General features: G+C 46.1%; 6 protein-coding genes across 10 annotated transcripts; 2 read left to right on the top strand and 4 right to left on the bottom strand.

Moving 5' to 3' along the window:
• Positions 1–5,243: 5,243 nt before the first annotated feature.
• LOC125359238 (voltage-dependent anion-selective channel protein 2-like) lies at positions 5,244–6,419 on the bottom strand. The gene is given in 2 exon segments (XM_048356866.1): positions 5,244–5,740; positions 5,743–6,419. Coding segments are annotated over 2 exon segments (852 nt in total). The 5' UTR covers positions 6,317–6,419; the 3' UTR covers positions 5,244–5,462.
• Positions 6,420–14,313: 7,894 nt separating this feature from the next.
• On the top strand, positions 14,314–14,985 carry Tnfaip8l2 (TNF alpha induced protein 8 like 2). Its single transcript, XM_048356848.1, has one exon. It carries the CDS (start codon positions 14,414–14,416, stop codon positions 14,966–14,968), a length of 555 nt encoding a protein of 184 aa, XP_048212805.1. The 5' UTR covers positions 14,314–14,413; the 3' UTR covers positions 14,969–14,985.
• Positions 14,986–15,389: 404 nt separating this feature from the next.
• On the bottom strand, positions 15,390–26,893 carry Lysmd1 (LysM domain containing 1). Its single transcript, XM_048356847.1, has 4 exons — positions 26,705–26,893; positions 26,288–26,497; positions 17,557–17,921; positions 15,390–16,632 (listed from the first exon to the last, which is right to left on the bottom strand). Exons 2-4 carry the CDS (start codon positions 26,465–26,467, stop codon positions 16,494–16,496), a joined length of 684 nt encoding a protein of 227 aa, XP_048212804.1. The 5' UTR covers positions 26,468–26,497; positions 26,705–26,893; the 3' UTR covers positions 15,390–16,493.
• On the top strand, positions 16,528–32,275 carry Scnm1 (sodium channel modifier 1). 2 transcript variants are annotated; one of them, XM_048356846.1, is made up of 7 exons: positions 16,528–16,638; positions 27,625–27,695; positions 27,924–28,012; positions 28,115–28,212; positions 28,325–28,431; positions 31,031–31,225; positions 32,112–32,275. In XM_048356846.1, the coding sequence occupies exons 2-7, from the start codon at positions 27,679–27,681 to the stop codon at positions 32,209–32,211; spliced, it is 606 nt and encodes a 201-aa protein (XP_048212803.1). In that variant the 5' UTR covers positions 16,528–16,638; positions 27,625–27,678; the 3' UTR covers positions 32,212–32,275. The 2 variants fall into 2 exon arrangements, with proteins under 2 accessions (XP_048212803.1, XP_048212801.1); XM_048356844.1 differs by lacking the exon at positions 16,528–16,638 and adding an exon at positions 27,223–27,362.
• Positions 32,276–32,792: 517 nt separating this feature from the next.
• On the bottom strand, positions 32,793–37,820 carry Tmod4 (tropomodulin 4). Of its 4 annotated transcripts, none has more exons than XM_048356840.1 (10): positions 37,676–37,817; positions 36,573–36,734; positions 36,246–36,402; positions 35,642–35,758; positions 34,903–34,992; positions 34,618–34,748; positions 34,419–34,526; positions 33,952–34,095; positions 33,302–33,446; positions 32,793–32,903 (listed from the first exon to the last, which is right to left on the bottom strand). In XM_048356840.1, exons 2-10 carry the CDS (start codon positions 36,693–36,695, stop codon positions 32,881–32,883), a joined length of 1,038 nt encoding a protein of 345 aa, XP_048212797.1. In that variant the 5' UTR covers positions 36,696–36,734; positions 37,676–37,817; the 3' UTR covers positions 32,793–32,880. The 4 variants fall into 4 exon arrangements, with proteins under 4 accessions (XP_048212797.1, XP_048212800.1, XP_048212798.1 ...); XM_048356843.1 differs by having other exon boundaries at positions 36,573–36,680; XM_048356841.1 differs by having other exon boundaries at positions 37,703–37,817.
• Positions 37,821–38,539: 719 nt separating this feature from the next.
• On the bottom strand, positions 38,540–50,993 carry Vps72 (vacuolar protein sorting 72 homolog). Its single transcript, XM_048357611.1, has 6 exons — positions 50,799–50,993; positions 44,721–44,873; positions 44,448–44,562; positions 42,846–43,022; positions 40,010–40,154; positions 38,540–39,116 (listed from the first exon to the last, which is right to left on the bottom strand). The coding sequence occupies exons 1-6, from the start codon at positions 50,913–50,915 to the stop codon at positions 38,729–38,731; spliced, it is 1,095 nt and encodes a 364-aa protein (XP_048213568.1). The 5' UTR covers positions 50,916–50,993; the 3' UTR covers positions 38,540–38,728.
• Between the last annotated feature and the right edge of the window lie 5,407 nt (positions 50,994–56,400).

Below are 56,400 nucleotides of genomic sequence, written 5' to 3'. Positions count from 1 at the left end.
TTAGCCCTCAGCCTTGAGCACAATGTGCAAGCATTCCACTCTGGGTTACATCCCCAGTCGGTTGGATACATTTTCTTGTGGAGGACTAGGGAACTTTGGTGGGAGCTGACTTGGAAAATGAAGAAAATGTTCCAAAGAGGGACAGAGATAAAGAAAAACTCTGATCTGGGGAGCCTGGAGACTGACGTCTGACCAGAATAATCCGTTGAGGCTCACGGAGAACAGCCCCAGTTAGGATAGCTGGGCACAGAGGAGCCAAATTTGGGAAGGCAAGGAGGTTCAAAACAATTCAGCAGGAGTAGAGCACCATTTTAAGCCCTTTATAAAGGTAGAAGTTGTGGGAATGTTTTCTTTGTTTTTAAGCAAGAGGACAGAGAATTCTATTAGCAGGAAAACAAATGGAGAGATCCAGGGAGAAGAAGGCAGCCAGATGTGGATAACTGCGCTGGATATGGAAAGAAATGAGAAATTAGAGAGCTACTCATTGGGCTGCTTCAGAAATGGAGGCAGGGTCTCACTATGTAGCTTAGGCTTTCCTTGAACTCGATGTGTAACCTGGCTGACCCTCAACTTTCAATCCTGCCTCAGCTTCCAGAGTGCTGGGATTATAAATGTGCACCACCATGCTCTGGGCCTTCTTTCCTTGATCTTTAGATATTATTATTATTATTATTTAGATGCTATTATTGTTATTGTTATTATTTTGGTAGTGGGGTGTATTTGCTTGGTGGGGCTCTTCCATTTGAGCCACAACCTCTAGCCCTCTTTTCTATTTTTATTATTATTATTATTTTTTTGCCAGTCCTGGGGATTGGACTCAGGACCTGAGCACTGTCCCTGGCTTCTTTTTGCTCAAGGCTAGCACTTTACCACTTGAGCCACAGCACCACTTCTGGCCATTTTCTGTATATGTGGTGCTGGGGAATTGAACCCAGGGCTTCATGTATATGAGGCAAGCACTCTTGCCACTAGGTCATATTCCCAGCCCCTCTTTTCTATTTTTAGCCTTTAATTGCCTTTAACATATACATAGGCTGATCATTAAAAGAAAAAAAAACTTCCAGGTAGGCATTATAATCCCAGAACTCAGAAGGCTGAGGCAGAAAAATCATGAGTTCAAGGTGAGCCCAGGATACATACTCAGACAAACCAATCAACCAACAAACCAATTAGCAAACAGCACTGGTGGCTCATGCTTGTAATCCTATTCAAGAGGCTGACATTTAGAGGATGGTGGTTCAAAGCTAGTCCAAGCAGAAAAGGCCATGAGAGCTCAACTCCAAAATAACAGCAAAAAGCAGAGCTGGAGATGAGGCTCAAGTGGTAGAGTGCTAGCTGAGCAAGCACAGGGTCCTGAATTTAAAACAAAGAATGGGGGAAATTTTTGCCAGCTATTTAGAGATACAAGATTAATATCCACACTATATAAAGAGCTAAAAGCAAACAACCACATCAATAAATGGGCAAATTGAATAGCTAGTCCTCAGAATGTGCAACACAGATGGCTTTAGTCATAAAGCAAACACTTTAAAATCCTCGCTAAGATTCAGTCTCACTCCAGTCAGGATGCAACAAGTCCTGGCAAGCACTGGGCAGAGAGTGAGAGGACCCCTCCTATACACTGGTGCAACCACTATAGAAATCAGTATGGAGGTTCCTCAAAAAGGCAAAAAAATAGACCCACCATATGGCTCTGCCATACCACCATTAGGCACATAGCTAAAGAAGTATAAATCAATATATAAAACAGATACCTGAAAGATATCTATGTTTATTGCAGCACTGCAATAGAATCCAGCAGTAGAATAGCCAGCAGTAGAATCAGCCTACGTACCCAACAAGAGATGAATGGATAAAGAGGATAGATAAAAAGCTAGCTAGCTAGCTGGATGGGAATATTACTCAGGCATAAAGAAAAAAGAATGGTGTCGTTTCCAGGAAAGTGGGTGAAATTGGAGATCCTCTTCTTGAGTGAAATGAGCCAACCTCAAAAAGCCAAATATCATGGGCTGGGGATATAGCCTAGTGGCAAGAGTGCCTGCCTCGGATACACGAGGCCCTAGGTTCGATTCCCCAGCACCACATATACAGAAAAAACGGCCAGAAGCGGCGCTGTGGCTCAAGTGGCAGAGTGCTAGCCTTGAGCGGGAAGAAGCCAGGGACAGTGCTCAGGCCCTGAGTCCAAGGCCCAGGACTGGCCAAAAAAAAAAAAAAAGAAAAGAAAAAGCCAAATATCACATATTTGTTCATTTTCAGAAGCTAGATCTAAAGGATGTACATAGATACATATGTGTATATACATACATATAGAGAAAACAGGAATGTAACTGAAGGACAGTTTGGGGAGATGAGAGATGGGGACGAGGAAGGGGAATGATTGAGGACAATATTAAAATACATCGTATCTCCATATGAAGATGGCATACGAAAATCCTCTGACAGCTACTGAACAATAGGAGAGTGGGAGGTGGGGACGGGGAATGAGAAAGCAATACATGAGGTTAATCTGACTAAATTATAATGTATGCACGTGCACATTACCATGGTGAAACCTCTTTGTACAACTAATATTCATTTTTGAAAAAGAAAAAGAAAGAAAGAAAGAGGAATCATAGGAAAGAAAGTGGAACAGGCTGTGATAAGGTAGGGGCAGCAGGTGCATGGGAAAGGGGAAGGGCCAATGGAGAAGGTAAATATGGTGGATTTTTTTTTTTTGCCTGTCCTGGGCCTTGAACCCAGGGCCTGAGCACTGTTCCTGACTTCTTTATGTTCAAGGCTAGCACTCTGCCTCTTGAGCCACAGCGCCACTTCTGGCTTTTTCCATATACGTGGTGCTGAGGAATTGAACCCAGGGCTTCATGTATTCGAGGCAAGCACTCTTTCTTTTTTTTTTTTTTTTCGGCCAGTCCTGGGCCTTGAACCCAGGGCCTGAGCACTGTCCCTGGCTTCTTTTTGCTCAAGGCTAACACTCTGGCACTTGAGCTACAGCGCCACTTCTGGCCATTTTCTGTATATGTGGTGCTGGGGAATCGAACCCAGGGCCTCATATGAGGCAGGCACTCTTGACACTAGGCCATATCCCTAGCCCCGAGGCAAGCACTCTTGCCACTAGGCCACATTCCCAGCCCTGGTGGAATTTTTTATATGTTTGAAAATAGAACCATGAAACCTGCTGATAGTGTTTTAGGAAGGGAGGATGAAGGAGAGACAAGGAGGGGTGAGCTTTGTCTGGGTGCACTGTATGAACGCTTGTATGTGTGGAAATAGCACAATGAACACCATCCCTGTACAAGTAACATATGCCCATTTGTATATATTTATTTTTGTCAGTCGTGGGGCTTGAACTCAGGACCTAAACTCTGTCCCTGAGCCTCTTTGTGCTCAAGGCTAGCACTCTACCTCTTGAGCCACAGTGCCCCTTTCAGCTTTTTCATTTATGTGGTGCTGAGGAATCGAACCCAGGGCTTCGTGCATGCTAGGCAAGCACTCTACCACTAAGCCACATTTCCAGCCCCATGCTAATTTTTTTAATCTTAAAAAAAAAAAAAGATAAAGTCCTGATTAAGAAAAAAAAAAAAAAAGGACTGGACTGAGGGAGTAGTTTGAATGGTAGAGTACAAATAGGAAGCCATGAGTTCAATCCTTTTTACACCCCTAAATTCCACACTTTCCCTTGATCCTTGTCTATATTTAGCATGTGTGCTTTATAGATGTTTAGAGTGTCTTTTCTCTCCATCGCTACATCCATCCTTTCTCAGACCATCTCACTTTTGCCCCTGCTGTCCATGGAAATTGTTTCATCAAGGCCACCAGAGACCTCCTGGTCATATTCCCTGAACAGCTCCTCAGTCTTTTTCCTTTTGCCCTCTTTGTGCCATTTGACCTTGTTGACCTTTCCTTCCTTGAAATATTCTCCTCTTTTTGCCTCCTGGGGTTCTTTTTTCTCTTGACTTGAGACTAGGGGCTTAATACATATATATGTCTCAAGGGAATGAATGGCATCCCTTCTAATAATGTGGTCTTTCTCAACTTTCTCTGACCTCTTCTTAAATGTTGGTGATCCCTGGGGCGGTACTTAGCCACCCCTCTGGCTGTGGACGTTCTCACTGGTCAAAACAATCCACACCAAATTGAAATAACCATGCGCTTCTCTCCACTAAATCTAGGTCTTCAGGTCTTTCTCCTGAGTTCCAGGCTCATGTATGCCACTGCTGACTGGATACTTTGATTTGGTTTTGTTTTTTTATGTGTATTTACCACTTAGTCTGAAGACAGGAAGCTTGCCTTTTATCTTTCTATCCCTAGCACTTTGTCATAATCTCTGACATGCAGCAAGAAAAAGAAGAAATAAATGCATCAAAGATGAAAGGGGGACAAAAGATGAAAAGCTGTGAACTATCTCCAGCTGCAAGTCGTTTGACTGTTTAAAGTCGCATTGAACTTTCTCTTCCTGAACTGACAGGAGAAACTGATCTTTGAAATGGTGAACCCCAGAAAATGAACTATGTAACTTGTGAACAGGGACAGGAGGGAGAAACTTGGGGAAAGCGAAAGAAGGGGTGACATTGTCCAAAACAGCAATGTGCTCATTATCTAACTTAGAAAATGGCACCAACATGCCTGTATGACACCTATTTTTTTTTGTCACATGGCTTGAACTCATGGCCTGGGTGCTGTCCCAGAGCTCTTTCACTCAAGGCTAGCTTTACCACTGTGAGCCACAGCACCACTGCCAGTTTTCTGGGAGTTAATTGGACTTTTCCTACCCCCACTGCTTCTAACTGCAGTCCTCAGATCTCAGCCTCCTGAGTAGCTAGGATTACAGGCGTGAGCCACCAGTACCCAGCTGTATGACACCTTAATAATAATAAAATTATATTTTAAATCATGGTGATCCTTAGCTAGAACTGGGGTGTAGCTCACGGTGCCTGCCTAACAAATGTTGCCATATTCAAGTGTCTTCTTGTTTCCTTAGTCTTCTCTTGATGTGGCTCTGTTCCTGAGCTTCTTTTGCTCAAGGCTAGCACTCTACCACTTGAGCCACAGCGCCACTTCCAGCTTTTTCTGGTTATGTGGTACCGAGGAATTTAACCCTGGGCTTCAGGCATGCTAGGCAAGCACTCTACCACTAAGCCATGTTCCCAGCCCCGTATGTAAATTTATTTTTTTTCCCACAGTTTTCATAAAGGCCTATTTCATTATTGGTGGGTAGCGCATTTAACAGTTAAATACATTTAAATAATGTATAGATGACTGACAATTGCAGCATTGGTAACTAGATAACCAATTGAACTAGAAACCAGCTAACAAGTAACTGTGTAATATTTAAAATACAGCTCTTGTTTAGATTATCCTTTGTTTTGATCACCTTCTTGGGGAAGAAAAAAGCCTGTTATTCACAATGGAAATATATTAAGGCCAAATCTTCTGATATTCATTTCCAGAGGTTTCTTTCAGCTGGATTAAGCCTCCAGTTCCAGGGCAAGCCCAAGTTTATGGCCTCCAGCATTAATGCTCTTCCCATCTACCAGAGCAGACAATGTAAGCTTCACTCCAGGCCTCAGAGTCTGAGGATAGCCCACTCCAATTAATCTAGAGTTGTTAACCTTTGCAGAAATGGAAGCAGTGGGATCCAACTGATATTTAGCTGCAGTGCCAAAACGAGTGCAGTTGGTACCTGATGTCCAAGCAAAGTTTACTGAAGTATCAAGATCTTCACATACTTTCTGATAAATTGATTGTGTAGCTGGAAGTCTCCAGTCCTGTAGCCCACTGCAAAATTATTCCTTGTCAGCTTTGATTTGGCACTGTCAAAGGTCATCTGGTACCCAGCAAGCCACCCTTCATAACCAAAGACAGCTGAACCATGGATTGCAGGTCCGGCAAAATCAAAGTCAACATCACAACCAAGATTTATACATTCCCTCTTGTAAGAGGACTTGATTTTACTGCTCTTCTTTCCAGTATTTGGTGAGAAGGTAGTATCAAATGTCAGTTTCAAACCTTGACAAATCTGGTCTTCAATGGCGATTTCTGTTCCCAAAGTATTATCAGTGTTCCATTTTTCTGTGAAAGTCAGACCATATTCACTCCATTTATATTTGGTCTCCAAAGTCCTGGTAACTTTACCAGTGTCTGTATTAGATGAACCAGATGTTGAGAGTTCCACACCACTGCATGACTTTGTTTTCACATCCCATTTCACCAATCCAAAGCCAAATCCTTTGTTGAAAATATCTCTGGCAGCTTTGCCACGGTCAGCATATGATGGAGGGATACACACTGGCCGCATGCAGGACTGTAGGTAGGTCGCCATGGCGAGGCCACAGGAAGAGGTGATCTGGTGGTCTCTTGAGGGCGCAGCTGCCGCTGCTCGGCTCGCAGCTGAGGCCGCTCGGCCTGCTCAAGGTCCGGCTGCAGCTGCCATGGCTGAAGGGCGAAGTCTGTATGTAAATTTAAATGGACATTCTACCAGTGCTGATACTGTCACCTTGCTGGCAGCACTATGGCCTTGAACTCACGGCCTGGGGCTATCCCTGAGCTCTTTCACTCAAGGCTAGCACTCTACCACTTTGAGCCACGGCACCACTTCCAGTTCTCTGATGTTTAATTGGAGATAAGTGTCTAGTGGACTTTTCTGCCTTGGCTGGCTTTGAACCGTGATTTTCAGATCTCATTCGCCAGAGTAGCTAAGATTCCAGGTGTGAGCCACAAGCACCCAGCTTTCTGTGCAGGCACAGCGTGCTCCCGTGTGTGTGTGTGTGTGTGTGTGTGTGTGTGTGTGTGTGTGGTGGTGGTGGTACTCAGTTTTGAATTCAGGGCCTGGGGGTCTGTCCTTTAGCTTTTTTTTTGCTCAAGGCTAATGCTCTACACCTTGAGCTACAGCTCCACTTCTGGCTTTTTGGTCATTAACTAGAGAGAAGAGTCTCACAGACTTCTGCCTGGGCTGGCTTCAAATCTCCATCCTCAGATCTCAGCCTCCAGAGCAGCTAAGATCCCAGGCATGAGCCACCCAGTGCCTGGCTTCTTCCTTACCTCTTGATCCTTGGATGTGTTTCAAAACTGTTCTTTCAGCAAATAGTTACTGAGTATAATTAAACCTAGTCTCTTGTCTTCAGAGGGCTTACAGTCTAGTGGGTGGTCTAGAACAGGGCAATTAACAAAGCAAAGAGATGTAAGCCACCAGTCCCACCATATCCTGTGGTTTCATTCTTCTTATTTCCCAACTAGGTAATATGTTTCTCATAAAGATGACTTACTTCTGAATTTTGTCCTCAGGGTATGTGCTCAGCAGATTGACAGGGCATACGAAAGGAGAATACTGCTGTGGCGTCTGGTGATGTTATGACTTCATAAACTTGTCAGGTGATTATCAGGAAAAAATGTGCTTGAGAATCAAAATTCTCATTCTTCCACTTGCTACCTCATTAACCTCTTTAAGACTCTTTTTTTTCCCCATCAGCAAAAGGGATGTCGTGACATTTAATTCACAAAGTACTATGAGGATTAAATAAGCTATTTTCTGAACATCTACCAAAGTACACAAATGCTACCCCCTTTCCTCACCTCTCACTTCCTTATTCTGAACACTTAGTTCATTATTTTTATTTATTTTTAGTTTTGAGACACAGTCTTGTTATGTAGACCAACCTGGCTTCAAATTCACAATCTTCCTGAATCAGCCTCCCAAGAGCTGGGATTATAGGCATGCACAACTACCCAGTGTCATTCTTTCCATCTGCCCCTACACCTTACTCCTTTCCATTTTCTTTTCTTCCTTCCTTTCTTTTGTGCCAGTTCTAGGGCTTGAACTCAGGGCTTCATGCCCTTGCTTGACTTTTTTTACTCAAGGCAGGAGCTCTACCATTTGAGCGATACCTCCATTTGTGGCATTTTTCCATTTAATTGGAGATAAGCGTTTCACAGACTTTCTTGCCTGGGCTGGTTTTGAACCTCCTTCTTCAGATCTCAGCTCCTGAATAGCTAGGATTACAGGTGTGAGCCATCAGCAAGAAAACGAACGGCTCTCGTTTGCATTTTCTTAGCCTATCTCTCCATTGGCACTTTTCTTAGCCAATGACAAATGTACTCAACTAAAAGCTAAAAATAGTCTCTCTCTCAATCCAGTACTTCACTCCCTTAAGCTTTCCAATTCTCTTTTGGTGTTTTTTTTTTTTTTTTTGCCAGTCCTGGGGCTTGGACTCAGGGCCTGAGCATTGTCCCTGGCTTCCTTTTTGCTCAAGGCTAGCACTCTGCCACTTGAGCCACAGCACCTCTTCTGGCCGTTTTCTAGATATGTGGTGCTGGAGAATCGAACCCAGGGCTTCATGTATACGAGGCAAGCTCTCTTGCCACTAGGCTATATTCCCAGCCCAGCTTTCCAATTCTCTTCATTCCTTGGGCACTAAACTCTTTCAAAGAGTTGCCAACCAGGTAGGAAGAGTGGCACTTGACTATAATCTCAGCACTGGGAGGCTAAAGCAAAGGGATCTGGAGTGTGAGGTCATCAAAGGGGCTACATAATGACATCTTATCTCCTAATTTAAAAACAGTTGTCAACTGTTCATAATCCAAGTTGTAACAAGGATCTTTAGCTCCACTCAGGAGCAATGAAGAGAGGCCAGAATACACGAACAGCCTCCTGCCCAGATCTTCAAAGTGGACAACAAAATGGTTTCAGATCAGAAATATGCTGACTACTTTTTTTTTTTTTTGGCCAGTCCTGGGGCTTGGACTCAGGGCCTGAGCACTGTCCCTGGCTTCTTTTTGCTCAAGGCTAGCACTCTGCCACTTGAGCCACAGCGCCACTTCTGGCCATTTTCTGTATATGTGCTGGGGAATCGAACCCAGGGCCTCATGTATATGAGGCAGGCACTCTTGCCACTAGGCCATATCCCCAGCCCATGCTAACTACTTTTACTTCTAAATTTCTATGTACTCTTCAGTCAATTGATTTCTAGTACTTTCCCTTCTAGAATTACCCCATCCTAAACATGGCCTTAAGACCCAGGTTGACTTGACCTTGAACTTGAGATCTTCCCTCCTTAGCCTCCCAAGTGCTGGGATTTCAGCCATATACTACTATCCCTCCCCCCTCTTGTACCAGGCCTGGGGGTTGAACTCAGGGTGCTTCTTTGCCTCAAGACCAGTCTAGTGCTTTACCACTTGTGCCACAGCTCTAGTCAGGCTTTTTTGAGTAGTTTATTGGCGATAAGTCTCAGGGCTGGGCACTAGTGGATCACACCTGTAATCCTAGCTACTCAAGAGGCTGAGCTCTGAGGATCAGGGTTCAAGGCCTACCCAGATAGGAAAGTCTATGAGACTCTTCTTTCCAATTAACTACCAAAAAGCTGGAAGTAAAGGTGTGGTTCAAGTGGTAGAGCATGAACCTTGAGCAAAAAAGCTCAGGGACAGCACCCAGGCCCTGAGTTCCAGCTCCAGGACTGGTACACACACACACACAAACACACACACACACACACACACACACACACACCTCACAGACTTTCCTGCCAGGCTGGCTTTGAACCAATATCCTCAAATCTCAGCCTCCTAGGAAGCTAGGATTACAGGCATGAGCCATGGGAGCCCAGAAAGCCTGAGCTATTTCGCCAGAACTGGAGCCTGAACTGAGGGCCTTGAACTTTTGCTCTGCTTTTTTTATTTATGGCTAGTGCTCTGCCTCTTGAGCCATGCCTCCATTTTTAGCTTTTTGTTGCTTAACTGGAGTAAGAATCTCTGAGACTTTTCTATTCTTGGATTTGCAGATCTCAGCCTCCTGAATAGCTAGGATTCTATGTATGAGCCACACCAGTACCTCGCTTAAGCATGAACACTTTAAAGCCTGTCATATCCTGGACTTTTTTCCTTCTTCACTTAGCAGAGAACCTATGCTCCTAACATAGAGGATAAGTCACCACTTCTGGCGTGTGCTTATTCTGTTCCTGTCTTCTGAAAAGTGCTTCATCTCCACCGCTGGCTACTAGAAACTTGAATCTACCCTTGCAAGTCTACTTCTTCCCCACTGCCAGATTGAATCCAAACTTTTTTTTTTTTTTTTTTTTTGCCAGTCCTGGCTCTTGAGACTCAAGGCCTGAGCACTGTCCCTGGCTTCTTTTTGCTCAAGGATAACACTTTACCTTTTAAGCCACAGCGCCACTTCTGGCTTTTGCTATATATGTGGTGCTGGGGAATCGAACCCAGGGCTTCATGTATGTGAGGCAAGCACTCTACCACTAGGCCATATTCCCAGCCCCAAACTTCTTTTTATTTTTTTATTTTTTTGCCAGTCCTAGGGCTTGAACTCAGGGCCTGGGCACTGTTCCTGAGCTTCTTTTGCTCAAGGCTAGCGCGCTACCATTTGAGCCACAGCACCAGTTCTTTTCCTATTTATGTGGTACTGAAGAATCACTAAACTACCTTCACAGCCCCAATCCAAGCTTCTTTAAGACTTCCATCAAGGTTAGTGGACTTTTCTGGTATTATCCTTTTCTGGTATTATCATTGTCTGTGCTTAAATTCTTCTCCCTGACCAGGTTGTAAGTTGTTTTTTGTTTTTTTGTTTTTTTCCTTCTTAGTAGTCCTAGGGTTTGAACTTATGCTTGCATTTGAGAGATACAGTCCTTTTTTTTTTTTTTCACTAGTTTTTAAAATAAGGTCTCAAAGCTTTTTGCCCTGAACAGTCAGAGACTGAGATCCTCCAAGCTCCGCCTCCCAAGATTCTTGTTTTTTCTTTTCTTTTCTTTTCTTTTTTTTTTTTGGCCAGTCCTGGGCTTAGCCTCAGGGCCTGAGCACTGTCCCTGGCTTCTCTTTGCTCAAGGATAGCACTCTGCCACTTGAGCCACAGCGCCACTTCTGGCCATTTTCTATATATGTGGTGCTGGGGAATCGAACCCAGGGCTACATGTATACAAGAGTCAAGCACTCTTGCCACTAGGCTATCTTGCCACTAGGCTATCTTCCCAGCCCCGCTGGAAGATTCTTTTTTTTTTTTTGGCCAGTCCTGGGCCTTGGACTCAGGGCCTGAGCACTGTCCCTGGCTTCTTCCCGCTCAAGGCTAGCACTCTGCCACTTGAGCCACAGCGCCGCTTCTGGCCGTTTTCTGTATATGTGGTGCTGGGGAATCGAACCTAGGGCCTCGTGTATCCGAGGCAGGCACTCTTGCCACTAGGCTATATCCCCAGCCCTGGAAGATTCTTGATAGCAAATACTTTTGCTTCCTTCAAGAACTTCCCCTTAGGGCTGGGAATGTGCTTATCTAGCATGCATGAAGCCCTGGGTTCAATTCCTCAGTACCACATAAACAGAAAAAGTCAGAAGTGGTGCTGTAGCTCAAGGACTAGCCTTGAGCACCAAGAGGCTCCGAGATGGTGCCCAGATCCTGAGTTCAAGCCCCAGGACCGGCCAAAAACAAAAAAATAAAAAACTTCCCCTTCATGTTTGCTTCCCTGTAACTGCTGCACCGCTTTGTAGGTTTGTTCCTCTAGTAATTCAGTGCGCTCCTGACCCCTGCTGGTCACAGGGGGTTCCGCAGCCTGGCTCCAGATCTTCCTTCAAGTACTAAAGGACAATCTGCACCTGCCAGGCAGAAGATGCCTGCGGTCATGCGGCCTCTCTGCACCACTCTTCGGTCTTCACAAACTTTCCCACTGGATCTGAATGCAGCAATCTGAACTTGACTTTTTCCTCAGTACCTCACAAATAGGATTTTAAGATGTTAAGGCAACAAGGGGAAAAAAAAAGATGAGCAGGAATTTTGAGGGAGGTGTAGAGGTGTACAGCTCCCCACCCCACTTCAGAGAGTCAAGTCCACTTCTCACAGAATTCTATTCCTTTTGACCTTTGTCAGAAGGTTGTTCTTGGGCCATAGGCCTTCTTGGGGAGCGATGAACCAGGGGAGGTTGGGTAGAGCAGGTGGGCGGGGCTTGAGGGGTGGAGTTAGACCAAAGTGCCTCTCACTCAGGAGCTTCTCCATTCCCTCAGCCCTCGGGGGACATCCAAGGCAAGCAAGACTGGCACCCAGGACATAGTAGGTGAGGGCTGGGCACTGACCGACAGAAGGGTAAGCTTCCGGGTGACAGTGGCAGGAAGGTCTCCAGGTTTTTAAGCCTGACTTTTCTTTCCATATTGTGAAACTCTCACCTGTAGCAATCTTGGGTCTCCTGGAGCAAAAGTAGCCTCTGCAACAAAGCTATGACTTGAGGGGGACAGGGGGTAGGGCTGCAGGACAGGGGTGGGCATGAGTGTGTGGCAGTGGACTTGAGATACGCAAGAAGTCTTAAGAGACATGGAAGTAGCTGAAGTCAGGTCCAGGGAAAGAACACAGCCACGGGGAAAGTCCCCAACAAGAGAAAGGAGGCCTTAACAAGGAGACGGTGAGAGAACAGTGGGCCCCATTCGAAATGGCACCAGGGGCAAAGGAGAACTGGGTAACAGGAAGGCTGGGGAGGAAGGGAGGCTCACATGGAGCAATCACTTCTTCCACCTGTGAAGCATGGTCCAGGGAAGCCAGGAGCACATCAGAAATGGGGGGGTCCCAGTGGAAAGACACCCCCATCCCCCTGTCCCCTGTTACCCGCCTCCCCTGTCTCTTCAGACTCCTATTTTTCATTTAGGGGAGAGGGTGAGGCTGTTCCTCCCTGTGGTCACAGCCACATCCTGCGGAGCAGGGGAGGGGGAAGTAAGAAGCAAAACAAGCAGAACCACAGGGAGAGAACTCTGGACACAGGGGCAGATAGGCAGAGGGTCCTCTGCTCAGCCAGGCAGACCTTAGACCTTAGTGCTGTTTTCTGCACTCCTTCCATGCTTCAAACCACTGGCAGCCTTCCAGAAGGTTCTTTGAATTATTTGGTTTGAACCCTATTTTATCATTTACTAGTGATTTCAGCCCAGTTGCTTACTGTCTCTTAGCTTCAGTTTTCTCATTGCAAAATAAGGGATACCTACCTACCTTGTGGGAAGGCCGAGGTGGTTCACATGGAGTGCTCGGCACGTGGGCTCTCAGGAAAGTTCCATTATTCTTATGAGGAGACCTGGGAGTACTTTTTCCTCACTTCTTTTAAGGCCATAAGCATACCAGCTGACATGGGCTTTTAGAGTCAGAAAAGGTTGTGCTTAATATTAGATAAATGATTTCACATAAGACTCAGATTGCTAAGTTGAAAATCAAGGAGAGTAATACCTACAGCTCCTAGAGACTAGAGTTAGTTCTCAAAAATGGTATCTGTGGGGGCTGGGGAATGTGGCTTAGTGGTAGAGTGCTTGCCTACCATGCATGAAGCCTTGGGTTCAATTCCTCAGCACCACATAACCAGAAAGAGCCAGAAGTGGTGCTATGGCTCAAGTGGCAGAGTGCTGGCCTTGAGCAAAAAGAAGCCAGGGACAGTGCTCAGGCCCTGAGTCCAAGCCCCAGGACTGGCAAAAAAGAAAAGAGAGAGAGAGAGAGAGAGAGAGAGAGAGAGAGAGAGAGAGAGAGAGAGAGAGAAATGAAGGAAGGAAGGAAGGGAGGGAGGGAGGGAGGGAGAAAAGGAGGGTGGGAGGGAGGGAAGGAAAGGAAAAAGTGGCATCTGTGAAGCTGGGGGCTGGTGGCTGGTTGCTCATGCCTGTAATCCAAGTTACTCAGAAGGCTGAGGATAGACGTTCAAAGCCAGTTCTGGCACATAAATCTGAGAGACTCTCACCTTCAATTAACCAGCAAAATGCCAGAAGTAGAGGTGTGGCATAAGTGGTAGAGTGTCAGTCAAGTAAGAATGCAAGGGTCTGAATTCCAACCCAGTCCCCCCCCCACATATGCACACACACATGTACACACGCACACACACACTTAGCAGCTGTGAGAATTACCTGCCAAGTAAGCATACCCTCTCCATTCTAGTAGCAATAAGGTACTTGGCCTAAGACTTAACTGGTGGGAGACAGCACTCCTGTGTGCCCCTTTTCCAGCCAGGGCGACTACGGCAGTTCTGGGCTGTTTGGGAGAAATTCTGATTCCCCTCAGCACTGAGGGGAAGAAAGCAGGAGCCAGATATCAAGGAGTGAGAGGCCCAAGGGAAACGGAAGACAAACCAAAGAAGCAACAGAAATAAGGGAAAGACACCAGCCCCACCCCTCTTCTTCCTTTCTTGTCAGTCGTGGGGTTGAACTCAGGGCCTGGGTGCCATCCCAGAGCTCTTTTGCTCAAGGCTGGCCCTCTACCACTTTGAGCCACCCTTCTGATTTCCTGGCGGGGTCATCTCACGGGGACCTTTCTGCCCCGGCTGCCTTCGAATCACAACCCTCATCTCTCAGCCTCCCGAGCGGCCGGGATTCCAGGCGTGAGCCCCAGTCCCGCGCGCGGCTCCCTTTCTCTTGGTAAGGAAGCCTGTGGCCTCTCTTCCCAGCGGCTGACCTCCTGCCACCCGCACCCCCGGGCGCGATGGAGCCCTTCAGTTCGAGGAATCTGGCCCTGCAGGCGGAGAAGAAGCTCCTGAGTAAGATGGCAGGCCGGTCGGTGGTTCACCTCTTCCTGGACGAGGCGAGCGGCGCGGTGCTGGACGAGCTGTACCGGGTGTCCAAGGAGTACACGCGCAGCCGGGCGCAGGCGCAGCGCGTGCTCAAGGACCTGGTCAAGGTGGCCGTCAAGGTGGCCGTGCTGCACCGCAACGGCTGCTTCGCGCCGGGCGAGCTGGCGCTGGCCGCGCGCTTCCGCCAGAAGCTGCGGCAGGGCGCCATGACGGCGCTGAGCTTCGGGGAGGTGGACTTCACCTTCGAGGCGGCCGTGCTGGCGGGGCTGCTGGCCGAGTGCCGGGACGCGCTGCTGGAGCTGGTGGCCGGCCACCTCACCGCCAAGTCCCACGGGCGCATCCGCCACGTGTTCGATCACTTCGCGGACCCGGGCCTGCTGGAGGCCCTGTACGGGCCTGACTTCACCCAGCACCTGGGCAGGATCTGCGCCGGGCTGCGGCGGCTGCTGGACGAGGGCAAGCTCTGAGGGCGCGCGCCCCCCGCCGGCGCGGCAGGACCGCCACCACCGATCACGGGGTGGGGGGAAGGGCTTCCCAACACCCCCCCCCTCCCGCAGGCCCGGACCCCCCCCTACCCGCCCCCCCACCCCCACCCCCGGGGACGCGGGTGCTGGAGCCAGGCCCCCAGCGCAGGAAATGGAGCTGCCCGAAAAAGGCGAAGTGAAACTTGGATCTGTCTCCCAGCGCCGGGGAAAGGGGGCGAGGCTGTGGAGCCCCACGGGGGACACCACACCGCAGACAGAACCGGGATGGTGACCCTTGGAGACGCGCTAGACTTCCAGCTGTAGGCGGAGCTTGGTTCTACCTTAGGCTGTTTCAGAACGGAGGGAGTAGAGGCCGGGGAGGAGAGATCCTCACCCGAGAAATAAAAACTACTAAGACATGCAAAGGGCTCAACGTTTAATCTCTCCAGCTTCTTGTGACTTAGGATCGTTGTGGAGGAAAGGAGGTGTACAAACCGCTTATCTCATCTCCTCACCATTTCCACACAGGACAATGAGGCCTATTTCCAGTACTACTGAGGTTGCCTTGATTACTATTTCTGTTTAAGACACACACACGCACACACACACGCACACACACACACAAGCTGTACTTCAGATCGGTGCTACACATTGCAAATAAATATGCAGTGAGGAGCAAGGCCTAGATAGGCTCTGATGGGAAGGGGGCCGTTACCAAAAGACTCCTACAACTGTCCTCCTCTTCAAGCCCCAAGGCATTTATTTCCCATCCCTCAGTACCCCACAGGCTGAGCAGAGGAGAGGCTAGCAGGGGGGACGGGACTGGGCAAAAGGGGTGCAGGTCCTTAGGCAGCTGCTTGTTGTGAAAAAGTTATCTGTAATGGGTTAGGATAGTCAAGACGGCTCAAATCTTTTACCTTGACACTGAGGAAAAGACTCAGTAGAGTCCACAATTCTGTGCAGCGATGCTCCATCACTGATTCCTTTGCCCTGGGTAACAAGCTTGGCTAAGGAGGCAGGGAAGATGAGGAGCCGGCAGTCCCAGACTCCCTGTCTCTGGGGTCCCCCTCACCCTGGAGCTCTAAGTCCCCTGGATCAGCTGAGTGGGAAGGAATTAGATACAGCAAATAAATAGTACTTCAATATAGCACCAAATAAGTTAGGTAACTTAGTTGGAGATGGGGAGGAAGTTGAAGGGGAATCTCTAGTTTCCCTGCTATAAAGCCAGGAAATGGCAAAGGGGTGGAGGGAGGGTATAATATAAGAGCTTTTTGAATCTAAAAGACAACTCTAGATTCAGCTCCCAAACTGGGAAGGAGTCTAGTCCCCATCTCCTACGCCTATCAAAATAATAACAATAATAACTGCCCCAGATGGAGGCATTCTTGATGGACAAGAAGGTTGGGGAAGATGGTTGGAGTAGAGGGAGGCAGGCGGCATGGCCATGTTTCTGAGCCTCACCTCGGGCTCCTCTTCCCCTCAAGTTGTTTCTTTACCACCCTGCTTCTCTCAGTCCGTGCTGGGGACATCAGAGCTTGAAGATCTCATCCTCCTGCTCCCGTAGGGATTGGGTCCGAGAGGTCCGGGTCAGTGGCACAGGACCTAGGACTGCTCGTTGCTGCATCCGAGGGGAGCTCTGATGGACAGCTGTGTGTTCCCCAGGTACCCTGTAGGTAAGGAAAGGGGGGGAAAGGTGATAAGATAAAGGCAAGAATCAGAGAATGGGCCAAGGGAAGAGGTTCAGAGAAGCTATCAGCCTCTCTTCATGCATGAACTGATTGCCCTAAGATGGAGTCCCAAGAGGCTGGGAATATGGCCTAGTGGTAGAGTGCTTGCCTCATATACATGAAGCCCTGGGTTCGATTCCTCAGCACCACATATAGAGAAAACAGCAAGAAGTGGTGCTGTGGCTCAAGTGGTAGAGTGCTAGCCTTGAGCAAAAAGGAAGCCAGGGACAGTGCTTAGGCCCTGCGTTCAAGCTCCACGACTAGCAAAAAAACAAACAAACAAACAAACAAAAACCAAGATGGAGTATGAATAGTTACACACTGATGGCTCATACTTCCAATAATTCTAGCTACTTTCCCAGCTGAGATCCAGAGGATTATAGCTCAGCAATCCTGAAAAATCCTGGGTAGAAAAATCCACAAAGCTTGGGCTGGGAATGTGGCTTAGTGTAGAGTGCTTGCCTAGCATGCGTGAAGCCCTGGGTTCAATTCTTCAGTACCATATAAACAGAAAAAGCCAGAAGTGGTGCTGTAGCTCAGGTGGTAGTGCTAGCCTTGAGCAAAAGAAGCTCAGGGACAGTGCCCAGGCCCTGAGTTTAAGCCCCAAATAACCATCAAAAAGCAGGGCATGGTTCAAGTGTCTGATTGCCTCTCACTTATCACAGCATGAAGAAGGGTTAAGCTAGTTTCCTACCACTTCCACCCCTTCCAGCAGCCACTAGCTCTGACCCCATTGTCTTGGAGCCAACTAGAGAAAATGTATCCTTTTGCTTCTGCTGGCACTGTGTTCCTTACTTGTGTTTGTGGTTTGGGTAAGATGAAGGAGACTATGGAGGAACTGTTAAGGAACCACTCAAGACTCACCCACTTTCCCCTTTTCTCAGCTTCCGGGCAGCAGCCTTCTTTGACAGGCTGATCTGTAAATCAAGCTTCTTAAGGAAATCAGAGGCAGAGAGGTCATGGGTGGGTGGGGGCGATTCTTGGCCAGGTGTAGAGGGGACTTCACCATTGGCACGGCCAGAACCTGTCTGTCGTGTCTTCCTCTCAGCTGAGTGTGAATGAGCTTCATCCTTACTTGAGTGTGCCTCTTCCTCTGCATCTTTCTCTTCCTCAGAATCCAAGCTGTTGAACAGGTCTCTGGGCTCTGTCACTATGGGAATGTAGATGGTTTTCTTCAGGAAGATGGAGTCATTTGTATAGAGGCGGTTTGCACGTTTAATCTGTTCCATCTTAAAAAAAAAAGTCACCAAAAATCAATGAGAGTAGCAATGATCAATCTTATGTAGCATCTCAAGCTTTTCATTGTACAAGCCAAGTACCAGTGGCTCATGCCTGTAGTCCTAACTACTATAGGAGGCTGAGATCTGAGGATCATTGAAGCCAGCCAAGGCAGAAAAGTCTATAAGATTCTTAGCTCCAATTACTACTGAAAACACATAAGTGGAGCTGTGGTTCAAGGGGCACACTTGACTGAAAAAGCTAAGGGACAGTGCCCAGGTCTGAGATCAAGCGCCAGGACCAGCATAAAACAAAAACAAAAATAAAACCCAAATAGATTAGGCTAGAAGTGAGGTGATTTCTTTCTTTCTTTTTTTTCTTCTTCTCCTTCTCCTTCTTCTTCTTCTTTTTCTCTGGTCATAGGGCTTGAACTCTGGGCCTGGGTGCTGTTCCTGAGCTCTTCAGCTCAAGGCTAGTGCTCTATTACTTGAGCCACAGCGCCACTTCCTGCCTGGGCTGGCTTTGAACCTTGATCCTCAGATCTCAGCATCCTGAGTAGCTAGGATTACAGGCATGAACCACCAGTGCCCAGACTAAAGATGATAAACTTTTAAGAAAAACGAAATTATTTTCATAAAAAAGAAACCCTACTTTTCAAATCAAAATCAACAAAAGAGGGAAAACACTTTAATTCTGCCTAACACAAGGCCACACAGATTCAATCAATTCAATCTGCTGCAATATCACACATATAGCCTTCAGAGAGCACGGCGCATTCATGAGAAAATGAGAGTGAAGAAAGAAAATAGCACCCGATGATTACAGTAAAAATAGTTCTGACCCATGGACCCCTGAAGTGTCTCAGGGACCTCATTTCACTATGAAAAACAGGGAACTGAGGCTCAGAGAGATAAAGCTACTTGCTTCATGCTTCAGATTATTTAGCAAGTTAACAGGAAAAGTGAAATTAGAATCCCAGATCTTTTTTCTCCTATATATGCTATTGATTTATCTATTTATTTTGGTGCTAGGGAAAGAACTCAGACCTCTTACATGATGCCTGAAAAATGCTCTATCAATTGAGCTACATCTTCAGGGCTTAGGAGTGCTTTTCATTGTTGTAATACATAAATACATACATACACACCTGTGGGTGTATGTCTGTCTATCTGTCTATATATATATTTTATTTTATTTTTTATTTTTGGCAAGTCCTGGAGCTTGAACTCAGGGCCTGGGCACTGTCCCTGAGCTTTTTTTGTTCAAGGCTAGACTTCTACCACTTGAGCCACAAATTCACTTCTGGCTTTTTCTGTTTATGTGGTACTGAAGAATGAAACCCAGAGCTTCATGCATGCTAGGCATATTCTAAGCCCTGTAATACTAATAATTTTTTCGCCAAATATTTACTTTCTCTCTATTCATCACTAAACACATATGGCTACCATCATCATCCATTTTCCTTGCTTTGCGAAGCAGAATTGTCCATGTCTGTAGAACCTGTTTAGAGACATGAATATTGTACTTAAATTGTTCTTAACTTTTGTCACCCATGTGAAACTGATCAACTACTGTGGGCTAGGTGGTACAAGGAATGTCACTAAAAGCTGGTGAAAAACAGAGGACAGGAGGGCTAGGAATATGGCCTAGTGGTAGAGTGCTTGCCTCGTATACGTGAAGCCCTGGGTTCAATTCCTCAGCACCACATATACAGAAAAGGCCAGAAGTGGTGCTGTGGCTCAAGTGGCAGAGTGCTAGCCTTGAGCAAAAAGAAGCCAGGAACAGTGCTGAGGCCCTGAGTTCAAGCCCCAGGACTGGCAAAATAAATAAATAAATTAAAAAAAATTAAAATAGAGGCATAGGAGCATGGGCAAAGAGAGCAAGCAACTGGGGGGGGTTATTCTGATTAAAATATAATTACAATTTGTGCATGTATAAAATACCATGGTGAAATCCCTTGGTACAATTAATATACAATTAATATACAAAAATGAATGACAGAAAAATAAATCAGGCTCTGTTGGAGGACAGATAGCAGCAGGAGGGTGAGTGGAGGGGGTGAATGTGGATGACTATGGCTGAAGTACTTTCTATGTATGTATAGAAAGAGAACAGTGAAACTGGTAAAAATTGCTTCAAGAAGTTGGAGGAAGAATAAGAGAGAGTAAGAGGAAGAAAGGTTGATGGGAAACATTGTATTCATGTATGGAAATGTCACAATGAAACCTACCTTCTACAACCAATGCAGGCTAATAATAAAAAAAAAAAAGGTCTTAATTGAAAGCTGGTGCTGGTGGGTCATGACTGTAATCCTAGCTAACCTGGGAAGGAAAGTCTGAGAGACTCTTTTTTTTTTTTTTTGGCCAGTCCTGGGGCCTTGGACTCATGGCCTGAGCACTGTCCCTGGCTTCCTTTTGCTCCAGGCTAGCACTCTGCCACTTGAGCCACAGCACCACTTTTGGCCGTTTTCTGTATATGTGGTGCTGGAGAATTGAACCCAGGGCCTCATGTATACAAGGCAAGCTCTCTTGCCACTAGGCCATATCCCCAGCCCCCTGAGAGACTCTTATCTCCAATAACCTACTCAGAAAAAGCCGGAAGTGGCACAGTGGCTCAAGTGGCAGAGTGCTAGCCTTGGGCTCAAAGAGGCTCAGGAACAATGCCCAGGCCCTGAGTCCAAGCCCCAGGACTGGCAAAAAAAAAAAAAAAGAAAGAAAGAAAAAAAGATCAGTGTGGCACCAGTGGTTCATCGCTACTCAGCAGGCTGAGACCTGAAGATAGTGATTTGAAGGCAGCCCAGGTAGGAAAGTACAAAAACTACCCCCAAAAAACTGGAAATGGAGCAGTGGCTCAAGTAGTAGAGTGCAAACCTTGAGCAAAGGAAGTTCAAAGACAGTACCCAGGCTCTCTGAGTTCAAGCCCCAGGACCATCACACACACAAAAAAGAGCTCTTCCATTTGGTCTCATTTTATGTCTACTGGCATTGCCTTACAATTATTTCTCATGTGATTTATTCCAACAGTTTGTTCTTTTTTCATTTTTACACATCTTCCTCTTGACAACTAAGAAAATAAATCAGATTAATCCCATAACCTCCAATGGTGTTTAACCTCCAATGGCTCCTATTGGCTAAACAATAAAATTCAAAAAGCTTTCTCAAACTAGCTTCCACAGGAAATGTGTAGCTTCTTTGTCTGTAGCATCTATGCTTTGGGTTTTGTTGTTGTTGTTGTTGTAGTTTTTGCTTTCCTGAACTTTTCAATTTCCTTTGATGGTTCCAGACACTTTGGGGCATCGGCATTTATTCATGCTGTTCCTTTTGCTTGAAATGGCTGCCCACTTCCTCTTGCTCAGCTTGGGAAAGCTTCTACTCAGCAGCCAGCACACACCCTTTGCATTAGTCTTCAGGACTCCCAACGCATACAGTTTTAGCCCTTCCTTCCTTCCTTCCTTCTTTCCTTCCTTCCTTCCTTCTTTCCTTCCTTCCTTCCTTCCTTCCTTCTTTCCTTCCTTCCTTCCTTCCTTCCTTCCTTCCTTCCTTCCTTCCTTCCTTCCTTCCTTCCTTCTTTCCTTCCTCCCTCCCTCCCTCTCTTCCCTCCCTTCCTCTCTCCCTTTCTTCCTTCTTTCCTTCCTTCCTTCCTTCCTTCCTTCCTTCCTTCCTTCCTTCTTTTCCTACCACATCCTGTAATGATTGCTGTAATATTTTCCTTATGGGCTACGGTTATAGCTGAGTGGTAAGAGTACTTGTCTAGCATGTGCAAGGCACTGGGTTTGACCCCCAGAACTGCAGAAAATGATGAAAATAGGTACTATGGATGTGGCTTAAGTGGTAAAGCACTTGCAGAGCAAGTGTAACTCTCTGACTTCAAACACCAGTACTGACAATTTTTTTTTAAACCCCAAAGGTAACAGATATATTAACTTATTTCCTTCAGCCTAATTTTCTTTTCTTTTTTTCTTTTCTTGCCAGTCCTGAAGCTTGAACTCAGAGCCTGGGCACTGTCCCTGAGCTTCTTTTGCTCGAGGCTAGTGCTCTACCACTTGAGCCACAGCACCACTTCTGGCTTTTTCTGTTTATGTGGTACTGAGGAATCGAACCCAGGGTTTCATGCATGGTAGGCAAGCACTCTATCAATAAGCCACAGTCCCAGCCCCTCTTTATTTATTTATTTATTTTTGGTGTGGTAGTGGTGGTATTTGAGTTTGAACTCAGGGCCTTAAACTTGCTAGACCAGAATTCTACTACTTGAGTCATATTTTAGTTCTTTTGCTTTTAGTTTATTTTTCAGGTAAGGTCTCATGCTAACAGATGCTAGTCTTGAGCCAAGATCCTCCAAGAAATAATACTCCTTGAAATAAGTAGCTTTCTCGTGTGTGCATGCGTGTGTGTGTGTGTATGTGTGTGTGTGTTGGTCTTGGAGCTTGAACTCAGGGCCTGGATGCTGTTTCTGAGTTTCTTTTGCTCAAGGCCAGAACTTTACCATTTAAGCTACAGCTCCACTTCCATCTTTTTGGTGGTTAATTGGAGATAAGAGTCTCACAAACTTTCCTGCGTGCGCTGCCTTCGAACCATGATTCTCAGATCTCAGCCTCCTTAGTAGCTAGGATTGCATGCATGAGTCACCATTGCTCAACTTTTTAATTTTTTTCTGTTACCTTGGTTTTCAACTCAGGACTTCGGTCTTGCCTGGCTTGTTTGCCTGCTTGGCTTGTGCCAAGCTCATCAGAACCATATCTCCAGCCCAGATTTTGGCTGCTTATTTTGGAAATGAAGTCTCTCAGATATTTCTGCCTGGCTAGCTTCAAACCTAATATTCTGGATCTCAACTTGCTGAGCAGCTAGGATCATAGGCATAAGCTACTAGCACCCAGCTTCATTCATCTTCTAGCAGGAGTAGTTATATCTACCTGATAGTCTCTCTCTTTTTTTTTTTTTTAAGACAAGATCCCACTATGCAGCTCAGGCCAGCCCCAAACTCATAATTCTCTTGTAATAGCCTCCCTATTGCTAGGATTACAATAGTGTACTACCACACTTTCTGCACTTCATAATCTTATGAAGATATGTGATAATGTATGCATAAAGCCTAGCACACACTTTCCTAATTTATAGGCAATAAATTAAGTAATTTTATTCATTAATAAATTTCCTTTATTTTTTATAAAATTTCTCTACCATTTATATGGTAGAGAAATAGGCTTCAGTTAAGGGAAAATGACCAAGCTACAATGCAGAACAGAACCAGAACCTAAAAATCTTACTCATTAGATTACAGAGTTTCCAAAGATGTAAGAAATCTAAGCAGGTGGCTTGTCATGCTAGCTACTTGGGAGGCTTGATCAAAGGTCAAGGCCAGCCTGGCATAAAAGTTTTCCCAAATAGACGAGTGCTGATTGCTCATGCCTGTAATCCAACTACTCAGGAGGTTGAAATTTGAAGATCTCAGTTCATAGCCAGCCCAGGCAAGAAAGTCCATGAGACTCTTATCTCTAATGAACTACCCTAGGGCTGGGAATATGGCCTAGTGGCAAGAGTGCTAGCCTCATATACATGAAGCCCTAGGTTCGATTCCTCAGCATCACATATACAGAAAATGGCCAGAAGTGGCGCTGTGGCTCAAGTGGCAGAGTGCTAGCCTTGAGCAAAAAAAAAAAAAGAAGCCAGGGACAGGCCCTGAGTCCAAGGTCCAGGACTGGCAAAAAAATAAATAAATAAATAAATAAAGTGTCACCAAAAAATTGAGTCTAATGAACTATCCAAAAGCCAGAGTGGGGCTGGGGATATGGCCTAGTGGCAAGAGTGCTTGCCTCGTATACATGAGGCCCTGGGTTCAATTCCCCAGCACCACATATACAGAAAATGGCCAGAAGTGGCGCTGTGGCTCAAGTGGTAGAGTGCTAGCCTTGAGCAAAAAGAAGCCAGGGACAGTGCTCAGGCCCTGAGTCCAAGCCCCAGGACTGGCCAAAAAAACAACAACAACAACAACAAAAAAACAAAACCAAAAGCCAGTGGAGTTATGGCTCAAGTGGTAGAATGCTAGCCTTGAGTGTAAAATCTCAGAGACAGCCTCTAGGCCCTGAGTTCAAGCCCCAGGACGGACAACCCATCCCCCCCCTAAAAAAAATAACAGAGTAGGAGGTGTAACTCAAATGGTTGAGTGCTACTTTAGCAAGCAGGAGGCAATGAATTCAAACCCCAGTACTGTCAAGAAAAAAAAAAAAAAGGAAGGAAGAAAAGAAGGAAGGAAGAAAGGAAGGAAAACACTCTAGCTTGATGTGGAGATTGTGGTAATATGAAAGTTGCCTAGCATTGCAGAAACCCTGTCTGATCCTTAGGATCACAAAAAAAGGAAGGAAGGAAGGAAGGAAGGAAGGAAGGAAGGAAGGAAGGAAGGAAGGAAGAAAGAAAGAAAGAAAGAAAGAAAGAAAGAAAGAAAGAGAAATCTCAAGAGATAATGGAAGAAGTGGCGCTGTGGCTCAAGTGGCAGAGTGCTAGCCTTGAGCAAAAAGAAGCCAGGAACAGTGCTCAGGCCCTGAGTCCAAGCCCCAGGACTGGCCAAAAAGAAAAAAAAAAAAAAGAATAATGGGCTATTTCTCATCTTCTTCCCTACCTCTCTTTTTAAAGACAGGGCAGCCCAGTTTGGCCTTGAACTTGGACATATTCTTGCCTCAATCTCTGAAATGCTGGAATTATAGGTATGTGTTACAATGCCTGGCTTAAAAAAGAGAATCCATCACTGAAGCATCTACGTGCTAGGGACTATGCCAGGGTTTAGAGATAAAAAGCTGGGGAGGAAAATAAAAACTACTTTTTTTTCTGTTACTGGGATTTGAATTTAAAGCCCTGAGGCTTTTTCTCAGATTATTTATATGGCTGGTGCTCTACCACTTGAACTGTACCTTTTGCCCTGCTATTTGCTGGTTATTTTAGAGATGGGGTTCCGCAGAGTTCTCTCAGAGCTGGCTTCAAACCTCAACCCTCAGATCTCAGCTTCCAGATTTCAGTGCCTGACAAATAGTTCCTATTTTTAAAGAGTATATGTAAAGCATTGCAAAGAAAAAGATACAAACAACTGGGGTTCAGAGACTTATAGGAAAGAGGATAGGAGAAAAAGTCTTTTAAGCCAATAGTAAGGAAACCCTTAAAGCTTGATCTAATGCCACTCCCGTGTCCTTGCAAGTAAAAATAATTCTCTTCTGATTTTCTACCTGTTGCTTTGTTTTATTTTTTTGGTGCTGGTCCTGGGGCTTGAATGCTGGGCCTGGGCACTGTCCTGGAGCTTTTATGCTCAAGGCCAGCACTCTACCACTTCAGCCACAGCTCCACTTCCAGCTGCTTGGTGGCTAATTGGAAATAAGAGTCTTACAGACTTTCATGCCTGGGCAGGCTTTGAATCGAAATCCTAAGCTCTCAGCCTCCTGAGTAGCTAGGATTTACAGTCACCACCACCAGGCTTCTACCCCTTGCTTAAAAAAAAAAAACCCAACATATATTTGTCATTTTTTCTTCACTCCTTCTTAGTACCCACAAACACCACATTCTGTCACCTATAATTATTACTTATATCCTCATCCATTTCTCACTACATTTTAGATCACATAAAGAACAACCATACATTTATGTTTCTATGTCTAAAAAGAGCTACCATGTAGTTTTAAATATAGCAAGCTTAGAAATGTTGCCTAAATTCAACATCTATTTATATAAGATGGAACAGAAAATGGAGGGGATTTCATCAATTTTAATGCAATATATTTTTACACCTATCTCTTCTAGATAGGACTTGAAATACTTGGCTTAGAAAATGCCTATCTGGCATTTTGTTGGAAAGAAAGCAGAGCACCAAGAAGGCATTTTAGAAGCTAGAACTGAAAAACAAACCAAAATAGCTCTTCATTACTTGCTGTAAATGTTTAGTTGCTATCGCTTTTCTCTTATTTGATTTAATCACTCAATTAAAAATTTCCTATGCGGTTAATAGTATGGGCTGTACAGTAAGAAATTCCAGTTCTGACACTCAGTTATTTGACCTAGGTCAACTTGGTTAACCAAAGTCTCAAGTTTCTTCATCCTCATGAAAAACAATAGTTGTATATTCGATAGGGATGTGAGACTCACATGGGCTAATGAGCGGAAAGCCCCTAGCCAAATGTCTGGCATCATAAATAGAAGATACTCTTCTCCATCGGGACAGGGGGACTGGATCTATTCCATCACACAGGGCAACATTAAGATGGGAAAACAAAAATATAACGACAGGAACCGACGGCAACACGATTAGGAAAGTATCAGGGGAGGTGGCCTGGGCCACCCAATTCTCCACAGGACTAAAGCTCTCCCAAACGTTGATCATACTCCAATCCTGGAAAACTCACCGTCACCCCGTATTTGAGTGCTAGGCCAGCCAGGGTATCTCCGGGCTCCAACTGATGCTCCAGGCGTCTTTCCCTCACTGGTGAGCAGGCTGATTGCACCAGGCTTCCATAAGAGCGAGCCCGACTCCCCTGCAGCAACCCTGATCCCCCAAGCGGGGGCTGTCTAGAGGGAGAAGCCATCGATCTCCTCACCCTGCCCAGGGGCAGGGGTTGCAAGTGGGGGAGGGCCTGGCTCAGGGACGGGCAGTGACAACCCGAAGGAACTCCTTTCCCCTCCTCTCTTCTTTCCTTAGTCTCCCGGCTTCCTCCGACCCCAACTCCTCCCTGCCCTGCCTGCCTTCCTCCACACCCCTTACCCACACATCTGTCTACGGAGTAGTGACTCCTCCGATGCGCCCCCCCCCCGACTCCTCTGACCTCTGACCTTTCAACTCTAGATACCCTCCTTCACAATCTCCTCAGATTATCCCCAAATTTCGGGTGGTCGCTAACATGCCGACTCTGCCCCGTCCCGGGGCTTCGCCTGCTAGGGTTAGGAATCAATCAGGCCCACCCAGGTAGGCTGTGGCTGCAGACGAAGCGCGTGAGGTCTGCGTGAGTTTGTAGTACACTTTCCACTCTGAGATCCTCAAAGGCTCGCTCCGGATCAGACAGGTCACAGTCTTAAACTTGGTCACCACACCTAGGGTCCCGTACTCCAAACGCAGCGAATCCGCCAAGAGGCAAAAGGCCAAGGGCTAGGCGAGCCGCAAGCTCTTTGAAAATAAGACTTCATCTCCCAGAAGGCTCCGCGGCTCCGCGATGTCGCAGAGCATCATAGGAAACGTAGTTCTCTCAGTGCCCTGGAGGCGGGCTTTCGCGGACGCGCAGTGCATGCCGGAAACCTCGGCCCCCGGAAGTACGGAATCTACCGGAAGAAGACCGGAAGAAGGGAAGGAGGGGGGAAATGGTCCACTCTACGGTGGCCTAGAGGAGCGGTGAAGCCACGCCAGAGAGTTGATCATTTCTGGAACTCGGCGTCGTGATGTCTTTCAAGAGGGAAGGGGACGACTGGAGTCAGCTCAATGTGCTCAAAGTACGTTCGAGTGCAGCGGGTCTGGAGAAGCTTCGGCCATCCTTCGAAGGCTGGGAAGGAGCTTTGTTTTGTTGCTCTGGAAAGCTCTGGGGGGAAAGGGATGTCTGGAGACTGGAAGCGGGGGAGGGGCTCCTCCTTTGCCTGGCTCACTGTTCTCTCCATGGCCTTTATTCTGTTTGCCTTCTGGATCCTGTTATTTCTCTTCCATTTGTTCTTCCTGTCTTTCTGATCCTGTCCGGACTTCTTTCTCTGTCTCCCACAGAAACGAAGAGTTGGGGATTTGCTGGCTAGTTACATCCCCGAAGATGAGGCGCTGATGCTACGAGATGGACGGTGAGGGCGAGGAGTGGATCCAGCCCGAAAGTTTTGCGGTTAGAGGCCCAACACATTTTTTTTGTTATTAAAGAATCTGGAGTAGTTCGTATTCCGGAAGAAATGTAGATGAGGAGTTGGTTTGGGGGAAGAGACTGCGAGGTCAGGGGTCGAAGCTACCCCGCTGTCTCCGGGAACCACCTACCCTCATGGACTTACTCTTCTTTGTATGCCTCCTCCTGTTCCCAGCTTTGCTTGTGCCATCTGCCCTCACCGGCCGGTACTGGACACCGTGTCCATGTTGACTGCCCACCGTTCAGGCAAGAAGCATCTGTCTAGTAAGTCTGGGGAAAGACAAGGGATAGAGAATATATTAACTCTCGAAATCCTAGCACATCATTTGGTGCTCTGCTTTTCTTTTCTCTCCTTGTTCTTCTCAGGTTTGCAGCTTTTCTATGGCAAAAAACATCCAAGAAAAGAAACAGAACAAAATCCAAGACAGCAGAATGAATTGATGAGGGAAGAAGCCAAAGCTGAGGTAATCAAGAGAGGGAGGAGGATGCTTTCTAGACTGGAGGCCGCTGCACACAACAAGCTGCAAAGGCTTTTGCTTCTGAAGGCTCTGACTTTGTCTCTCATCCTCATACCAGGCTCCTCTGCTAGCCCAGACTCGATTTATCACCCAGAGTGCTCTACACAGAGCTCCCCACTATAACAGTTGCTGCCGGCGGAAGCACAAGCCTGTGGAAAGCAAAAGGTAGGAAGAAACAGGAAATTATAACTTAATTTTTTTCAATTATATTTAAGTAGTTATGTAAAAGCGTTGCCATTCAACAAAGCAGTTTATGAATACAATGGGTCTTAATCAGTGTCTCTACTTCTACCATTCTCACCCTTCCCTCCCTACCTACCCCTTCCCTCTTTTTTTTTTTTTTTTTTGCCAGTCCTAGGGCTTCAACTCAGGGCTAGGCACTATCCCTGAACTTCTTTTGCTCTAGGCTAGCACTCTACCACTTGAGCCACAGCGCCACTCCTGGCCTTTTCTGTTTATGTGGTACTGAGGAATCAAACCCATGGCTTCATGTATCCTAGGCAAGCACTCTACCACTAAGCCACATTCCCAGCCCCTCACTTTTTTTTTTTTTACTTGGTTGGTGGTGGGGCTTGAACTCAGGCCGGCACTGTCCCTGTGCTTTTTTGCTTAAGGTTAGCACTCTGCCGCTTTGAGCCACAGCTCCATTTCTGGTTTTCTGGTGGTAATTGGAGATTAGAGTCTCACGAACTTTCCTGCCTGGGCTGGCTTTGAACTATGATCCTCAGATCTTAACCTTCTAAGTAAGCAAGGATTGCAAGTGTGAGCCACCTGCACCTGCTTTCTTTCTTTCTTTTTTTTTTTTTTTGCCAGTCCTGGGGCTTGAACTCAAGGCGTGGGTGCTGTCCCTGAGCCTCTATATGTTCAAGGCTAGTGCTCTACCACTTGAGCCACAGCAGCACTTCCAGCTTTTCTGAGTAGTTTATTGGAGATCAGAGTCTCAGGACTTTCTTGCCCGAGATAGCTTTGAACCACTGAACCACTATCCTCAGATCTCAGCTTTCCGAGTAGCTACACCAGCCACTGGTGCCTGGACCTTCTTCACTTTAATTTTTTTATTTTTTTGGTTCATCATGGGGCTTGAACTCTGGGCCTAGGTGCTGTCCCTGAGCTCTTTTTTTTTTTTTTTTTTTTTTTTTTTGCCAGTCCTAGGCCTTGGACTCAGGGCCTGAGCACTGTCCCTGGCTTCTTCCCGCTCAAGGCTAGCACTCTGCCACTTGAGCCACAGCGCCGCTTCTGGCCGTTTTCTGTATATGTGGTGCTGGGGAATCGAACCCAGGGCCTCGTGTATCCGAGGCAGGCACGCTTGCCACTAGGCCATATCCCCAGCCTGTCCCTGAGCTCTTAAGCTCAAGGCTAGCCCTCTCTCACTTGAGCCACAGTTCCACTTCTGGTTTCTAGTGGTTAATTGGAGATAAGAGTCTCATGGACTTTCCTTCCCAGTCTGGCGTTGAGCCATGATCCTCAGATCCCAGCCTCTTTAGTAGCAAGGATTACAGGCGTGAGTCACCAATTCGATTCCACCAGTATCAAACCCAGGGCTTCATGCATGCTAGGCAAGCATTCTACCACTAAACCACGTTCCCACTCCCTTTTGTTGAACTTTGACTTTGCTTTTCTAAGGAATTAGATTATTTGAGTTCTGCAGTAAATTTACCGTATTTCCGTTAGTACATTTGTTTTTTGTTTGTTTGTTTTGTTTTTTGCCAGTCCTGGGGCTTGAACTCAGGGCTTGAGCACTATCCCTAGCTCCTTTTTGCTCAAGGCTAGCACTCTACCACTTGAGCCACAGCACCACTTCCGGCTTTTTGTATATATGTAGTGCTGCGGGATGAAACCCAGGGCTTCATGTATATGAGGCGAGCACTTTACCACTAGGCCATATTCCCAGCCCCCCGTTAGTACATTTGTATACACTTACATACCATCATATGTATTTACTTATATGTTTGCTTAAGATGACTCTAAAATTATTGCCCTCCACATTGTCTTCTGAGTCATACTGGTGTCATGTAGATGTTAATTGGCATTTAAAGAAAAATAATCTTGTGATTTTAAGTAAATTTCAGGAAATGGAACATTCTGGTCTTACTTATTGTGCCAGTCCTGGGGCTTGAACTCTGGGTCTGGGTGCTGTCCCTAACTTTTTTTGCTCAAGGCTGGTGTTCTACCACTTATGCCACAATTCCACTTCCAACTTTTTGGTTGTTAATTGGAAATAAGAACCTCATGGTGCTGGGTAGAGTGCTTGCCTAGCATGCACAAATCCCTAGGTTCGATTCTTCAGCACCACATAAACAGAAAAGGCCAGACGTGGTGCTGTGGCTCAAGTGGTAGAGTGCTAGCCTGAGCAAAAAGAAGCCAGGGACAGTGCTCAGGCCCTGAGTTCAAGCTCCAGGACTGGCAAAAAAAAAACAAAAAAAAACCTCATAGACTTTCCTACTGGTCCTAGCAGTGAACTTCAGTCCTCAGATCTCAGCTTTCTGAGTAGCTAAGATTACAAGTATGTAAGTCTCTGATGCCTGGCTTATGATCTAATTTGAAGAATAATAACATTGGCATACTTAAAGGGCTATACAGAGTCTTAAGATGAAAACAGTTTAAAAGGGTGAAGGTAGCTTTTCCAAAATTATAATTCCTAAATCTTTTTTATTATGATCTTAGAAACTGACTTTAGGAAATACTGTTTTAAGGAGTTGGGAGTCATAGAAGAGTTGGATCTTTCCTTTACTGCTTTTACAGGCTTTGATTCTTCTCTACGCAGACCAGAAGCCCCTGGTCCCTCCATTTCCAGTTCCCCTTTGCCAGCTCCAGAGGTGGAGCTCCATGGTGAGAAGATCAGTAGGGATCCTGAGCCTGAGGCTGGCCCACAAGCCAAAGAGTCAGAAACTGTCTCAGCTCCTCCATCTGTCAGCCCCACAAGAAAACGTGTTATAGACCATTACCTCAGACTTCGAAGGTAAATATGCCAGGTTTTCTCTTTTTCTCTCTAATCATCCTCTTTTTTTTTGTCCAGCTCCAGGATTTGAACTCAGGATATCCTTGGCTTTTGGCTTGCTTGTGAATCTAGTGCTCTATCACTTTAGCTATGCCTCCTCTAGCCTAGCTCATTTTGTGTGTGTGCCGGTACTGGGGCTTGCTTTTGGTGGTTAATTGGCATTAAGAGATAACAATCTTAGGGGAGAGCACAGGAATCAAGGGGAAAAGGGTAGCAGTGGAGCTCACTGGACATTGATGAAAGTGAACTATACAACTCGGGATGGAAATGGGAGGGAGGGACTTGGAGGGAATGAGGGAACAGAAAACTGTAAGAAAGGAAATGTGGGCCAGGTGCTGGTGGCAAAAAAAAAAAAAAAAAAAAAAAAAAAAACTGGGCTAATCAAGTGCTAGTGGCTCACTCCGTAATCCTAGCTACTCAGGAGGCTGAGATCTGAGGATCGAGGTTCGAAGCCAGCCCAGGAAGGAAAGTCTGTGAGACTCTTACCCCCAGTTAACCACTAGAAAATCAAAAGTGGTGCTGTGGCTCAAGCAGTAGAGTGCTAGCCTTGAGCTGAAGAGCTCAGGGATGGTACCCCTATGCCCAGAGTTCGAGCCCCACGACCAACAGAAAAAAAGGAAATGTATTCATTACCCGACTCATGTAATTGTAACAGTCCTTCTATACATCACCTCTATAACAATAAAGTAAATTAATTTTTTAAGAAAAAAGGGGGGAGGGAGGGGGGGGAAATGAGGGAGGAGGTACTAATAGCTAGTAGTAACCTGGATTACAGGCATGAGCCACTAGTGCCCAGCTGCCACTAACTTCTTAATAAACCTCTTTCTGTTTTCTTTGCTGTTTCTAGCTCTGGATGGATTCCAGATGGACAAGGTCGGTGGAGAAAAGACGAAAATGTGGAGTTTGACTCTGATGAGGAAGAACCCCCCGATCTGCCCTTGGACTGATATCCTCTTTCCCCATTCGTTTCACAAATAAACTCCACCAGGTGCTGGGAGCCTCCCTGTGCTACTGTATGGCTCCGTGTCCAGTCTCGGGGTTGCAGAGCTATTTGTTTGTACCTGGCCGCTCCTTCCCTGCAACGTACACAGCTCCCCATACTTCTGACCCCTCCCCCACCTCCTGCTGAAATCTTGCCATGCGTCAGCTGCATGCAGCCTGGTGCCCTATTAATAAGTCTGTCAGAAAGAGGTCTTTGCCCTTCATGTTGTCTGCCTCCTTCCCCACCTCCACTCCAAGTCTTTCCCTCCTCAGATCGCAAGAGAGGTGTGGGTAGGCACTGGGGCTTTCTGGCTACATCTGGAAAAAGAACTGAGGCCAAGTACCAGGTAGAAGTTGAAAAGATTAAAGGGCACCAGCAGATTTATGGGGAACACCAAGAGAGGGAGCTCCCCCACCTCCTCTAAGTAACCTGAACCTCCCTGCCTGCTGATCCCCAGAGTATAAATAATCCCTTGATGAACTGGCAGTAGCCCTTGGGAGTTAGCGCCAAGATTCCCACCCAGAAGCCCAAGGAAGGAGGCAGACAGAGTGGACAAAAGGACTTTATTTACAGGAAAGGAGAGGACTTGTATCTCTAGGGTTCCCAGCTCTAGTTGGTAAAGGGCAGAGTGGTGTTATCTCTTCTTTTGCTGGCGACCTGTAAAGGACATGAGTGTTTCCTGTCTTGCTTTTGGCAAAGGCACTCCCCTTCTCCTTTCCAGTTCCTTAGCCAGACTCACAGCGTGGTAATGTCTTAGGCCACCTGACAGCCCATCCCACATTAGCACGACAAAATAAGAAACCATACAAAAATAAAAATGCCATGCCTCCTACCAGGTATTAATGACTAGGTCTCCCTTCCTACCTCTCTATTGGTGAGTGTTCAGGTTAGGAGGCTGTTCTGTCTACTTTGTGATCATTCATGGGATTTGAACTTGTGGTGTAAATATCTGGTAGCAACCCAAGCTGTTTCTCACTAAGTCTATTTTCGGGAGGATCTACCAGTTCCTGGACTGCTTGTCCTGTGCTCCTCACATGAGCTCTGTAGTTACTCACGTAGTTCATTGTTGCGGGTCACGGCCTGGGCCGCCCGAGCTCGTGGCCCCTGTTGTGTAAAGTGGTAGCCAAAGCGGACAATAGAGGGACACTGCTCCAGCACGGTGGCCATTTCCATCTCCACTGCGTCACCGGGCCACTGGCGCTGGAGGATGCGGAGGTAAAGCCCATCAGCCATGCTGTGGGTGGTTCCCTATCCCACACCACCACGGGCGCCTTTGGGAAGTCAAGAGGCTTGCTTGTTCAGAAACGAGAGGTGTTGACTTGGCTCCCTTCATGGAGGTAATAAGAGAATTCCAACACATGATTAAGTGAGACACTTCCACTAGGTGCCCTGGTAGCTCACGCCTGTAATCCCAGCTACTCAGGAGGCTGAGATCTGAGGTTCACAGTTCAAAGCCAGCCCAGAGAAAAAAATCTGTGAGACTCTTCTCTGCAGTTAACCACCAGAAAACCGGAAGTGACACTGTGGCTCAAAGTGCTTGATAGAGCCTGCAAGCCTTGAGCAGAAGAGCTCAGGGACAGTGCCCAGGCCCTGAGTTCAAGTCCCACAGCCAACCAAAAAAAAAAAGCTAGTTCATGGCTGTCTCAGGAAGGAAGCTCAATGAGTATTCCGCTGTATGCTAAGACCATGGGAAAGGAATGCTGACCTGGTTGTCTACACGGAGCTCGGTGAGTGTGGCATTTTCCCGAACTGCCTTCAGCACAGCCATGAGCCCTGTACTGCTAATGAAGTTGGATTCGATGTTCAGGCTCTGAAGGCTCCGGTTCTCACGCAGCATGTCAGCCACTGCCTGGGGAGTAGGGGCTTGGGTTAGGATTAGAGTGTTCACAGATGACCGAGGAGAGAAAGAACAGGAGTGAGAGAGAAATGGCTCTTTGAAAAGAGGACGTGAGGAGCTGTAAGTGGGGCTAGAGGAGGGCAGTAGATGAGAGCAGGGAGATTAACTGAGTGGTGGAGTTGGGGACCTTAAAGAGGAGTTGTGGTCCTTTGGGAAAACCATCTCAGGGTTTCAGGGTTGTGGGCCATTAGGACCAAGGGACAGGATGAGAGTTGTCCTAAGAAAGCATGCTAGGAACAGCCGCCTTGCAGGGAGTACACATCAACTAGCCTTACATTGGCAATGGGGTCGCCACTCCTTGTGGCCACCAGACTGAAGCTCCGGACATAGGTATTGGTCTTCATCGCCTCACACAATTCACTTAGCATGGGGATTGGGATGTCCTATCAGAGGGGCATAGGAAGTGGTGACGAAAGAGTCTTCTATGTCAACAGTAATCTGAGTGCTATTGTTTGGAAGATTGGCATCAAATACCTGTATGTTATTGAGGTTCACCTCCTCCAGCTCCTTGTCATTGCTTCGAACCCTCGTTAGCATCTCCTCAATGTTTGTAGGATTTGGGGGTTCATCTGGCACTGGCTTATATTTATCAGGCTGTACCACACCTAATGGGTGAATGCAGGAAGGGAGCCCCAACATGTCCCCCACAACCTCCTCATCATTTCCTCTTACCACCCATGCACCATGTTCTCGCCCAAATTTCTCTTTTCTAAACCCGTTGCTGGGTCCCTGGGGTGCGTACTTCCCCGCTACACTCACTGCTGATGCCTTCGGTGTTGCAGATTTCTCCACTGCAGATGGCATCATAGTATTGCTTGTTGCTCATCAGTGTGTACATGCCCAGAATTGCTGGAAAGGGTAAGCAGAGGGGCATGGGAAACGATGGGCATGGGGCCTGGTCCAAGCCTGCCTCCTACTTCACTCTGCTGCAGCAGTTTTTACAACCTGGCCAGTTTCCTGTCTTTCAGAGAGGTTTCTCGGGTCCCAGGGGTCTGTTCCAAACACTGCCTAAGTAAGACAGTGGCCTCTCAAATATTGAGACAGGAAGTTCCTTAAGAGCCACTAAAGGGTGAGGGTAGTCTGCATAAATTCCTTACTGATTTTTAACCAGCATCTTCCCTTGGATTTGCTTTCACAATCCCTATAAAATTGCTCCTGAGATACCAACTTATTACATTTAAAATGACTAGATATATAAGCAAACATCTCAAAAGGTAAGAACTGCTAGGTGCCAGTAGCTTATGCCTAGCTACTCAGGAGGCTTGAGATCTTAAGCTTGTGCTTTGAAGCCAGCCAGCCCCTGCAGACAAACTTATGAGACTTGTAGTTAACAAACTTATGAGACTCGTAGTTAACAAAAGAAAGCCAGAAGTTAAAGGTATGGCTAAAGTGGTAGAGCTCCAGCTTGGAGTTTGGGCCTCTGTCTAAGGCCTTCCCCATTAATTCTCCTTTAGGGTGAGCCTGCCCTTCTCATCCCCACTTTCCCCCAGCTGCCCACCTGCAATATCACACATTTCAGCATCTGTGGCATGGGCCAGTGCCTCTTCCAGCTCAGGCTCCAGGGTGATCTGTTCCTGTGCTGGGATTTCTCTCTTGGGTTGAATGTAGGGTTTCCCTGATGGGGAGATGAAGGATGCTTCAGGTAGGGAATATTTCTCCCAAGATCCTTGCCTCCAGCTTCCTTTCTTTCTCTAGGAAGTACAACACTGGATTACTAGGGGAACATAGGAAAGCCCGGATCCTCTACAAACCCAGGACTCTTGGGCCCCAGGGTCTTTGAAAAGAACTGAAGAGTTCAGGTGTGTTGGTGCATGCCTATAATCCCAGCACTTGGGAGGCAGGAGCTGAGGTAGGAGAATCCAGAGTGTGAGCACAGCCTGGGTTATGTAATGAGACCTTATCTCAAAATTAAATTAAGTTAAATAAAACACACAGATACACCCACCTACCCTCAAAACAAACAAAGAGTACAAGCTGGCATACAGGTGTCAGGCACCTCAGTCCCTAGGCAGGTAGGAGCTAGAAGGTAAGAGGGAAGCTGGAGGGGAAACATGAGAAAGTCATTTGATTTCTGAGCAGCATGGACATCAGAGTCCCCATACCCTTCTTCTCGCCTGTGAAGGGCACCAAGTCATCACGCTCTTTGACCTCTAGTGCCTGTTGTTCCAGGTACTGCAAAAGGGCCTCTCGGTCCAGCGGCCCTGTTGGGCTCTTCTTTGTCTGATCACGTTGTCTTAGTCCAGCGGGCAGGAGCATGTTCTTAGAGATGAGTTTTGGGGAGCAAGTCAGGTACTCTCTTCTGGGATAGGAACTCTAGGGCTCCCTAAAACATCTCGAGATACGTTTACCCCTGTAGTTAGCCCTGGTCTCAGCCACCCAGAGTCCAACACCTTTCCCAAATGCCTGGTCCCCTGGACCAGCCTCCCTACCTCAGGGTCCATCTCCTGTAGCTCGCAGTCCAGCTTCTCTAGCTCTTCAGGGCTCAAGGTCCGTAGGATCTCATCTTCATCGATATCTCTGTATTTCTCCAGTTCCTTCTGATAGGAGGACATGATGGCCCCCACCCACTCCCCACTGTGTGCACTCAGAGCCTGTGGGGACATGGGAAATGTATCTCAACAAGAAAAGATGGACATGGACACAGTAGGGCCCCAAAGTAACCAGGCAGGGGAGGATCAAGGAGTTAGCTACCTTTGGAGGTTAGCACTCTAGCTGGAGATGGGAAAATGGGAACGCTATGATGTTTAGTTAGAATTAGTCTTTTTCCTGCTTTTCTAACCTTTGGCTATTCTGGCTGGGGATCCCAGGATCCAAGCTGTGTGGCAAAGAAATCCTGGCAGCACACGCCTTTCCCTACAACTTCACCATCAGTGCCTGTCAGCCTAGCACAGCTGCTGGGGGCTCTGCCAGCAGACCTGGCTCCATGCCAGGTCCCTATTGAAAACTGGGAGGGGGGTGACAGAAAGCGGCAGGGAAATCCCTCTGCTCTTCCTCTATTATCCGGCCTTTTTCTCCTAAACTGGTTAAAGAAAATAAGGAACATAGGCTGGATGAGGGGAAGTCTCTCATACCATCCTCATTTCCTTTTACTGTGGAGGATCAAGATTTCACTTTGCTAAAATTCTAAATCCTAGAGGAAAGCAAAGGCTCTGAAGCTGGGAGACTTCCAGGGTGGGGGAAGGGCAGTGGCCTCAGAAGGGACTGAGTCCCCATAATCTGTCACCAGAAAGGTGACACCAGACCAATGGATAGGAAATAGCTTCTGAATGGAGTCGTTTCTCTAAAAACAGCAGGACGATTAAACTTACACAATCTTTCACAACACGAAACTAGGCACTAGCTCCACATTCATAATATGAAGGATACAAAGTGTGTGAGACACACAATGACAACATAAACTATAGAGATAAGAGACAAGACAGTGGCAGCAACATTCACTGAGTGACAGAGGCAGAGCCACACTCTGTGTCACTCCCTGGAAGAACCATTCTTCTTCCCTCTCCCACCAGAACCCCCCTCCTTCCCCACCTACCGGTCCGATGGCCACTTCTCTCCTCACCTTCCAGTCTGTTCTGCCTATTCTACTGGGGCACTGTCCCGGCAGCAGGAAGAGTCCAGTGCCGGGGGAGAGGGTGGGGGAACAGTGAGCTCAGCATTTTATTATTTTAGCTCTGGCCAGGTGGGGGGTAGTGGGAGATCACATATACACAGCCCCCATACCCTGCCCAGCCCTGAGAGCCTCTAGTGGCCAGCGGCAGCCACGGCACCTCCTTTGCAGGCAGGCCCATGTCCTGGACGAGTCTTCTAGGCACATCAGAAGTTCCTACTATTTGGTGGCTGCTATATTCAAAGCAGTGACTATAAGGTGACAAAATTTAAGTGTAAGGGTTCTTAGAAATCTAGTTTGGGGACTGGGAATGTGGCTTAGTGGTAGAGTGCTTGCCTAGCATGCATGAAGCCCTGGGTTCAATTCCTCAGCACCACGTAAGCAGAAAAAGAAATCTAGCTTTAAGGTATTTATAGTATAATTGGAGGAATGAATACAATTTTCAAAAGGACCAGCTTGGCACAAAGACATGCATCCTTAACCCCAGCATTGGGACACTGAGGCAGGAAGACTGCATCAAGCAAGACCTAATGTCATAAAAGAAAAGAAAAAAAAGACAATTCATAATAAAAGCTATCAAAGAAATACAAGCACTCAAGGCTGGTGATAGATGGGTAATAGAGCTACTTGCTTAGCAAGCACATGGTGCTAGGTTCAATTCCCAGCACAGACCACACACACACTATAGACCACACCACACACTCCATAGAACACACCACACACTCCACAGACCACACCACACACTCCACACACACACACGCATTCTCATACTTCTACATCAGACAAAAATAAATCTTTCTGTTTTATTAGATTAAAAAACAAAACCAGAAATTACTAGAGGAAAGGTGATGAAAGGACTCAGGAGAGGACTAAGCAAATATCAGAGATGATGAAGGAGAGAAACAAAGGAAGGGAAGGAGAAAAGTCAAGAGCCCCAGGGTAGGGCAGGAAAGAGGTTTCTAAGGACTAGACATCTGTTCATTTAATGACAATTTTCTGCCGTAAGGCTCGGGGCCCAGAACCAGGGAGGGGCTCAGGAGGAGGGGGACCGGGCCCCAGAGCCGAGGCAGTGGGAGGTAGTCCGTGGGCGGTGATATACTTCTTGTAAGCTTCGCGTATGATCTTGAAGGCTCGAGCAGTGGCGTAGGGTATGTCTGTTACAGGGTCCCGGTATAGGGCTGGACGGTGGGTCACTGGGCAAACCTCCCGAACTGGGACCTTTGGGGGTCGCCCTTGGGGGAACCACTCTTCAAATGTGGCATCATCACTAAATGTGATGAAGGTACGTGAGCAGCGAGCAGGAGGGATGACAGGTCCACTCCCAGCATGCGGAGTCAATGCAGAAGCTGTAGGAACTGGATCGAGTCTGAGGGCAAAAGACGAACACAAAGAGCTGAAAAGAAGGCCATGGATAGAGAACAAAATCAGAGCTGAGGGAAGGGAACAGACTTAGAATGGTGAGAATATTCATAGAGAACCTACTAAATGCTGTAAATAAGGGGAAGAAGTGAGGTTAAAAAATAAAGTAGGGGGCTGGGAATATGGCCTAGTGGCAAGAGTGCTTGCCTCCTACACATGAAGCTCTCGGTTCGATTCCCCAGCACCACATATATGTGGAAAACGGCCAGAAGGGGCGCTGTGGCTCAGGTGGCAGAGTGCTGGCCTTGAGCGGGAAGAAGCCAGAGTCCAAGGCCCAGGACTGGCAAAAAATAAAAAAATAAAAAATAAAGTAGGAAGTGGCGCTGTGGCTCAAAGGGTAGAGTGCTTGCTTTGAGCACGAAGAGCCTAAGGGACAGTGCCCAGGCCCTGAGTTCAAGCCCCACACTAACAAAAAAAAAGTAAAATAGGAAGTTGGACACCAGTTGCTCATGTTCATCATCTTAACTACTCAGAAGGCTGAGATCTGCAGAACAAGGTTCAAAGTCAGCCCAGGCAAACAAATCCTAGAGGCAAGATCTTATGTTCAATTGTCTAGTGAAAAGCCAGAATGGAGATGTGACTCAAGTAGTAGGACAATAGTCATGAGCAAAACAGTTAATGGGCAACTCAAGATCCAGAGTTCAAGCGTGCGTGCACCAGTGTGTGTATACGTGTGTGCATACATAAACAAACACACACACACACACAGAAAATAAAAGAGAGGTAAAGAGAAAAATAAGGTGCTGAAGAGAGGACAGAATCTGAAAAGTATACAAGTATAAGAGAGCTGTGAGGAAAGCCAGTGAAACTCCATCAAGACAACACAGTTAATTTACTTACCCCTCTACATCCACATTCTCGTCTTTGGGGCCTGGCTCCCCAACAAGTGGCACCGTCACAGAATGATAGGTGATTATGGGCCCCGGACACTTGCGTTTCTTATGAACCTGTTTCTTTTTGTCAGCCTCAAGCCTCTCATATGTCTCTTCAGGGATAAGAAAAAGATAATCAGTTTCTCTTTTTCTTACATTCTGGTCTCAATTTTCTTCTTGGCTACCCATCTAGTGCAAGATGGCAGTTCTAAGGTACCCCAGTACTCCCTACTTCCTGAGCTCTCTGCTTGCCCCTCCTGATATTGTCTCCTCTCCTCCTTTCTCAAGTATACTTGGGGCCTTACTCACTCAGAACTGGAAGACCTTGAGTTGGAAGGGACTTCACAAAAGGGAACCTGTTTATTTCCCTGGAAATCAAAATCTGCTCCACAAATGCCCTGGTTCAATCTGGGTCAAAAGCCCACTACAGGGGCTGGGGATATAGCCTAGTGGCAAGAGTGCCTGCCTCGGATACACGAGGCCCTAGGTTCGATTCCCCAGCACCACATATACAGAAAACGGCCAGAAGCGGCGCTGTAGCTCAAGTGGCAGAGTGCTAGCCTTGAGCGGGAAGAAGCCAGGGACAGTGCTCAGGCCCTGAGTCCAAGGCCCAGGACTGGCCAAAAAAAAAAAAAAAAAAAAAGCCCACTACATCACTAAGAGTACTTTCCTATTTTCAGCGAAAAGGTAATTCCTGGTGAGCAGTTTTATCTTTTAAAGCCATAAAGGACACAATTCTAATGTGGCTTATTGCTGTCCTTCAAATAGTTGAAACGAGGGCCATGCAAGGCATTCCTTTTCAAGTCACTTTAGTCCCTGCGGCTACTTACACTCTATATAGTACCTGCCGGGACCCTTGTTACACCACACTTCATACACACTCACACACACACACACACATTCACACTCACACGTTTCCCCCTAAGGGCAGACCGTGACTCATTATTAGTGCTGTGCGCAGTATTACATATATTCTGGGCACACAATAAATAAATCAAAATAGTCCTGGCCCCTTTCCTCAAAATGAAGTCTAAATTTCTGTGTCTGGCTTTTTTTTCACCAGTCCCTGTGTTTGAACTCTGACTTACACTCTTTTTGGATTGCTTATTCATGCCTGGTGCTCTACCACTTGAGCCATGCCCCCAGCTTTGACCTTTTGTTGGTTATTTTGGAGATGGAATCTTGCAGACTTTCCTGGATCTCAGCCTCCAAATCTAGGATTACAGGTATGAGCCACTGGTGCTGGCTACTGTGTCATTCTTGTATATGGATAATGCGAGCATAATCCTCTAGTCTAACTGTTGTCCTCTGGAAACCCTGATAGTGACTGAAACTCTTTGGAACTTGGATTCTGACTAATAATACTATCCCTCCTTTGGGCCAACCTTCTAACCCTTCTCCTTGTCTGTGCCCTGTGGGACTCCTTGCTCTATAATTAGTCACCTCACCTATCTGTATCTTCAAGCTCCTTACACAGCATTCTGTATGCAGCTTACCCTACTGGGAACCTGGTGATCCAAGGCTACAGCTTTCTCTGTGGCCCTCCAGAGGCTGCTTTCTCTCACATCCCACAGAGGATGTATCTGTGATATTTATGTTTTTGTAGGATTATATACCCATAGCACATAAATTGAAGGGTTTGTTTTCATTCTGGGCCTGGGACTTCAACTCAGGGCCTGGGTACTGTCCCTGAGGTTTTGTGCTTAAGACTAGCACTCTACCACTTGAGCCACAGCTCTACTTCCAGCTTTTTGGTGATTAATTAGGAATGTCTCAGGGACTCTCCTGCCTGGGCTGGCTTCCAACCACTATTCTCAGATCCCAGCTCCTAGGCAGCTAGGATTATACCTATGAGCCACCAGTGCCTGGCTTTTATTTATTTTTTGAAGCAGGATCTCACTCTGTAGCTCAGATTGGCCCTGAACTTGCAATTCTGCTGCCTCAGTCTTGTGAGAATACATGCATGAACTTTCATGCTTTTTTTTTTTCTTTCTTAAAATCCAAGTACTGGGGCTTGAGCTTAGGGCCTTGCACTTATTTGCCTTTTTTTTTTTTTTTACCACTGGCATTTTACCACTTAAACTATGTCTCCAGCCTGTCATTTTGCTGGTCAGTTGGAGATAAGTCTCTTAGAGTTTTCTACTTGGGCTGGCTTCAAACGGAAATCCTTAGACCTCAGCTTCCTAAGTAGTTAGGACTACAAGCGTGAGCCATTGGCACCTGGCCTTGCTCTTCTGATTACCATTATCATTCATATTGTGAACTAAGAAAGCAAGATGCAGAGGTTCAGCAATTTGGCTGTATTATTTAAGTAACTAGGGTTTGAATTCAGTTCTCTAGTTGTTTTTTTTTCCCTTGGGGGGGGGGGGGAGTGTTGGTTGGTCATGGAGCTTGAACTGAGGGCGTAGGCACTCCCTGAGCTCTTTTTGCTCAAGACTAGCATTCTACCATTTCAAGCCACAGTACCACTTCTGGTTTTCTGGTGGTTAGTTGGAGATAAGAGTCTCCACTTGGGCTGATTTCGAACCACGATCCTCAGATCTCAGTTTCCTAAGTAGCTATGATTATAGTCATGAGCCAATGGAGCCCAGCTTTACTATTTTATGCTAAACTCCTCAATTTAACTATCTTTCAGAACTCTCATACAATTGACCCTTGTTTCTAATCACCTACTGTCATCATTTCCTTCTTTTGATTATTTTATCCCCAATCTCCATTTCTCCAGTTCTCTGGTCCTCCAGGTTTCACAGTTTTCTCATGCTCTTCATTATCTCTACCCACTTTTCCCCAAACCGCAGACTGACCCAGTGAACGTAGGTTGAGCTCTTCTGTGATCTTGGCCTCCCTGAGTAGCTCTTCTTGGGTCAGTGGTCGCTCAAAATGAGGCCCCTTTCGCCGCCGGGACTGGCCTTGCCTCTCCTGTACCCGAAGGAACGTTTGCCGTGTATGCTCAGCTGTGGACTGACGCATGGATTTCCGACCTAAAACAAAATCAAATGGGAAGAAATCCTTTTTTTTTTTGGTCCTGGGGCTTGAATTCAGGGCCTGGGTGCTGTCCCGGAGCCTCTTTGTGCTTAAGGTGAGTGCTCTACCACTTGAGCCACACCACTTCTGGCTTTTTTGAGTAGTTTATTAGAGATAAAGAGTCTCATAGGGACTTTTCTGCCCAGGCTGGCTTTGAACCACAATCCTCAGATCTCAGCCTCTTGGGGAACTAGGATTACAAGTATGGGCCACCAGCGCCCAGCATGAAGGAAATCTTCGAATTCACATCCATTCATCTAGTCTTTGTTTACTTATCTTTTTTTTTTCTTTCTTTCTTTTTCTTTTTGGCCAGTGCTGGGGCTTGAACTCTGGGCCTGGGCACGGCACTGTCCTTGAGCTCTTCAGCTCAAGGCTAGCACTCTACCACTTGGGCCACAGTGCCACTTCTGGTTTTCTGGTGGTTAGTTGGAGATGAGTCTCACGGACTTTCCTGCCAGGGATGGCTGTGAACCATGATTCTCAGATCTCACTCTCCTGAGTTGCTAGGATTATAGGCGTGAACCACCAGCACTTGGCCCTGGCTTCTTTTTGCTCAAGGCTAGCACTCTACCACTTGAGCCACAGCACCACTTCTGGCCTTTTCTATATATGTGGTGCTGAAGAATCCAACTCAGGACTTCATATATACAAGGCAAGCACTCTACCACTAGGTCACATTCCCAGCCCCCCATTTTCTTTCTTTTTTTTTTTTTTATAGACAGGTTTTTAGGATTTCTTAAACTCAGTCTCCTGGGACTACAGACATGTACTTATTAAAAGTGTGTGTATTTGTGTATTTGTGTGTGTGTGTGTGTGAGAGAGAGAGAGAGGGGGGAGGGGAGGGGAGAGGGAGCGCGAGCACGCTGGTGCTGGTACAAGGGCTTGAACTCAGGGTCTCTCATTGTTTTTGACTGCTCTCGCTTGGATTGTTCGCTTATGGCTGGTGCTCTACCAGTTGACACACATCTCTAATCCAGCATTTTTGCTAATAAGTTGGAGATAGGGTCTCATGAACTTTTCTGCCAAGGTTTGCTTCCAACTGCAATCCTCAGATCTCAGCCTCCTGAGTAGCTAGAATTACAAGTATGAGCTACTAGCACCTGGTTAAATTTATTTGTAAATAATTTCAAATTTATAAAATCACTACAAGAGTAGTATAATCAACATACATAGAGACTGTGTTCATATTTTGTTCTTCTTCATTCTGTATGTTTTTTTTTTTCTGAATGATGAGAGTTAAGTTGCATACTTCAGTGCATATTTCTTAAGGATTTTCCTTCTATTACACAGCGGAGTTATCAACTTCAGTAAATTTAACATTGACAATGTAATTCATTATCACATTCCATGTCTTTCATTTGAACCCAAACTTCCCTACTCACTGTCAGAGCCATCATCCTGTAGTTCTAGTGGCAGCAGAGCCTTCTCTTCTCGGGCCTTCTGGGAGCTACTAGCGGGGGTGCTGACCTTTCGAGGCCTCAGGCTTTTTAGAGGCTCCTGGGGAGAGATTAGAATCAGAGTAAGTTTAGGGAGAGATGAAGAGCTTAAAGAAAAACCAACTGTAGGCAATGGGACTGGTCTGAGGAGTACTAGAACAGGATGAAGGGAGGGGCAGGGATACAGTGAGCCCAATGAATCCAGGACTACTTTTGTACCTTATAGGCTTTGGTGACTATTCGGCGCTTTCTTCTTGGCTCTTCGGCTTCTCCATCACTGGATGGTTCATCTCCTTCATCAATGTCAAAGTCAGAGTCCACCTCATCCTCTGTGTCTGACTGATCCCCTTGATACTCATCATCTCCAGATTCCTGAGGACACAGGAAGATGACAACTGGTTGGCCATGAAGATCTTTTTGTTGTTGTTGGTCGTGGGGCTTGAACTAAGAGCCTGGGCACTGTCCCTGAGCTCTTTTTTTTCCCCACTCAAGGCTATCATTATACCACTTTGAGCCACAACTCTACTTCCAGTCTTGTGGTGGTTAACTGGAGATTAGATTCTCATGGACTTTCCTACCTAGGCTGGCTTTGAACCTTGATCCTCAGATAGCTTCCTGAGTGGCTAGGATTACAGGCAGGAGACACTGGTGCCCAGTAGCATAGAATTCCTTCAGGAGGAACAGAATTCCTCATTTTCCTGAAGGGCTGCCCCATTTTCCTTTTCAACTTAGCACTTTGCTTTTCTCAGGCAAATATTTTTTTGGTTGTAGCCTCTAGTTCCAGCATCACTCCCTTCAAGCCTTAATTGTGTTTTATCTACAGCACTCTGTATTAATTACTGGGGAACAAAAGAATATGGTTTGGTCTCACTTCAAGGGGTTCACATGATACCATCATAAAAAGAAGTTTTAAGCTGGGCACCAGTGGCTCATGCTTTATTCCTAGCTACTCAGGAGGATAGTAGTTTCAGGGCCAGCCTGGGCCAGGAAAGTTCACTAGACTCTATCTCTGAAATAACCAGCAAAAAATAAGGCTGGAGCCAGGTGCCAGTGACTCACATCTATAATCCTAGCTAGGTCGAGATCTGAGGATTAGGGTTTGAAGTCAGACTGGCCAGGGAGACTATGAGACTCTTATCTCCAATTATCTACCAAAAGCCAGAAATGGAGTTGTGGCTCAAGTAGTAGAGCATTAGCCTTGAGAACAAAAGTTCAAGGACAGCATTCAGACCGTTAGTTGAAGCTCCAGGACACACACACACACACACACACACACACACACACACACACACGGCTGGAAACATGGCTAAAATACACACACACACACACACACACACACACGCACGCACACACGGCTGGAAACATGGCTAAAATGAAAGAACGCCCAAACCTTCAAGGTTAAGGTTTCAACACCCAGACATTCAAACCTAAGGGCCACAGAAGGCTGAATGCAAAGCAATATATACAGAACAGAGGAGGCTTGTGTAAACTTTGGACTTTGCTTCTTTACATCAGATGTTGGGAAACTTCCTTTCCTAGGAGGTGGGGTGATACTGGGGCTTGAACTCGGGGCACTGTCTTTTTAGCTTTCTCACTCAAGGCTGGCTCTCTATCACTTAAGCCATCCCTCCACTTTTTTTTTTTTTCTGATTAAGACTCTTTGTCTGCCTAAGCTGGCTTTGAACTAGGATCCTTAGATTTCAGTCTCCTGAGTAGCTAGGATTACAGGTGTAAGCCACTAGTGCTCAGCTGGGAAATTTCCTTTGAACAGGACTAGACTAAAACAGGTAGTGGGCCTGGTACATGGGTTGTAGTTTGAGACCTGCTTTAGACTCTAGTGGATAGTTAGGACTAATAGCCATGGTTCAAAACATGGGAAATATTTAAACAGCTAAGAGAGAATTGCAGGTAGATAGAAGAGCAGGAATGTATACAATATGTTTATGCCATAAGGATTTAGAGCCAAGTAAAGCAACTTTTTTTTTTTTTTTTGGCCAATCCTAGGGCTTAGACTCAGGGCCTGAGCACTGTCTGTCCGGGCTTCTTTTTGCTCAAGGCTAGCACTCTACCACTTGAGCCACAGCTCCACTTCTGGCTTTTTTTTTTTTTTTTTTTGCTTATGTGGTGCTGAGGAATCGAACCCAGGGCTTCATGCATGCAAGGCAAGTACTCTACCGCTAAGCCACATTCCCAGCTGCAAGGAAACCTCAGGGACAGTGCCCAGGCCCTGTGTTCAAGCCCCAGGATTGGCAAAAAAAAAAAAAAGGAAGGAAGGCAAGCAGGTAGGCAGACAGGCAAACAAACAGGCCAGGTGCTGATGGCTTATAATTCTAGATAGATTTCAGGAGGCTGACATCTGAGAATCACAGTTAGAAGCCAGTCTGGGCAAGAAAGTATGTGTGAGACTTTTTTTTTTTTTTTTTTTTTGATGGTCCTGGAGCTTGAACTCTGGGCAGGATGCTGTCCCTGAGCTTTTGTTCAAGGCTATCATATCACTGTATCACTTGAGCCACAGTGCCACTTCTGGCTTTTTCTGGGTAGTTTATTGGAAATATGAGCCTCACAGACTTTTCTGCATGGGCTGGCTTCAAACTGCAATCCTCAGATGTCAGCCTCCTGAGCAGCTAGGATTACAGGCCTGAGCCATCTGCACCCAGCTCATGAGACTCTTATCTCCAATCAACTACTATAAAAGCTGGAAGTAGAGCTATGGCTCAAGTGGTAGAGTGCTAGCCTTAAGCAAAAGCAGCTCAGGGACAGTGTCTAGACTCTGAGTTCAAGCCCCAGTATGGGCACTGACGTATACACATACACACACACACAGAGAAAAAAGGAGAGAAAGAAACTTCCCTTCCCTTTACCTATCCCAGCATTAATATTCTTTGTTGAGCTAAAGTTCTGAGAGAACTCCTAGGTATGCTGCGACAGAAAAGTATTTGCGGGCTGGGAATACGGCCTAGTGGCAAGAGTGCTTGCCTCATATACATGAAGCCCTAGGTTCGATTCCTCAGCACCACATATACAGAAAAGGCCAGAAGTGGCGCTGTGGCTCAAGTTGGCAGAGTGCTAGCCTTGAGCAAAAAGAAGCCAGGGATAGTGCTCAGGCCCTGAGTTCAGCCCCAGAACTGGCAAAAAAAGAAAAGAAAAGTATTTGCGTAATGGGAAGCTACTGAAGATTTGGAGATATGTACAAGGGCTGTTTCAGAAAGCTGGGAAGTTAGTTGGGCTGAAGTAGAGAATCTGAAGTGCCACGAAGACCTGAAGTGATAAAGATAAAGGTTAGAATGGCAGACATATTGGAAAGAGTAATCACTTGGGGAGGAGGAGTCAAGTGGGCTCTGTAGTTCCTTCAACATGCGGCTCTATCTTTTAATAATGATGTAGACTACTGGACTAATCTTAGTACACAGGCTGCCAAAACAAGTAACAGATGGCTGACACTCCAAGCCAGCTAGAGTTCAATCCTACACTGATGACCATCATTTCCTCCCAAATGATGTTTGTAAAGACTGACAGAGAACACACTAATCCCCTCAAGTCTAATCTGGTATTAAGCCACATCACCAGAGGACTGTAGATCAACTTTCCATTGGTTTAATGCCCAATTGAAATACTTTCAGTAAATTATGAATTTATCAGCCCTTGGGTTTTTAGCAAGTCATTAATAAACAAGACCATGTAAGAGAATGTTTTCATATAATCTATGAAACACTAGGCTTCCTTTAGGTATAGCTTATATAAGGATATGATATATTCTCCCTATGATTTAATGCTGAACAAGCTTATCTTTGCTGAAGTACTTTTATGCTTCATTCTTACCAAAAAAAAGAAATTCAGAAACTGGCCACCAGTGGCTCATGCCTATAATTCTAGCTGTTCAGGAGGCTAACACCTGAGGATCTAGGTTTGAAATCAACCTGGGCAGGAAAGTCAGTAACTCTTATCTCTAATAAACAACTCAGAAATAGTTGGAAGTAGAACTGTGGCTTAGCGGTAGACCACCAGCCTTGAGCAAAAGGAAGCTCAGGGACAGTCGCCAGGCCCTGAGTTCAAGTCCCAGGACCAACCAACACACACACACACACACACACACACATTCAGTAGGAAACTCACAGCCAAATTTAATACCAATATCACTATCCCACAGGCTCCTGGTATAAGTGCTTCTGATCTGTCTCTATTTTTACTGTTCTTACTTTTGGAAGCACAAAGGGTACATATTAAATAACGACTCATAAAATGACAGGAATAGGAAAGTGAGTCTTGAAGGATAAGAAAGTTCTATTTTAAACTAGTTGATTAGGGTTCTGTGTAATGATTGTGGATTCTATTTTTTTTAATTTCCTTTAAGCCCTACTGTTCATGTAAATTTTCTTTTCCTCTTTGGTAATAGTGCTGGGTACAGAACCAAGATGTTCAGGCATGCTAGACAAATGTCCTACTACTGATCTATATCCCTAATCACTGCCTATGTTTCTCTACTGCCACTGCTCCCTTCTCTCTGGTCTCATTATAGAGTAATCTTTTTTAAAGTACAAATCTGATCACAGAACTCTGGTCACTTTCCAGACTTCTGGATAAAGAGCAAAACTCCTAAAGAAAATGGCTTGTAATAAGCCATTATTATTATAGGCTCTTGCCTATAATCCTAGGAGGGTAAAATGTGAGGATTCCAGTTCACGGCCAGCCCAGGCATGCTCATGAGACTCCTATGTCAAATTAACCAGTAAAATCTGGTAGTGGAGATGTGGTTCAAGTGCTTGCCTTGAGTAGAAAAAGCCAAGCAAGAGAATGAGGGCATGAGGCACTGAGTTCAAGTACTGTACAAGAAAGAAGGAAAGAAAAGGCCAGAAGGAAGGAAAACAGACAGAAAGAGGAGAGAAGAAAGAAGGAAACAAAGGAAGAAAGAAGGCCCATGAGGCCCTACAGAATTGGCCATATCAGGATCTCAGTACCCTTTACACTTTCCACCATTTCCAGGGACTGACCTTTCTCTTCCTTTTCTTCATCCAGCCAACACCTACTTTTCATACTGTCCTCAGCTTATATCTGCCTAGGTTCTCATATGTTCCCATAGTACCTTATGCTTACCTCTTGCTTTAGACATTATAATTGCTTAATTGACTGTGAGCCCAGCCAGTCCCCCACTGGGCTGTATCCCCACTCCCAGGACAGTGTTTTCAATACTGTTTTCCCCAAAGTCTACAGCAACTCATCACCTACAGCTTGATCTCAAATATTAAGAGATATTAAAAGTGAATGGAGGGGCGGGGAATGAGGCTTAGTGGTAGAGTGCTTGCCTACCATTCATGAAGCCGGAAAAAAGCCGAAAGTGGTGTTGTGACTCAAGTGGTAGATTGGTAGCCTTGAGTATAAAGAAGCTAAGGGACAGTGCCCAGGCCCTGAGTTCAAGCCCCACGACCAACAAAACAGAAAAAAGAAAAAGAGGCTGAGGGTTGTTATTGAAAGCCAGCCCTTCAGGAAGTCCAATTAACCACTAAAAAACCAGAAGTGGAGCTATGACAGGTGGCAGAGCACTAGCCTTGAGCTCAAGCTCCAGGATCAGTTAAAAAAAAAAAAAGTGAATAGGTAGAGCTGGGCATGGTAGTGTCTGCCTGTAATCGGCACTTGGGAGGCTGAGGTGAGAGGATGGAGATTTTGAGAGCAGGTCAGCTGGGCTACATAGGAAGATCCTGCCTCAAAACAACAAAACAAAACAGACTGAATCGATATAATTTTTCGTTAAGTGTCATCCCAATGCAGATACTGGACTGGGCTTTGGATCTATGCGGCAGAGGCTAAGGGGACAGGGAGTTTACAATCCAACGGGAAAGTAAGCGCGGAGAGGTGAACCAGATCTATTAACTAAAACCCTGTCCCCAGAAGGAAGCACACAAAGGACGGTTATCTGGGAACCCATTCACGCTGAGATTTGGAGGCTGAGAAAGGAAGTGGGCTGTCTAAGCTCCTCTGCTTTTCGGAGCGGTTCCTTCCTACGCGGGAGGCGAATCATCCGGCCGAGGACCGGGAGACTGACTCCGTGCGGCCGGCTGGGCTAAGCGCGGCCGCTCGCGACTAGACGAGCCCCATGCGGGTCTCTACCGTTCTGAGGGGCCTCCGGGAGTTTCTCCAGCCCGGCCCAGGCTCTCCTAGGACCCTACTTGCCCCCGCCTCGCCCCCGGCCCCCGTGTCGGCTCCCAGCGCCCCTCTGCTCCCCGCCCCCCTTCTTCTTTGTCTGGGGCTGTTCCCCGAAGAGCTCCGCTTCCTCCTTTCCCTCTCCCTGGTCCCGGCTCTTGCCTCGGTGAAACCCCCATAAGTCGTCTGGTAGAATTCATCTTCCTCCTCCGCCTCCAGGAGCCCAGAGAGCCGGTTCCCAGCCGTCTTCCGGGGGGCGCGGCCCCCGGCCAAACTCATGTCTCCTACCGAGGCTGCGCCGCCACTCCGCCGCCCCTCACCCAGCTCGATTCTTGCGGCTCGTCGCTCGACACCACTACCTACGCAGGGCGGGAGGTGTGGTCACCGTCGGTAAGGCGTCTACAGGCAAAAGCAGCAGAGCATCGAGACGCTCTCAGCCCTGCCCACTCTTGTGGACTCAGATGACTTTGCCACCTAGTTTGTTGATGATTCTGTTCCCAGACTCCAAGACTCCTATTACCCTAACTAGAATTTGAGAGTCAAAATAACAAAATAGGGGAATATGGCCTAGTGGCAAGAATGCTTGCCTCATATACATGAAGCCCTCGGTTCGATTCCTCAGCACCACATATATAGAAAACGGCCAGAAGTGTTGTTGTGGCTCAAGTGGTAGAGTGCTAGCCTTGAGCAAAAAGAAGCCAGGGACAGTGCTCAGGGCCTGAGTTCAAGCCCCAGGACTGGCAAAAAATTAAAATTAAACACACACACACACACACACACACACACACACCTCCACAGCACTCTGTTCCAGTCTGTTTTTCACTGTGCTAGTGGGGACTTAGCTAAAAATCCAGCACTTTGTCACTCCTATCTTGGAAAGTCTTTAGTGACTCCCCATCATGTACAAGATAAGCAGAAAGCACAGTATTGTGGTTTGTACATAGCCTCAGAGCCAACCAGACCTGAGTTTGAATGGTTTTCTAGGTGTCTGACGTAGGACAAATAGATTTATTTCTCTAAACTCACTTTTCTGTAACATGAGACTAACATTATTTACCTTTTTCAGGTTGTTGAAAATAATAATAATAATCCGGGCGCTAGTGGCACAATCCTTACTACTGTGGAGGCTGAGATCTGAGAATTTCAGTTCAAAGCCAGCCTGAGCAGGAAAGTCCACGAGACTCTTACCTCCAATTAACCACCAGAAAACCAGTAGCTCAAGTGATAGAACACTAGCCTTGAGCAGAAGAGCTATTTTTTGGTGGGTCATGGGGCTTGACCTCTGGGCCTGGGCACTGTCTCTGAGCTCTTTCTTCTGCTCAAGGCTAGTGTTGTACCACTTGAGCTACAGCTCGGTTACTGGTTTTCTGGTGGTTAATTGGAGATAAGAGCCTTTTAGAGATAAGACTTTTCTTCCCTGTCTGGCTTTGAGCCGTGATCCTCAAATCTCAGCCTCCTGAGTAGCTAGGATTATAGGCATGAGCCACCAGCTCCTAGCTAATATATAATCCGTGTAAACTGCTTAACCCAGTGTTAAGCACATAGTAAATGTTTCATAGATGATGACAACTACTATTAATGTGACATTCAAAATCTTTCATAATTTAGCCTCTCCCAGTCTTTCTGATTCATCTCTCTCTCTCTTTTTTTTTTTGCCAGTCCTGGGCCTTGGACTCATTGCCCAAGCACTGTCCCTGGCTTCTCTTTGCTCAAGGCTAGCACTCTGCCACTTGAGCCACAGCACCACTTCTGGCCATTTTTCTATATATGTGGTGCTGGGGAATTGAACCTGGGGCTTCATGTATACAAGGCAAGCTCTCTTGCCATTAGGCCACATTCCCAGCCCTCTAACTCATCTCTTGACATATCACCTTATGTCAGGGTCACTCCCCTATCATCCAACTCTCTGTCATGCCACCAGCTTTTTCCTTCTTAGAACTTGTTTCCTTTCTATCTGGCAAATTCTAATTTTACAGGACAGTGAAGTCTTCCTGAAGTCATGTGTCCTAGATTTCTCTGGAATAGTTCCAATCTCATGGTACTGTCAAGACTTAATTTCTCTCTCACTTTCTCTTCTCTCTCTCGTTCTCACTCTTTCTTTATGTTGGTTGTTGTTAGGCTTCAATTCAGGGCCTGGGCATTGTCCTTGAGGTGTTTTTTTTTTTTTTTTCACTCAAGGCTAGCACTCTTACATTGAGCCACAGTGTCACTTCTAATTTTCTTGTGGCTCATTGGAGATGACTCTCATGGACTTTCCCGCTCAGGTTGGCTTCCAACTGAGATCCTCAGATCTCAGCCTTCTGAGTAGCTAGAATTGCAAGCATAAGCCACCAGCACTGGCTAAGACTGTGTTATCTTCTATTCCTATTCTTTTATTCTGAAACTGTGGTTATCAAATTGTAGCACTGTATATACTCTGTGATGTTATATTTCTTTCTTTCTTTTTGCTAGTTCTGGGGCTTGAACTCAGGGCCTGGGCTTTGTACCTAAGCTTTTCTGCACAAGGCTAGTACTCTACCACTTTGAGCCACAGCACCATTTCCAGCTCTTTAGTTAAGTGGAGATAAGAATTTCATAGACTTTCCTGCCCAGGCTGGCTTTGAACCACAATCCTCAGATCTCAGCCTCTTGATTTTTTTTTTCCAGTCCTGAGGCTTAGACTCAGGGCCTGAGCACTGTCCCTGTCTTCTTTTTGCTCAAGGCTAGCACTCTTCCACTTGAGCCACAGCACCACTTCTGGCCGTTTTCTATATATGTGGTGCTGGGGAGTCAAACCCAGGGCTTCATGTATATGAGGCAAGCACTCTTGTCACTAGGCTATATCCCCAGCCCTCTTAGCCTCTTGGGTAACTAGGATTATAGGTGTGAGCCACCAATGACTGGCTACATTTCATTCTCATGTAAGATGTTGTAATATGTCTGTCTCATCCTTATTAATGTACTATTTTTTTTGTTTTTGTTTTTATGTAGAACAGGTCGTCCTTCAATTTGTTACGCACCTGGGATTATAGGCATATACTACCAGGAATGGCTGAGTGCATTATTATTATTGTTGCTGCTGCTGTTGTTATTTTATAGTGCTGGGGATCGAACTCAGGGCCTCACAAATACTAGACAAGTGCTTTTACCATTGAGTGACATCCTCAGCAAGGGCAAGGATTTTATCTTCATTTGTGTGTACTAAGAATTTTCAGTGCCTAGTATATAGCTGGAATTAACCCATCTTAATTAAATGAATGAATGAGGTAGTAATAATACCCCTGTTCTTTTGAGACATAGCCTCCATAGCCCAGGCTAGCCTCAAATATGTAATCCTCCTGCCTCTGCCTCTAGAATGCTGTTATAGACATGGGCCTGGCCCATCACATTGTTCTTGCCTCTGTGTTGCTTTTGTAGTCTCTAGCTCTTTATTCTGACCTTAGGGAATATTTTAAGACTTTTTCTTCTCCCCCCCCCCCCGGTATTGGGGCTTGAATTCAAGACCTGATAATCTTGCTTGGCTTTTTAAATCATATATGGCACTCTAGCACTTGAGCAACATCTTCAGTCCATCTTTTTTCTCTGCTTATTTGGAAAAAGAGTCCTGTATACTTTTCTGTCCAGGCTTATAAACCTCACTCCTCAAATCCTAGCCTCCTGAGTAGCTAGGATTACAGGTGTGAACCACTAGGATCTGAATTCTAAGACTTCTTGAAAGCTACTTAAAAAATACTGGGCCTCAAACTTGGGGCATTGTACCAGCATAGGCAAGTACTATACAACTTCAGTATGTCCCCACCTTGGAACCGTGCTCCAAGTGCTCTAAATGTATGACCCTGTTTCGAGGCAACTATATGGCCTTCCTTCTCAAAGTATGTATTGGTGAACACCCTTTTCCATTTCCTCTGGGGCACCAAGCCAAGCCATCCTGCTTTGCCCCAGCTTCCACACCTTGCCACGTCACCCCAGTGCTGCTATGCCAGGAATGCTACTGGGGAAGAGTATCTCCATGACTCAGAGCACACCCTAGAGATTGAGTGGGTGTGAAGGCAGAGACAAGAGTCAGGAGTAAAAGATGAGAGACATCTTCTTAAATATCCCTAACTCCTTTTTTGTTTATTTTTGAGACAAGTTTTTGCTATTTTATCTGTTACCTAGGCTGGACTCTACATCAATTCTCCTGCCTCGGCTTCCTTAGGGGCTGACTCTACAGGCACACATCATTCCACCCCACTCCTAACTCATCTCTTTTAATTTTACCTTCACTTATTCCCATGTTGAGGAGATATGTGCTAGGTAGTAGTCTAGATGCTTGATGTGAAAATGGTTGAGATGTAACCTTTGCTTTGGAGTTCAGTCTTCTGAGGAAGACAGCCAAGTAAACAGATTCACAGGTGAGGTGGTTAGTGTAGAAGTAATCATTTTTTTAGTACAACAGGTACAAATAAAGATTTGCAAAAAGCCACAAAATTAGCATTTCTTCTTTTAGGAGTGCTGACATCAAATTCGTCACATCAGTTCCCAGGTAGAAGATTTCCCTGTTTGACTGCCTTGAGTTGTTCAAAGATTTATTCATCTATTCCCAATTTTGTTTGTTTGTTTTTGCCAGTCCTGAGCTTGAACTCAGGGTCTGGACACTGTTCCTGAGCTTCTTTTGCTGAAGGCTAGCACTCTACCACTTGAGCCAGAGTACCACTTCTGGCCTTTTCTGTTTGTGTGGTGTTGAGGAACTGAATCCAGGGCTTCATGCATGCTAGACAAGTACTCTACCACTAAGCCACATTCCCAGCCCCCAGGCCAATTCTTAAAGTAATTCCAGAAATAATTTCTGGAAATAAGTATTCAACATATTTACTGAATACCTGTGTTTTGTTCCTGTAGCTTCTGTACTGTACAGTCTGATGAGCAACATAGACCACACAAAAAAAATCCTTCAACACCACATGGCTATTACTGTTGTGAAATTAGGGTACAATTTGAAGTTTGTCTGCCCTCAGTACCCAAAGTAAATAGTGCCAAAATAGTACCAAATAGTCCAGCAGGTGGCAGCAAAGAAACAATATTTTAGGTCTTGAAGGAAAGGCAGAAAGCAAGTATGGACATTTAGAACCTATTTTCCTTTGGAGGACTCAGAAAAAATTCTTGATATAAGGTAACTCCCTAGAGGCTGACAAAACTGAATTAAAAATATATTGTCTTCACTTACTCGTTCCACAAATTACTTAACTCTTATTCTGTTATAAAGTCAAGCGAGGAGCTGGAGACACAAGAACAAAGCAAACATAGTCCTTGCTATCCAGAATCTTAGAGACAGATCTCTTTAGATCCCACCAGGGTTCACAACCTTCAGGATTCGTTGTTAAAACTCAGCAGAGGTAATAGGAAGACTAGACCAGAATGGGAGGGGAGTCGTTTCCACGAACTTTGGAGCATAGATAACTGACAGAGGATAAGGACTTTGGATGAAGGGAAGGTCTGGTCTCCTTCCAGATCCTTTTTGTCAGCTCTTTTAAAGAAATGCTTTTTCTTATTTTAATTTTTTTTGTTATGTGGATTCATTTATCAAGTATTTACTGGACTCTGTCCCTGTACAGTGCCGAGCATTTGTGTTTGACACAAAGAAAGATCTATTTCTAATGTCATTCGGAGGAAGGTAAAATAAGCACACACGTCAAACTAAACAGTAAACAAGGTAATAAAAACCGGAAGAAGGCTAGGAAGAGTGCTAGGTGGCATGTCATAGTCTGTAGTTTTCGATCGTTTAACGTCTCTGCCTTGACAACAG

The sequence above is a fragment of the Perognathus longimembris genome, chromosome 11, assembly GCF_023159225.1.
Source record: "Perognathus longimembris pacificus isolate PPM17 chromosome 11, ASM2315922v1, whole genome shotgun sequence".
NCBI lineage: Eukaryota > Metazoa > Chordata > Mammalia > Rodentia > Heteromyidae > Perognathus > Perognathus longimembris.
Note: the sequence above shows the minus strand (reverse complement) of the source record. Positions and strands in the feature narration are given on the sequence as shown.

Coding starts and splice junctions, on each gene's coding strand:
- Tnfaip8l2 (XM_048356848.1), top strand. CDS start 14,414: ATGGAGCCCTTCAGTTCGAGGAATCTGGCCCTGCAGGCGGAGAAGAAG.
- Lysmd1 (XM_048356847.1), bottom strand. CDS start 26,467: ATGGCTTCTCCCTCTAGACAGCCCCCGCTTGGGGGATCAGGGTTGCTG. Junction 17,922..26,287: donor CACTCAAATACGGGGTGACG/GTGAGTTTTCCA, acceptor TTTTTTTTTAAG/ATGGAACAGATTAAACGTGC. Junction 16,633..17,556: donor CTGAGAAAAGGGGAAAGTGG/GTGAGTCTTGAG, acceptor CCTTACCTACAG/GGTACCTGGGGAACACACAG.
- Tmod4 (XM_048356840.1), bottom strand. CDS start 36,695: ATGTCCTCCTATCAGAAGGAACTGGAGAAATACAGAGATATCGATGAA. Junction 36,403..36,572: donor TACAGGAGATGGACCCTGAG/GTAGGGAGGCTG, acceptor CTCATCTCTAAG/AACATGCTCCTGCCCGCTGG. Junction 34,527..34,617: donor TGAACCTCAATAACATACAG/GTATTTGATGCC, acceptor CCCCTCTGATAG/GACATCCCAATCCCCATGCT.
- Vps72 (XM_048357611.1), bottom strand. CDS start 50,915: ATGAGTTTGGCCGGGGGCCGCGCCCCCCGGAAGACGGCTGGGAACCGG. Junction 44,874..50,798: donor CTTATGGGGGTTTCACCGAG/GCAAGAGCCGGG, acceptor CTGTGTCCTCAG/GAATCTGGAGATGATGAGTA. Junction 40,155..42,845: donor GCTCAACCTACGTTCACTGG/GTCAGTCTGCGG, acceptor TTATCCCTGAAG/AGACATATGAGAGGCTTGAG.
- Scnm1 (XM_048356844.1), top strand. CDS start 27,312: ATGTCTTTCAAGAGGGAAGGGGACGACTGGAGTCAGCTCAATGTGCTC. Junction 28,013..28,114: donor AGGCAAGAAGCATCTGTCTA/GTAAGTCTGGGG, acceptor TGTTCTTCTCAG/GTTTGCAGCTTTTCTATGGC. Junction 31,226..32,111: donor CATTACCTCAGACTTCGAAG/GTAAATATGCCA, acceptor TGCTGTTTCTAG/CTCTGGATGGATTCCAGATG.